The sequence below is a fragment of the Diadema antillarum genome, unplaced genomic scaffold, assembly GCF_040938485.1.
Source record: "Diadema antillarum isolate AM-2024a unplaced genomic scaffold, OU_Dant_1.0 seq00000968_RagTag, whole genome shotgun sequence".
NCBI classification, from domain to species: Eukaryota; Metazoa; Echinodermata; class Echinoidea; order Diadematoida; family Diadematidae; genus Diadema; species Diadema antillarum.
In genome coordinates this window covers 135196-196143 of record NW_027271813.1, presented here as the reverse complement: position 1 = coordinate 196143, position 60948 = coordinate 135196, and the positions used below count along the sequence as shown (strand labels likewise).

General features: G+C 39.5%; 1 protein-coding gene and 1 pseudogene across 1 annotated transcript; one reads left to right on the top strand and one right to left on the bottom strand.

The window, feature by feature from the left end:
* Positions 1 to 18879: 18879 nt before the first annotated feature.
* On the bottom strand, positions 18880 to 19641 carry LOC139741974 (uncharacterized; annotated as a pseudogene).
* Positions 19642 to 23020: 3379 nt separating this feature from the next.
* Positions 23021 to 24646, top strand: LOC139741973 (piggyBac transposable element-derived protein 3-like). Its single transcript, XM_071652538.1, has one exon. The coding sequence runs from the start codon at positions 23021 to 23023 to the stop codon at positions 24227 to 24229; it is 1209 nt and encodes a 402-aa protein (XP_071508639.1). The 3' UTR covers positions 24230 to 24646.
* Positions 24647 to 60948: the final 36302 nt, after the last annotated feature.

Here is a 60948-nt window from a genome sequence, read left to right as displayed (position 1 = left end):
TTCACATAGATTTGCATCCTGTTTCATAATTATAGGCTTTTGTGTGGTGTAACTGTGGGTGAGTATACCTCATCACATTCTGAGTTTAGACCATATATAATTTAGCAGATGCCTGAAAAAAAAAAAAAAAGTCTGAGAGCATCAACACTACGGGCTCCCAGCTCACAGGTGATAATCATACACTGTTAGTTGTAGATGCCACAAGTGTAGTCTTAACCTACTGGAGACGATATGATTAATCTTTCATTCATTACTTTTTTTTTTTAAATGTGCTGTTTCTATCTACTCTTGAATCTGGGTAATGCACATTTGTGATATATATATATATATATATATATATATGCTATATATATATATTTCACTTTACCATTCTGTTCATCATGCTTATTTTATGTTGACAAGAGTTCGAGAAAAGATCGATGTTGTTATTTCTATGTATTTGTGTTTATTTTTTTTTCAGGTTTTGAAATTGCAGTATAATAAATTATGCTCACTTTGCATCAATTGGCAGTCATGTTACTACTTTTTCTAATAAACACAATGCAACTAATTACTTTGTATGAGCTATTCTGCAGTTCGTTTTGTATTCATTCATTCATTCATTCATTCAATGGGACAAAGTACATTTCTGTGATAATTATTGGCATTTTTGCGGTTAATTTCATGTGTATCAATATCATCTTAAACGTTATCTCGCATGAACCATGGGCTAGAGTAGATTGCACTTGCCCCCCGTAGGTCGTCCGCCATATTGCACTTGCCTTCCATAATTATATTGGTCGCCCGCCATATTTTGCTCGGGGAAACATCTAAATTGCGTCGTCCGTTCGATAACTGCACTATTCAAAGACGTGACGATGCGCTGCCTCATGGTTTTTTATAGTTAAGAGCAGATCCGGGAAGAGTAGATTTTAAGCTTTAAAATGATGTATACCTAAAAAAAGAAGAAAAAAATGGACAGAGTTTTAACGAAATGAAAAGTGGACTCTATGAAGAACACCTAATGCACTATTCTTTACCAAAAATTGTTCGAGAAAACTGCTTAAAAGGTAATTTTCTGTTTGTTTTATAATCCGAAATTTTAGAATAATGTAGAAGACTTGCTCTTGTAGAAAAACTCAAGATTATGGCTGGATTGGCTCATTTTACCTCTTTTCAGTCCTAACACAAAATCAGTGCGTGCAAGTTTTTGTGGGTTTTGCGGTGCACGGTCACATGATTACCCAGACCAGTAAAATTGTTATACGGTACGTCATCTTTCATGCATGGTGTGAAACCTTGAAAAACGTTCCGGGGCCCTTGTTTTAGATTGTTCCAAAGTTACGGAGTTGAAAGGTTTACGAACGCCCGACCAAGAAATGCGTATAAATTGTTTCATATTATAATTGGTGACATGATTTAAATTCTGCCGCCAACGCTGTAAAGCACATGGTACATTGTAATGCAGCTGAGCGCAGACGAACGGTCGTTTAGTGTAATCTGAAAACCGGTCATATTATTTACATTTATACCATCGGTGAAAACAAAAGATGGATCTGTTTATAGGCAAAACGAATGACTGGTCACGTGATACAGCTCACCCAATCACTTGATTCGAATCCAAAATGTCATATTGTTATAAAGGGAGCTATGTAACAAGATTTTACGAAACTTTCGACTTTCCCATATTAGGGGGGTTCACACGCATACCAATTAACGGGATACAAATCTCGAGATTTGCATCGCCATTGGTATCTCGAGTTTTTTGCACGTGTGGACAGAACCCCCCCCCCCCCCCCCCCCCGAAAAAACCCCCGAAAATTAGCGCGATAAGCATCGCGATGCTAATCCCAAGAAATCTTGCGCAAGTTCCTCAATTAGCAGGATAATTCGCCCAGCGCTGGTACGTGTGAACGATCGGGATTATAGAATCTCGAGTTTTTATATCCCATCATGCAATGCGCACATCACAACAGCGAGGCCTCTGCGAAGGAAAAAGGGAAGGGCGCTGTGTGACCCAATTTGCAGGCTTTGCTGTTATCTCGATCGGCAATTAGCGGGATAATTCTGTACGCGTGGACGGTTTTCGAGCGCGATCGCTATCGGGCTAATTTTGAGCATGTGAACGGTGGCAAAAAAAATCTCGAGATATGACGCAATATTTGGTACCCTGGGGTACCAAATGAAAATTCGCCATTTTGTTGAATTAATTTTTTTTTTTCAGCGCTGTACCCTGGCTTACCGAAAAATGTGTCAAAATATTTTTTAGTATTATTATGCACAAAAATGATTTCTTATTTGTGATTATGCATCAATTAATGCATGCAAGTGTACTTCGAAAAACACCTATGGTGCTAGTTCATTGCGACGACTTTGCCGTATCCGAATTCAGAATCGGCGTATCTGAATTCTGATACGCATTATAAATAATGGGCATGAGATGGCGCTATACAACGCGATACCCCGGGTTACAACGGTACCCCGGTGTACGGCGTGCCGAATCATATAGAGCGCGATCGTCATCCCGCTATTTTGTACGTGTTAACCCAGCTATTGACTCATGACCCTACAAAGCCCAAGCTATTTTTGACCCATCGCAGGCCAAGGGGTGCATGGGGGCACATTGTACCCCTATGAAATTAGTCGTCATTATTTTATTATCGTCATACAATGTATTTTGCACATGAGTATATATAGAGAAACTCAAACTCTATTAGATAACCGTACACTAGTTGAATTTTCTCAAGGCGCTATTATTACACGCTGTATGTCTTATAGACCAATCATTTTCATATTTACCACAAACGATAAGCAAGTCCTACTTCATATTTTTTTTTTTTTTTGTTTAATGTTCGAAATTTCTTAAGGTCACCACATGGGGACGCTATTCATTATAATAAAGACATACTTTATGAGACCTGTGATATCTTGTGTGTGATACATTATTACAAGCATAATGACCGATCCAGGAATTCCGTGAAGAGAGGGCGCCTTTACACAATTAAAGGGGACTCACGCCCCCTTTTTTATTTTTGATTTCTTTTTTTTTAACCAAAAATAAAGGTGGGGGGGGGGGGTGCCCAGTGCGCCCCTCTGGATTCGCCACAAGGCCTATACATGTTATTATATCGTGCTAAGTGCCTGCTAAAGCTGTACAATGAATTCAGAGAGCACTTCACACTGAATGCACCCCATTCCCCCCCCCCCCCAAAAAAAAAAAGACACACACACACATACATACAAACATGTGTCATAAAAAAGAACTCAAAATTTAACTTTCCATCTGCAGAGTTGTGGAAGAGGTAGCTGCCATGTGCTTGTACTCTGATGCCAAGTGCTAAGTATAATAGGGGAAGAGAATATTGAAAACTGATTATTTCATTTTTTTTTTCTGATATGAGAGGTGTCCCATGCACTTCTCTTGTGCGCTTCCAAGTTCACTCCATCTCATTCTCCCCATAGGTACAATACAGTATGTCCCAAAATAAATTACAACGCGGCCCTCCGCAATTATATCTTTGAAAATAGAGAATCAATCTAAATACAAATTCAGGGTATGAAACTATAACTCATTGCCCACATTTTACAGAAAACCCAGTTCGATTTGCTTCAGTGGGCAAAGAGAAATACGGAATTTGTAGAGGATGTTGGGAATCTCTTCTGTCCAAATTCTGTCTATTATTCACACACAAGAGCATTGAATTGCTAAAATTGGAAGAATCAGACTCATGACATGCTTTACAACAATCCACATTTCTCTGTGACCGCTAAACCAAATTGAATGGGGTTTTCTGCAAAATAGAGCTAAGATGTTATATTTGAGACCCTGAAGTAGCACTTAGACAGGTTGATCATATCAGGTGTTATCAATTCGAAAATCTGATTGTAATTTTTGGGGCGACTTACTGCAGTATGTCCCTCAAAAAATTACAATCAGATTTTCGCATTGATAATGCCCAATATGATAAAAATTTTTAAATGCTACTTAAGGGTCTTAAAATATAACATTTTAGCTCTATTTTGCAGAAATCCCCATTCGATTTGGTTAAGCGGTCACAGAGATATGTGGATTGTTGTAAAGCATGTCATGAATTGGATTCTTCCGAGTTTAGCATTTCGATGATCTTGTGTGTGAATAATAGACAGAACTTGGACAGAAGAGATTCCCGACATCCTCTACAAAATTCCGTATTTCTCTTTGACCACTGAAGCAAATTAAGTGGGGTTTTCTGTAAGATGTGGGCAATGAGTTATAGTTTAATACCCTGAATTTGTATTTAGATTGATTCACTATTTTCAAAGATATCATTGCGGAGTGCCCCGTTGTAATTTATTTTGGGACATACTGTACACACAATGTCGGATATCTGTCTAATGATAGCACGGCCGGCGCCACGTTTTTGGAAGTAGGGACGCAGTTTTTATTTTCTAGTGCCACTCGTGCGGGTTTCACCAGCTAACAAGCCAAAAAAAAAAAAAAAACAAACAAAAAAAAAACCAAAAAAAAAAAACCAAACAAAAAGCCTTACCCGCTTCTACCACTTCCAGGTTATCATCGGCTGTTATGAAAGAAAGAAAGAAAGAAAGAAAGAAAGAAAGAAAGAAAACCTGTGATGGTACAATTTCCAATGGGCTTCAACTTCCGGGTAAAAAAAAAGATGTGTGTGTGTGTGTGTGTGTGTGTGTGTGTGTTTGAGAGGGGGGGGGGGGGGGGGGCTTGGGGCTTGGGGGCTTGTGGGCTTGCGCCGGCCCTGCATAGTCATCGCCTTCTTATAACGGTCACTCTTATCATCTCCCTTGGGTGGCTGCTACAGACAGGCTTAACTGAATACCCTACTTCAAATACATTGTATTTTTGAGTGGACAGGTGGCACTAACCATTGTCATGGGATACAAATGAGACTGATATCTGTGTCACAGGGCTTCAATATATAAGAACATCTTGAACACAGTATATAGGCCCTTGGTCTTAGGCCTACATGAATTTATAATATAGGCCTTATAGACATGACACAAGACGAATCGGCTCATTCTTGCAGACTGTGTGTGTCCACCGTTAAATGTACGTCCATTTGAGTGTTATTTACATTATGATAGGCCCTAGTATCTACATACATTTACAAGTATAGGTACCTATGGATAGCAAATACAAAGACGAGGCACTTTTATTTAGTCGCGATTTCGGAAGCCTGTCACTGATGGTGTTGCAAAATAGTTTCCTATAGGACAACTAATCACAGCTACATTCGGACGTTTTCTTAACGTTCTTGAAACGTTCCAAATTCGTTAATTGGACGTTTTGTCAAAACGTTTTTGCAAGTCTTTCGTGGAAGGTTTCGACGTATTTGAAACGTTTCAATGAAATAACGGATGTTTTAAAACTTTTTTAAACGTTAAAAAAACAATTAAAAAACCTTCCGTAATTTTTAAGGACCGGGCTGCAGAAAACCTGTTAGACGTTATAGTCGTCATTAAAACCTTTTAAGAATACTTAAAATGTTCTGTGGACGTTCTGCGGACGTCCAGAAAACCTCTGAAGACTTTCAGAACGTTCAAAAAACGTTGTAAGAACGTCTAAAAAGTCGTATGACTCGTTGCCGAACGGGAACGTCCAGAAAACCTTTTAAGAACGTCTAATGTTCATTTTTTATTTGGTTAAAAAAAAATATATACTGAATCATACTTATACGATTATGCACGCACAATCTGGGATTGATATACCCTAATCCTAATCCTAAATACATGTAACCCTATATCCTAACCTGTTCCTTATGTCCTACCACCAAGTATACCTATAATACATGTACATCCTCTGGGCCCAATAATATTGATAAATTAATCTGTATCACGTTCCTTTATATTATACCAGAAAAAATGTTGTGCGTGTAATGCATGAACTTCACAAGACATGGTTACTAAAATCAAATCAGACACACCTTAATTAGGCCTATTAACATATTGAAATACCTCTTCATAACACAATTTGAAATTGTGCATACTCTCTAAAAAAAATCGAGTGAAAATATTCACTCTTAAAGGAGTGAATACAAAAAAGAGTGAAATTAGAGTAAAATTGGAGTAAATTTTGAGAGAAAATGTTCATTTTCACTCGTTTTAGAGTGACGTTAGGGATCACTCCAAAATCTTCGAGTGATCCCTGAGGTCACTCCAAAATGAGTGAAAATGAACATTTTCACTCAAAATTCACTCCAATTTCACTCTAATTTCACTCTTTTTCGTATTCACTCCTTTAAGAGTGAATTTTTTCACTCGATTTTTTTAAGAGAGTAACTGAACAATAACGTATACGTAAGTTTATTTTCAAAACAGAAAGTTGGAACTCAGCAAAAATCTTTAGATTTCAATGTCTTTTATCTAGTTCCACTAGTTTTCAAATCTCATATTTAATCTTATTTGAATATTCATAATAGACATGAATATTCATGATAAAAAACCAATGACAAACACGTAGCGGACTAAATAAAAACGTTTTTTTTTTCTTTTTAAACGTTCATTTAAGCCGAAGTCGATGTAGCAGACCTAATAAAACGTTTGGTGGACGTTTATAAAGGACGAAGACATAGCAGACATAATAAAAAGTTTTGTAATGTCCAATGACGCTTTTAAAACGTAAAAAAAAAACTGTCCTTTGCGGTAAATGCTAAGTTATAACTTTGACGTTGCATGTTCGTTTTCATAACGTCCATCTGACACGAAAATATACGGAACCTCGAAAAACATTTCGGAAACGTTCTGAAAACGTTATGTGTTTGCTGGGATTAGAAAAGAATGAATTACGAGTATATTGTATCTGGTAGGAATGTGGTTGGGTGGCTCTCGAGTAACCTGTTGAATATCTATTGATAGTCCTGTGGCGAAAGGTGAGCAAGATCATTGTGCAGGACCCTACAGTGTAATTTGCACATATAGAATTAGTCTGCTTTATTTTTCTGCGCTGTTTTAGAGATATGAAAAATCCCCTCTCCACCAGCTTGATACTGTAATTTATAAATTCATGAGATGTACACTCACGCAATATCGCCATACGCGTGGTTTTAAAAAACAAGGCAAACGCCAAAATGTGTCTCGCCCTTGTGGTGACCATCCCCTCCCTAAGGGACATCTACCATCCAAGTTTGGTCACAAACGGACCTATGGATCAAAAGTTATGACCCATAATTGAAACGCACCATAAAAAACTTTAAGGACAGGTTCACCTCCATAGACATGTGGGTTGAGTGAATGCAGCAATATTAGTAGAACACATGATACATCAGAGAGAGTTTGAGCAAAATCGGACAATCCGTTAAAAAGTTATGAAGTGTTGAAGTTTCTGCTCAGTCACGGCTGGATGAAAAGACTACTATAGCTTGTGATGTCACATGAGTACAACGATATAAAGAAAGAATAGAGAAAATTCAACATATTGTAACATACTATAACATATTACAAACAAGTTATCTTTGAATTTCTTGAAAACCAACTATATGCTATTTAGCAATTCATTATCATCTTTACCAGGCCATATATACTCTTTAATAATGTGCAAATAGACAAAGTCACGAATACAAAATTTCTTGGCCTGCATATAGATGACAAATTGAATTGGAGAATGCATATATGCTATTTAAGTAAACTTCTTTCCAGAAATGTTGGCGTTATCAATAATATAAAATCTATATTTCCAAAGAATATATTGCGTATGCTATACTCAACCCTTGTACTACCCTATCTCAATTATGGCGTTCTTGCCTGGGGAAACTCAGCAAAACTATACCTGGATAAATTATTATTACTCCAAAAACGGGCAGTGAGAATTATTTCTGGTGCAACATCACGTTCTCACACTAATGACTTCTTCTATGAAAATAAATTACTAAAAGTACAGGATATATATTTTATGAATCTAGGATCCATTATGTACAGCTCAAAGGATTCTGAATTTCCACAAGTCATTTCGTCACTTTTTATTATGAATGAACAAGTGCACAATTACTACACTCGGCAGTCTTCTTCTTACCACCTACCATCCATTAGAACCAATTTTAAACACAATACACTTGCTTTCGCTGGACCAAAATATTGGAATTCTTTAGACTATTCTCTTCAACAAACCATAAGCCTCAAAACATTCAAATACAAATTAAAACTAAGTCTTTTGAGTAAATATGTTACGATGTAACCAGTTTTTTTATAATCCTATACCAAATATCTGGACACTTTTACCCAATAAGGTAATCTTATATCATTTTGATATGGTATATCATTCATGTGGTATTCCTATTCATTCTAATTCCATTGTATATTTTCTCTTTCTTTTTTCTTCCTCCTCTCTCCCCCTTTGGTTCTCACTTTATTTCCCCTATTTCTCTCGTTCTCTCCCTCTCTTTCTCTTTCATTTTTACTATCCTTCAGATGTATATATGTATAAGTTATGTAAATATGTTTCAGGAGTCTGTATATAATATGTTCTATTCTCAATCACTCTGCACATAATTCTGAATATTACTCGTTGAATGGTGACCTACAAATTTTACAAGCTATGCTTTTAGTTGGGTCACCTATATTTCCGTTTTGTATAGTAACTCTATATTCTGTTAATTCGTGTTGTTATATTACTGTAATATTATGTGTCAACATGTAATCATCAATGCAATGCAATGTAAATGAAAAATGCAAATGCAATGTAAATGCAATGTAAATGCAATGTAAAAATGCAATGTAAATGCAATGTAAATGCAATGTAAATGGAAATGAAATGAATAAATTCAAATTCAATTCAATATTACCATTTTTCTCGCATACCAAAAGAACACTCGACTTCTCTCTTTCAGAAGGTAGGGTTAATAATGACATACCCTTAACATACGTCAGTAGCAAGTCAAAGAAATGTGCACTTTGTTCAAAAAGTAAAGTTTTGTGAAATTCTCTTTTTATTTTCCTTTATATAATTATAGTTGTACGCACGTGACATCATACACTGTAGTCGTCTTCTCTTCCAGCAGTGACTGCGCAGATACTTAGAATATTCGTAACTTTTGAACGGATTGTCCAATTTTCCTCAAACTTTCACTGAAGATGTGTTCTATTGCTACATTCTCTCAATCCTTATGTACATGAAGGTGGACTTGGGCTCTAAAAGTTCGTTGACCCCTGCCTGTGACCATTGACCTTGTGGTGATCATCCATTCCCTAAGGGACATCTACCATCCAAGTTTAGTCACAAATGGAGTTATGGATCAAAAGTTATGACCCATAATAGAAACGCGCCATAAAAACTTAACATTGGGCTCTTAAAGTTCATTGTCCCCTGCTTGTGACCTTTAACCTTGTGGTGATCATCCACTCCCAAAGGGATATCTACCATCAAAGTTTACTAGTAGTCACAAACGGACCTATGGATCAAAAGTTATGACCCATAATAGAAACGCACTATAAAAACTTGAATTTGAAGTTTAGTCACAAATGGAGTTATGGATCAAAAGTTATGACCCATAATGGAAACGCGCCATAAAAACGTAACATTGGGCCCTAAAATTCACGAACCCCTGCCTGTAAACTTTGACCTTGAGGTGACCTTCATATTTATGGTAAAATGTGAAATTTTGTATGACCCCTCTTCCCTAGAAGTTTGATTGCAATTGAAGCCCAATGGGGTAAAGAGTTATTGAAGTTTTTTGTAGCGTTAACGGACAGACGACGGACGGACGGACGGACGATCGACGGACGGACAGACGCCCCAGGTGGCCCTAATTAGTCTCCCCTCACGTCATCCGTCCTCCGATGGGTTTATGGGCTCGACAAAAAAAAAAAAAAATGATGATGAAGAAAAAAGAAAAACAAAAAACAAAACAACAACAACAACAACAACAACAACAACATCAAAACGCGTTCGTATACACCGGGCCGGCGCACCTGGCTGTGCAGCCGCGAGACGCCGCATGAATCGCATAGTGGGGCAGATATTATGTAACAAAATGTGGTCGAGATGCTCACATCCGGCGGAAAATATGAAATTTTGTTCGTAGGGGTATCTTGGGGCGCTGATTTCAAATATTGCCGGATGCAAGAGATCTGACCACGGGGTCGGCCGCCATTTTGAATTCCAATATGGCCGCCATCACAAAACAAATTTAATGATCCCTATCTTCAGAGTTCTGAATGACCTGTGGCACCAAAATTCGGTACACATGAGCACTTTGACATATTGAATTTGATGACAGATTGATTTGAAGTGTCTGACAAACATCGAATGGCCGCCATTTTGAATTCCAATGTGGCCGCCTCGACGAAATATTCAAAATCCCTATCTCGATTTCTGAGTGATGAGTGACGCTGAAATTAAGTGTAAACAAGTATTGAACATACTGAGTTAAAATATTAACTAATGTGATGTGTCTGACAAACGCAATGCCTGCTATTTTGAATTCCAATGTGGCTACGAAGACAAACACCACGACTAACATTCACGGGCATCCTCAAGTGCAGCAAAAAGGAAGCATAATGCACCTTTCAATGACGTCACAATGTAAGTAAACAGCAGCACGCACTCAATCAGTTACAAAACCGCGCTCAATCAGGTACTGTAGCCTAATTTACAACCCCGAGATAGAGATTTTCAACACTCCAACATGGCAACTACGTATAAAAATTCAAATTGGCTGCCGTACAGCTTGTCAGACATATCAAATAATCTGTTAGGAAGTCATATCACCATGCTTTTATGTATCAAATTCCAATGGCCTATGTCATTCAGAACTGAAGATAGGGATCTTTGACGGCGGCCATATTGGAGTTCAAAATGGCGGATGATCCCTTGGCCAGATCTCTTGGATCCGGCAATTTTAGTGAAATCAGCGCCCCAAAATACCCCTGTATACGCAAAATTTCATACTTAATTCCGCCGGATGTGAGCATTTTTTTTCACATAATCTGCCCCACTAATAAAGTATCCTATTACTGCATATCACGCGCATGCATATTGGATCGCATCATAGCTCTGTAGTAAATGCATCGACTGATCACATACAGTATTCGTGCACGATGATGCGTGCGCATATGCATGCGATGCGAGTACTAGTACAGTATTTGTGTCATGTCACTGCAGCATGCTCGCAGCTACAGTAGCTAGCTCATAGAGATGTAGTATCTCTATGAGCGAGCTAGCTAGCTACACTAGCTGCCGCTCGCACTGCTGCAGCACGTGTCTCTGTCTCTACACGTCTAGGTCTAGCTGCGCTATTACACGTCTGTTCTTTTGCCACACGTGCATGCACAGGTTAGGGAGGACTGGTCGAACAGCGTTACAACAATGTCACAACCGTTTACTAAAAGAATGGACAAAACATTTTGCCTATCAAAATGCCGACAAGGCATGGAAGGCACAACGACGTCCTTTCTCTAGTACTGATCTCTCGTAATTACTGGGCCCAACGTTAGTAGTAGAAGTGTCAATAGCTAGCGGATGATCCTGCCCCTCTCACTCTCCAATCCCTTTGTTGGCCTTTGTAGGCTTTGGTATGTTCGTTCGTCCATGTGCATTCTTCGTGACCATGCGTCTAGCTAGGCGCTAGGGAGGCCTAGGGTTTAGCCTTTAGGCCTCGGGTCCATGCAAGATCAAGGGACCAACCAAAAGGCAAATCTATGTTATAAGCCAAGCATCGACGGTTGCTTCTCATCACCTTCTTATCCTCCATATGCAGCGAGTGCAGTTTGTGGTAAGTTACATCCACCCGTGGACCCCGTAAATCTTTAGATCTATCTGTATTTTAAACCGCGAAACACTCACAGAAATCTTTCAAGCAATGAATCCAGAATAGATTCTAGCCTGTGAGTACGTGACCCGAGTGTGAGTGTGAGTGTGAGAGTGTGAGTGTGAGTGTGCAGTAAGTAACGTTAGAGTCTAACGTCAGGCCTAAGATGGGCCCCACTCACAAGTTCTGCTTCTAGGGGGCTCATCATATCCATTTGTTTTATTTTCATTCATTACTGTGCCTGCTGTTAGAACTTCTCTTAAATTAGACCTAACAGTAATAGAACTAGTTCATGTCTGGTTTTCAATCAACAAATTGAATTTAACGGTTAATTGAATCCAATTAGAAACGCTACTGATTACTAGAATTCTAACGTTAGTCTAAATTGTGAATTGAAAAGATCCTAACATCGCGTTTGAAAAACTGTGTTTGATACTGTTGTGGAAATGTAGATTCTTACTAACGGCTAACGTTAATGTTTGTCCACCACTTAAAATCCATATTCTAAATCAAAAACATCGTGTTGCAAAGGGTTTTGTCAACTGTTGGTAAAATACATTTGGATTACAGTTAGGGCCTATTTGTGTTTTTATGGAGGAAAAAAGTGACTATTAGGAATGTATTTTGAGAGCGATGAAAATCCGCCGCCCCATTGCTCTCCGATCGCGGCGCGCGTTACGTGCGATGTGAGTGTGTACTCTACACCATAGTCTGGCAACTTTATAGGTAGGCCCTGGCCCAGTCGCTGTAAAATCGCATAGCGTAAACAGCGTCTGGTCGGGCTACAATAGGTAGGCCCTAGGCCTAACAATTTTAGTGGTGACTTAATGGTAATTGACGTAGACTAAGAATAGAGTTATCCACAATAGTACGATACATTAGACCCACCTCTGTACCTGCAGTCCTGCATGCACCAGACGACTGGCATACTACAGTATCAGTAAACTTACTAACAAGTAATATTGTTAGGCCTACTCAATGTTAGAATCTAGACTAGATTAGGCCTAGATAGGCTTTAGAGTGATACTGGTAGGGCCTATGTTTGTAAGTATGGAATGCATCAGTGCAAATGTGAGTAATAAGGATGCAAGTGTAATCATTATCTGTACTTCTGTTGTTTCATTATTGTCATTAAATGTCAATGATAACACTAACAGGGTATCTTGCCTCTTCAGGTACGCTGAAATACGGTGATGGCTCTGCTTTGTTTATGCCGTCAGGGCGCCGCCCCGTTAGCTTGTCATGCAAGGTGCTTTGAGGCCTGCCTTTGCGAGAGCTTCCCTATCCTGATTCTACCTGATTCTTTCTGCAGGGATTCAGCGCTGTACTTCAACATGTCTGAGAAAAGAGTACACTTTTAACCGATTCAGGTAATTTATCATATTTAAGCAATCTGTTTATAGACTACGCTTTTGTATTCCTACATCAACAAAGTATGCTGCAATTCAATTCAAATATTGTGCAAACCAGACTAAATTCTAACTGATCATACAAGAGCGTTTAGTTTCACAAAGTGAATGGCTTTCTTTTGAATAGTTAAATTTCATGATCTCTTTTCTAAAGATATTTGAATAACATGTTTTTCAATAAAATTAGATTACAGTATACCGGTACTGCGGTAGATTCATTTTAATTTTCTATAGAACATCGACCAGCTCTCATTTTTTTTTAAACTTATACACAGGTATAAACATCAAATCAAAGAGTATATTGAAATCTAAAAAAAAAACAAACAGTTTATTAATGATCAATGTAAACAGCTTTATTATTGAATGAAAGGGAGATATCATTCAGAGGAGCAAGGTTTAGAAGTCTGTTTTCTTGTTTGTCTCCCTCTTACCTCTGCAAATTAATATACAAATGATGCACAGGATAGAGTGCGTTAGTGTAGGCGTAGTGCACTCGAGGGTATTTACAATTGTGAAACATGCACGAGGCGAAGCCGAGTGCATGTTGCACTACATTGTAAATACCCGAGAGTGAGCTACGCCTACACTAACGCCACGAAATAATCCTGTGCATCATTTGTTTTATAAAATGGGTCGAAAATTCGAAAACTAACATCATTTTTCAGCGTTTTTCACGTACCTTTGTGGGTCAAGACCTCCGAAGATGTTCGTCCCAAACTTTTACGCACGTCGCACTCGCGGAAGTCCCGCACATACAGTACAGTGTGTATAAGTATAATGGGGGGTTGGGTTTCCGGACACCCGCATGAAAACTTACTTATTTTACATAGAATATGCACCCTTTACCTTAAAGACTTGATATAGACTCCTCATATAGGCCTACTAGACAACATACTCTGAAAACGGCGTGAGAATTAACCTGCTAAATCGTTGGATTTGCTCTTCAAAGTGACTCCATGTACGCGTCCGGTCCCATAACGCTTGGTCTACTGTACTGTACAAAGTGTACGTATAGTACAGTATACGTACGTACGCCACATATGTTATGCACAAGGGAAGACAGGCCGGCCGACCGGCAGCCCGAACTAGAAGTTGTTTACAGGATTGACAGCGCGTACGCGTATGCATGCAATTCATCAAAGGAGCCGCCGCGCGCACAGACGATCGGCAATCTACCATAGGATTACAGGCAGTGCAGTTTTACTGAAGTAAAGGAAGGAGGTGTGTCTCATTTCAGCGCTTCCTATTGGCTACATTCTTGAACCCATTTTATAAATTTGTTTAACATTGCAACTGCTGATCTGTTAGTCCACCTTGGACTACCTTAAAACATAACAGTGTCGGAATTTCGGAGCTTGAGTATTTGTTCCGTGTTCATCGTGTCACTGCCGGCAACCAGGGACAGACAGCCTAGTGGTAGTGTCGCTGCCCGGAAAGCAGTAGATGAGAGGTTCGATCCCACGCACTGCTTCCCCTTTTCCGACATGTTTGCTGAATAGATCAGCAGTTGCGATCTTAACAAATTTCATTTGCAGAGGGATACAAATTGAAGAAACTCACACCTAGCTATACTTAAATCTTGATCTGTTAATTTGTTTGTGCAGACGAATGCATACATGGCTGCCAATATTGGTTACGCATGTAGTCCGCGATCTTGTCTCATTTCTGTACACTATTTTCGTTATCGTTACTGAGTATACCCCCGGCCGCAAAATGGGAGCAGCGCCCTCTATCAAAGTCCGAATCAATCGCAGCCTCCCCAGCTCAAAAGCGCTCGCAAATTGTCTATCAGCCTTACGAAACAGGCGTTTTTAAGCTTCCTCTCCAATTGATATTTCAACAAGAATACGACAGTATAATTATAAGGATACAAATTTAATGGTCTTAATTGGTATCTATCTGTTAACAATTCCTTGAAATGAAGATCTGGGAGTGAGGACCTTGTTTTTGGAAGGTTCCTTGAAAGGCTTTACCTCGCACTGCTGCCAGTCCCAGTTATCTTGATATCGTATTTTAACATGTCAACGGGCTACCACCTGATTGGTCAGGTTTTATCAGTGGGAGACCTCTGGCCCTGCCGCAAACAGGCGCCTCGCCGGGAACTTCGACATTTATTCTCGCTCCTTTTTAAGTTTTATACCGACATGTTTGGGGCGCTGCGCTCCCCCCCCCCCCCCCAAAAAAAAAGGCACCGTTAGTGTTTGGGTTAAGTCTCGATTTGTAGTCGAGCATTGAACTGACAGGACACCGAGGAACTTCATACACAATGTATGCGGAATAGCCACACCTGGTGTTTGTTCATCAACAATGTCAAGATCAAGAAGATCCGTCCACTCTGGCTAGACGTGGCTGACATTGTCGTCATCACGATGGTAAGTTGTACTTTGGCTTTTCATGCGAATGTACCGACATCCGTCATTACGTAGTATCATCTAGGCCCTAGTCTAGTAAAGCACAATATCATTCGGCGTCATTTAGCGAAGGTTTTCCAGCTCCCTGTGTGAGCGAAGTATACAACTAGGAACTTTATTCTTTTTTTTTTTCAAGTCAAATCTCAATCTAACCATTTTTCTTTGTATGATTAATTTCATATCTGAATAACTAGTGGTAGTACAAGGCTGTGATGCTTCACGTTAGCTTTTCCTCTAGACTTCAGTTTTTGTAATAGCTGACTTGAAAGCCTTTTCTAATTTAACCTTTATGAATTCCTTGTCTTTTACGATGTCAATCCTGTCACACTGAAATGGAAAATGCCCATTGTCCGGAGTCCGTAACGAAGAGCTTGCAAGGACATTAATTTTTTTGCTTGAAGGATAATTGTTCATTTTTGTGCCGCGGTCCAGCCAAAAACTTTGATAGAACGCTGTCAAAATCCTTATAGCCCGATCATCCAAATGTGCCCCTGATTTTGTTTCCGTCCAAAAAAATCGGGGAAACGTTCAGGCAAATAGTTGATTTAGAACTAGACCGCTTAGTCTTTATCATAACATTATCATGATTACCTAGGGCTACTCTAGTCTGATAAGTCTCCTCATGTGTCATATACGGTTGGTAATAATGCCAAAATGGGGCTGAGCGTAGTGATCGACTGTACTGTATTAACTCCCAAACAAGAGACCACCGAACAATTTAAGAGGAAGATTTATCAGTCTGTCTAGATCTAGGTCTAGATTGTTCTATAGGGCATGAAAGGGAGGAAGAGATTTTTGTCGAATTTGGTAAATGACAAGTAGTAACCGCACCGAAGTAATAAACACTCATGTTGTGCAACATGAAAGCATTAGACCTAAGCTATACATTAAGTACGACACTGATACTGATAGTGATATACCACGGTAAGAGATGTAATACCATGACAACATGTATAGATGCAACAACCTTCCGCGGAGGGAGTTTTCGGCCTCTGTATTTAATAGTGAGTGATGAATTGCCTTATAAATGTCATGACCGCAGTATGACCGTTTTTCTCTCTCAAATTGTTATATTGTCATATTAGTAAGCAAAGTTCCTTTTTCCCCTATTCATCAAAGCAGTTCATATTTTTATTATCAAAATCTTACATTGAATGTTGTCTTTTATTGACCTTCGTGCACTTCTTTCTCTCTCTAATGATTTGTAATTGGAGTCCATTATTCTTTCTGATATTAATCATGAGGTGAAATTCATGTTCTTTCTCATGCTTAACTATGTTTTAATTGTTGAACAGTTCTAGATCTATATCAATCTATTCTTAATAACCATGATCACTGTTTGTTTTTATTAGAGTTCTTCATATACACTGTATATAGGTAAGCTATAATAAAATAATGGTAATCATTATTGAGAATGATAGAAACATTTTCCATTGATGTGGTTGACATGAAATTCTGTTCAGATTTTTCCCGTAATCATTAGTCCTATCATGCCGTGTCATATACTGGTAGTCGTTTTTTTGTGTTGTGTTTTTGTCTCTTTCATCATGTTCATGATCGTGTGAGTATGTTCCTGTGTGTGTGCATGTTTATGTGCGTATATGTGTGCGCGTGTGTGAGCTTATAAAGTTTTATTTTTGACCATACCCTATCCAATCGCGACGCTTCAATGCAGCTCAAATTCATATCAGCGAAGACATTTGTTTTGTGCACAGTCAGTCATATAAGGGTTGCAACAACAGTAAAGGATGGGCAACTGCATGGAGAAATCTGTTTCACATCTGTTATAATTCTTTCTCTCTTCCTCATCTTTTGTTTTTAATCTCTGTGAGATGATGCAGTTACCGTTGAGTATCTAGAACTACACATACGCAAATATGCGTTTACATGTAACACAATTTTATCTATACAATTGTATCTGAATAGAAATTGTATAATACCGTAAGTTTCGAAAATGTAGTGACATATTGAAAACAAACAAACAAACAAACCAAAAACCAAAAACCAAAACAAAACGAAGAAAGAAGCAAGCTGTGGATAATCCACGCCGGAATAAAAGGAATACATTGTCTATATTGTCTGTAAACAAAAAATCTGCACTCTTTGCAGCCGGGTATGCCTTAAAATACCGCAGCCTTTTGATTACAATATAATTACAATAAAATTACCCACAAAAAAATTGACTTTGAGTGCAGTGTGGAAAAGGTGGGGTTTCCTAGCATGCATACAGTAATACATAAAAACTTCCTAATCAAATGCATCATTTGTCTTCCCTACCCACCACCCTGCAAACTCCTATACATATAACTATAAAAATAAATTTACCAACACATTAGACAGTACTGAGAAAAAAAAAACTCTACTAAGAGTCACTGCAATAATAATCATTCAGTAAATCAATAAAATACGGTATTGCACTTTTCTTAAACCGATCAGTTTTACGATACAGTTGAGAATATTTTGTAACATTTCTTAAATTGATTTTAACATCTCTTTGATCCGGTAACCACAATGAATGATCGGGGTGCTTTTCTGACTGCAGAGCAAAATCTAAACACAATTTCCTTCTCCTTTCTTTTAAAGATAATAAATTGCACACTTGTAAGGCCACATCATATGAAACATAATTACAACCTAATATGATTTTCAATACACGTTTTTGAATCTTTTCTATTACCTCTATGTGGTTTTTTGTAAGACTCGAATGAAAAAGTGGGGCACAATATTCTAAAATTGGTCTGATATGTCCTGTATACACTGCAATAAGATCAACTATTGATAAATTAAAATATTTCAATTTGCGTAACATAAACAATCTCCTATTGCATCTTTTCACCATTTCAGAAACATGTGCATCCCATTTGAGATTCTGCTGAAAATACACCCCTAAAATCTTAACAGTGCTTGTTTCTTTCAAAAGAATTTCGTTGATACACAAACTTTGCTGAATTGATTGCTTCATGAAAGAAATTGTCATAAACACACATTTCTGAGGATTAAGTTTCATGTTATTCAACAATGACCAACTTGCCAGTGCATTAATTTCTCTTTGTATCTGAGCTGGCTGATTTTTATTCCCAGCCTCTACAATAGTCAAATCATCAACATATTTATAATTTATTGAAAAAGGGCAATCTTTACAAGCATCATTTATCATAATCAAAAACAAAACCGGTCCAAGTTTTGTTCCCTGCGGAACCCCTGCATTGCATTCTCTAATATCAGAGATACTGCCCTTGTATTTAACAACCTGTTGTCTGCAATATAAAAAATCCACAACTAATGAAAAAACAAATGGGCGAACATTCATAAATACCAATTTATGAATCAGAATATTGCATGGTAATCATGTGTCACATCATCAGAGAGGAACACCAGCGCTTCACGAAGGATGTAGTTATTCTGCTTGTAGTAACACACAATGGGGTGCATAGTGACTTGTTTCTGTCCAAAGTAAACTGCTTTTATCTCATCTTGGTAATAGATGCGTCTGTTGCGGGCAAAATCCATCACCATGAGCACTGTATTTTCGGGTTGTTTCTGTTTGATGTGCTGATACTGCCGCTGTTGCCACCTTGCGATGAACAAGTGTTTCACAAATGTCACTCCTTGTGTTGGATTCTGGACATCCTCCTTAGATTCCTTGAGGAATTCAGCAGCACAACCTTTCTTCACTTTAAGGATCCTCTTCCCTGTGCCGTCTTCTTGTCATGATTTGTGACTGACATCTCGCTGAAAACCTCATCCACCCTCTTTGATAGGGTCACCACATTGTTTGCAGGTCCCATGTACACAGGCTGGATCTTGAAAGCGTTGGTTCTCGCCCATAGGACACAACAAAGCATCAACAAGTTGGTATTCATCTTGGATGGCAGAGCCGCTCCATTTTTTCTGGTTATGTAGGTTCTTCAGTACGTTGATCTTGTACTTCACATTGACACATTATACACAAAGACATGTTTCGTGATACTTCTGCGACAGGATTTTTACATTCTTCGGTCGAAGTTTGGCAAAGTAGGAGAAACTCATGGCACTGTCCTGAAAGTCCTTCTGAAACATGTCATAAGCTCGGCGAATTGTGACTTGCATGACGTATCCAGGACCAAGTTTGGTTGCGTATTTCTTGTCCGGAAGAACCCTTCAAACATCGCTGATGTCACATGTGCCGATTTTTGTGTGTGGAATTACTGGAAAAAAAAAAAAAGGTAATCAGCCAAACAAAGGAGGGGTCGCGGCCGATTCGCCCCCCCCCCCAATCCACCACTGTTCTGTGATTATTTTAACTGTTCTTTTTTTATCACATTTGATCACAGTTTGCACTAGAAAATAAATTTCAAACACCAGTTGAAATATTGCATGTTCATTTGTAAAACAAACATTATCAAAAACAATTGTTTTTATTATTTGAAAATCTACCATCGGAAATGAATAGCGGAAAAAAATTAGTTCGTCCGACAGCAAAATGAAATGGTGGAACTTAGGAAATGAACACTCGGTAACTGAGTACCATTAATTGAATTTTTGTCGGTAATTGGTGGCGTATTTAACCAAAACTATTTGCAGCACTAATCTTGACTGATTTTAAAGAAGTGCATAATTCATGATTTGTCAAAAAAAAAAAGACATGTAGACTCTAGACCCTGAAAGGCTAAAATTGAAAGTTAATTTTTGAATGTATGTACCTGTAGAGCTATAGATGTAGACAGTTGATTTGTTGGCGTCCAGTATTTACACCAGAAACTTTTGATTTGTATCTACGTTTATAACTAGACTTTATGCTTGCGCGCCGTTTATTCCCCGCATGGCATCTAACCCACATTTGTCCTTTGACCTTTATAAATTATGGTCTAGTGTAGACTAGATTGCCAATCGGGTCTAGTTTGGTTTTATTTTATACTTATCCGACCCGAGCCTCAGTACCAGCGTCAGTGATTTTTTTTTCAATTTTTATATCAAACGTAAAATGGAGAGGGATCTAGATGCATGTGTGCCGTTTATTCCCCGTACGGCGCCCAGCCTACTACATAACTTAGATCTAGACTAATTCTTTATTACTGGAACATTGTTTGCTTTTTAATCTTATTCCAAAATCTAATCGGCAATATGATATGGAAACAGTCTGCAGTGCCAATGGGTTTTCACCCTGCCCTTTTCACGGAGCGTGTTAGAGTGATCTTTTACAGGCACAGGTAATACCTATTACGGTATACACGGAAATATTTGATTTCTAAACTAATTTACGTAGTCTCCGATTGTTTTAAAGAATGAAGTTCATTACAAGTGAACGACACATCACACAAATCGTCGGTCGCATTACGAACCGGCGAATGTTCGAATTTGCGCGGAAACACGATTACGAGATAATCGCGTTTAACCCATCCCCGTCACATCCCACATAATTCGTGGGTTTTATTATTTATGACCAAAAGAGGGCGTCCTATGACCTGAGACTTGGCCAGGAGCTGTAGAATGATTTTAGCCAATCACAGAGATCGTTACTGGCACTCTGAAAAATAATCTATGCATAGAAATCTATTTTAGAATGTCTCTTATTGGCCAAAACACCTACCAGGGGTTCGAGCCTGCTGAGAAACTAATCAATATTCATGTTTACAGCGCGCATGCATCTTTGTTGCTCCAGCAACGGCAGTGATTTCCTACGCGCGGTATCGTGTTATCGATAGCAGTTGAGACTTGTTGCCCGATACCTGTTTACTCACTGTGGTTACGAAGGTATTGCTGTGTCGCATTACGTCAGTGTGACATAAGTTCTGTAGGGTTTCGTCCATTTCTCTCATTTTTCTCTCTTTTGCTTTCATTTCACTCTATCCCTTTATTTTCAGAGTACAGCCGTACATCTGATCGTGTTGTGTTCCATTTTTTGTTGCGTGATTATTTCGTTTGCAGCAATTTGGAGGTGAGTTTTTGTTCGAATGTCGGTTGATTGATTGAACGTCGTTGTGTGTGTGTGACCATCGTACTTTTCATGTAGCCTACTGTACTCGTTTCTACCTACCGTAAGTGTCTCCGCAGCAGCTCCGTCCTTCGTCATCAAGCTTCGTGTTTTCATCGTAGTATTTCTCATTGTAGTTTTTCTTCTCCTTTTCAGATTTCGGTGCAAGATATTCTGTATATTTTTTTCTACGGTAATTTGCCTTCGTTGTCGATCGTATTCGTGTTTTATTATTTTTCCACCTCCATTTCATTATTGTGCTGCAATATGTCTGCGAGGTATGAATCGTATGCTGATGTGTTTGGTTTGAGTGACGAAGATGAGAGTGATTTTGAGGGTTTTGCGGTGGATGAGATCGGTGGGAATGACTCTAATGATGACAGTGATGTTGGTGAAAGTTCGAGTGATGATGGTGATGGTGTCATTGGTGATGATGATGAGAGTGACACTGACAGTGACACACAAGCTGACGCTCAGGAGTGGTCTAGAGACCTGCATTCTTTTTTATTGGCAAGGTCCTTTTCAGGACCTCCACCTGGACCGACAACAAAACTGAATGAAACGTCTACAGTGCTGGATTTTTTCTTCTTGTTGTTTCCTTTGACTTTGATCCAGCACTTGGTCCAGGAGACAAATCGGTATGCTGCACAAAAGCGGCAAGCCAACCCAAATCTCCCTAGGTGGCAGCCTGTGTCGGTGGAAGAAATGAAGTGTTACCTTGGTATTCGGCTGTACCTCAGCATATTGACCGAAAGATCGGTCTGTATCTGTCCGTCGGGGAATGTTCCGCGGAGACTGCGTCTGGCTTCACGGATCCCCTCCGTATACAGACCGAAGTCAATGATTGCGGCTCCTGTGTGGAGCAGTCGCGCACAGATCAAACGTTACGATAAACCAAATTTCAGACAGCTTTTGTACATTCAAACAAGTATGACATGACATGACACATTATGCAGCAATATTTGGGATAAATTTCTCACATTGTGCAATCGAAATACTCACATAACCTCGGTTATAATGCAGAAATTTTATCGATATCGCAACATCGCCGTTCGCGAGCAGTAAGTCGCCATTTTGAATCTGTAACAATTGCTAAGCCAATCACATGCGAGGTACGTGTTTTAGTAAAACAAACACGTAGAAACTACCTCGCATGTGATTGGCTTATAGATTCATAGTGTATGTTTCTGCAGTTTGAATGTGACGACGCGACAGGCTGTGTTTTACGTTGAAAATTCTCCTAAAATGTTGGATTATTCATTAATCTGGTGAGTGTAACGTATTCTTGAAAAAATAAATTCACCATACAAGCTTAAATTTGCCGACCTAGGGCCGTGAATTAGATGCAATCGAGAAGGGTGAGGTACCTCACCCAATTTTCCATAGAGACAGTGGTTAAGAACATCCACACAGCAATGGGTACTGCAACCTTCCGTCTGTCTACGGAGGACAGCGTTAATGGCAAAATATAAAAGAGTCCTCCGGACAGACGGATCTTTCTGTCTACTCAGCATAATGCCTCTCCCAGAAATGCGCTGGATGTGGAGCTCCGATGATGTTTTTGGCCATCTCCGTATCGCTAAGTTCATGTCTCGGAAACGTTTTGAAGGAATTAGCGTGAATTTTCATGCTAATGATCGAACTCAACACCGACCAAAAGAACATCCAAATCATGACAAGCTGCACTTGGTTAGACCGGTGTTGAATGAAGTTTTGGCAAACTGTGTGCAGCAATACAATCCTCACCAAAATTGTTCAGTTGATGAGGCCATGATTGCTTTCCGTGGCCGTCTCGGATTCCGCCAGTACATTCCAAGCAAGCCGACGAAGTATGGGATAAAGGTGTGGATGAGAGCTGACCCTGTGAATGGATACTGCAATGAGTTTCAGGTGTATGTTGGGAAAGAGAAGAGAAGAGGGCGTGAGAGAGGGTTGGCAGCACGTGTAGTGACTGAGATGACTGAACGGCTTCGGGGGAGGAGGCATGTGGTGAACATGGACAACTTTTTCACGACGGTTGACCTGTTTGAGAGCCTCCAGCAGAAGGGCACCCTTGCTCGAGGGACGGTTCGTCGCAACCGTCGAGGTTTGCCACATGCTGAACTTGCCGAGCCTAGGCTGAAAGTACAGGGTGAGTTCAATGTGCTCCAGCGTGGCCAGCTTTCAGCCTATGCTTGGCAGGACAAGCATCTTGTGAACCTGCTCTCTTCAGCCGATGATCCTACAGCACAGACAACTGTTGATCGAAAGCAGCGAGATGGGACTAAGAGGGTGGTCCCATGCCCTGTCGCTCTCCGTGAGTATAACAACTTCATGAGAGGAGTCGACCGAGCTGACCAGCTGAGGACGGAGTATCCAACCTTCCGTGCGAGTCGGCGGTGGTGGGTGTATGTCTTCTGGTTTCTCTTTGATGTGGCCGTAGCTAATGCATTCATTCTCATGAATGAATCTGAGGCCCATCAGAGGGAAACCAGAAGTGGACGCCCAAAACCGCTGACTCAGCTTGAGTTCCGGAAGCGTTTGGCAAAACTTCTCCTCGGCTGCCATGGTGATGACGGTCGTGATGACCAGAATCATGGTGGTCATGCTCTTGGGAAGGGACCATCTCGGCGAGCGTGCCAGGCGTGCAAGAGAGAGAGGCGGCGTTGTGAGACCCGAACGTTCTGTGTGAGGTGTGAAGTGGTGATGTGCAGCAAATCCTTTGCTGCATATCATGGATGGTAGATGGTGCAGGAGAGAGCATGAGGTGTAAGTGGTGATGTGTTTGCAGCATATGGGTGGTAGATAGTGTTTTAGTGTTCTGTTTTGGTTGAGAGTGGCATCTCACTGTGATCGATTTTCAGTTGTCAGTGCTGTCAGGATTCCAAATAACGCTTCATTTCTGTTTGTAAATTTTTTATGGTAATTCATTGTAAAAGCAATGTAACATTTCAAACTGGACTTCCTTGAGGAAAAATTTATCAAACTGCTAACATGAAAACAAAAACTTCACATTACTCTGTTTTGTAATGTCCTTTCTAATTCACATATGAGCAATCACTGCAGGAATTTAACTTCCTATTTTCTTTTACCTTGTTCAGTTATTCAGGTTCACTTCAAAAATTAATTCAACTAAAAGCTAGACAATAAATTTGTATTAGGTCCAGTTTGAAATGTTAGCTTGTTTACTTGTTTATTGTATTCATAATTGTACATGTATAGTTATGTTGTATGGAATGCTACAATAAAGAGAGCCTGCAGAGCAGGTGTTTTCCATGCTGTCCCTTTCATTTCCTTCTCTCTTTTTTCTTTGCCCTTGGATGAAAAAAAAAAAAAAATCCTACTTTGCCATGTAAAGACAGAACACATAGCAACATCAAATATCATGACATTTGTAAATATTAGAACCTAATAAGCAAATGATAATGATTATGATAATTATAATAATAGTAATAATACTGTAATAATAATAGGTATAATAATAATAATAGTTTTAATAATTTAGATAATAATGATTACAAAATAATTCTAATGGTATTTGGAAATAAAAGAAAAAATAAATCAACTATTGTAATTCATGTTTGGACTATAAATGATTTCTTATGATATAAGACATTTCTTGTATTATATGAAATTATTTATAGTGCAAACATGAATTCTAATAGTTGACTTATATTTGTCCATATTATTATTAGCTCATTCAAATGTACAAGTAGTACAACATAGTTTGATAATGATCAAGAGAAACCTGAAAACTATCGTGGTAAAAAGTGATATGACAGGTACTTCTGACAAAGACTGCTTCATCTGATAATGCCTGAATTTCTGTAAAAGAAAAACAGAGAAGGTAAGATTGTAAAATCAGTAATGCCACTGATAAAATCACATTGGCATACATTTACATCTCACAGGAACTGCAGTAGTTGTACGACTACATAACAGCTGATTACTTATGCATCGTTGCCATGATCGCGCGACGTAACTGCAAAAAGGAGCGTTGAATTTAGACTCGAATCAAGAACTCTTCATATTATTATTATATTTGTTATTCGAAAAGAGAGAAATTTTGGGAATGAAAACCCTCAAAAATATTTGCATTATGTTTCAAAAGTGTACAATAAATATATAACGTATTCATATTTACGATTCTATAAAAAACTGGAATTACCACCCAAATATGAAATACAGGGAGGGCTTCTATCAAGGCAAATTTCGCCCCAAGAATCTGTAGCACACCGTATCTGGTGCATTCCTTGCGTTCTTTGCCACATGACAAAAAGCACCTTCACTTCATGCAGTACGTGTTCTACAGTACAGTACACACGCTGTTGTATTGGTAGCTGTATGAAGTTCACCGATCTCATTCTTGATCTCGTCGTGCGAGGAAAACTCAGAAATACTATTCTCAAACTCAGCCAAACGTGAACTGGGAATCTACATTAGAGTGTTAAGACCGTTTGCCGATCGTTTTAGTGGATTTTGATTTCGCTATTCGTTTTAGCTTTCGAAAGTGTGGCTTTTTCACATCGGATTCCTTTGTACCATGCCACGTTTTCGTTTTTCCGAAGCAGCATAACCCACGTGTTTACAACTGCGTCATACACATGTACGGTCTTTGTTTTCCCACGCTATCGCGATCGAAGATTGAGAGAGAGCGATAACTCGTGTGGTGGGAGACATGCGGATTTCTGCACAGGGTGAATGAATAGTCAAACGTATCGTGATTGTATTACAAATCTTTTTTTGTGTGTCTCTAAAAATTTGAAATATGTTATCTAAGCATAAATATATCGTGATTCATTCATAAAATAGATTAGCAATCGCAAAAAATCTCTTTTATTAGAGTTACTTCATGATGTTGCAAAACAAAACCCCCGTGACTGAATGGAATGTCCCACAGTTGTCTCCGAGGGAGTCGAGGACATTGTGGACGCTTCGATTTACGTATGGGTAATGTGTGATAACAACGGGGTTGAAATGAAGAGGAAATACGAAAAAAATACACACAAACGTAACATTTCTTTCAGAATTCATACATTTTATTATTTTCTTTCACATAATTCAACTTGATAATTAGTCTGTAGGAAATTATAGCTTTGAAAAATATGGCGAAATAGAACACGCCCACAATTTTTAGTCAATTGAATCGCTATTTGTTAGATAAGCACTATCTGGGCACTCGTCCCGCTTCATCATGAATATTTATCATCTATACATGTATCCGTAATACCGTGGAAATACATATTTTATTTTATTTTTTTCATTTCCCGGCAGCGTTTTTACATTTCTCGACAAAACTGAACATTTTTCCATCTCCCGGCGAAACGTTTTAACATTCCCCGTTGATGCAATTTTTCGAGAATTTTACATTTCCCGGCGATATTGCACGCACTGTATCCAGCATTCTGCAATTTACTTGTACAGTATCTTACTGCCTGATTAATATTCATGATGAAGCGGGACGGGTGCCCAAATAGTGCTTACCTATTTGTTATCGCTAAACAGACTGTCCACCAATGTGTACAAACTTACGGTAGGCTCCCCATAGGTCTGTACGTATACACGATGGATGAATTAGCGATCAAAATGTGGGGCCTACTGCACGTGTTTCATGATTCATGAATTTCTGCTTGGCCCAAAGGGTCAGAAAAGCGGTTTTCTTTTTGGGGATAAAATAAAGCAACAAAATAGGGTTTTCAATGTTTTGGGGGAAAGAAGGTTCATAATGCAGAATTGCATTTGAACTTTCATGAGCTCTCGTAATCGCTATGAACTGTCCACCCCAGTGAGGTTTGTACACCGGGGTGGACAGCTTAATGATCAAAATAGGGCTTGCTTGTATTAATGGTTTTATATGATTCATGAATGGAGGATATAATAAAGCAGCAAACCGTTTGAATCGTTTATGGTAGTTACGAGGACGCAGTTTCTGGTAATATGTACATTGATTCACTGTCGCTGCCCCATTTCTAAATTAAAAAAAAAATCTAAAAGGCATGTGTCATGTTTAGAAAAAAGAAATAACGTCAATGAATGTGCACAGATTGTGTTTGGATATTTAATCAGAGCAGGCCGCATTTTGAAAGTTGAAGACAGATCAATGACGAATATAACTTATTTTCATCAGACACTAATCTTTCTTCAGTAACGATCTGATATTGAGCAAGTTTCATGACCCAGGAATAAGCAGCAATGTCAATCAGTAAAAATTATTCAATGGCATGGGGAAATAAAATCCTTCTCTCTCTCAATTCCTTAGAATGGAAATCACTACAGGGAGGCCCAGAAAGAACGGACACCTATGATCTTTCATTTCAGGAGTATTATGGCAAATATGTTATTATAATGTATATTGAGTGAAATGGCCATTCGTTTTCCAATAGAATGACTCCAAGTTCTTTAATTTTTGTTAATGCGTTATGAATATAGGACCATTTTTGTCAACCCGTGCCACTTTCAAAATGTGATTATTTTGCAGTCTCATAGATATTGAAACCAACCAGAATTTGGCTTGCCACAAAACCAGTACCGTTCAAAATGTCTGGAATATGGGGCGTACGGTGTGATACTGTACATGGTTTTCTTTGTCCATTCGTTATCATTGTGGATGAGACGACCTGTTGGGTGCGTTGAGATGCTGAATTTAGCTGAAAATGGCGAGATTTCTTCAAAGGCATGATTGGCACTGACGTGATTTCATAAGTGGGTTAGGAATATCTAAAGCTCTTACTTATAATGTACCTGAAATTAAAGATAATACATGTTGGTGTTCCCTTCTTTCTGGGCACCCTGTGTAAGATTGTGGCTAGGTATGAATAAGAAAAAAAATTAAACATTAGATTGCATTTTCAATCTACATCAGATTGCGATTTTCAATTTAATCTCGTTTAAGAGTTCCTTTTTTTTTTTCTTCGATTGCCGTGGCAATGCTGGCAAGGTGCATTGTTTCTGTTAATTTTACGCTTGTTATATACTAACTACAAGTAAAGTTTGTTTTCAGAGACTCCAACCCCAAGCACTTCAACTGTCATCTGATCTGGAGATTCTCACGCCCGAAACCCCTACCAAACGGGAGACTCCAAGTTGATGTGTGCGAAGCGCCAAGTTGCGAGGGTTCTAGATGTTCTCTGGTGCTATCTAAGGCTATTTTTTTTTTTTTCAACATACGATAGCAATAAGAAATCCGTTCCACCGGGAGACACAGAGCCAGAGCGGGAGCAATCAAATCTCCAACGGGAGAACAGGAGATTTTGCAAAAATGGGTTTTCGGCTGGAGATCTCCCGTCAAAAACTGTAGAGTTGTAGTCTCTATATTTTAGATTATTTTGTTTAATGACTTAGGCCTACTGAGTACCAGTTCATTGTCATCTGCGTGCGATGAGTATGGAGTTGGACTTTTAAGAGTCTTTATTGGACTTTGTGCTCGACAAAATCCTTTCACTTTGGCGTTCGTATTCGCACTTCTCTGGCAAGCTGCATAATTTCTGTTACTAGTTTTGAACGCTCATTTTACTAACTACGAGCTTGTTTTGTATTTATATTAGAAATAGCCAGTTCATTGTTAATTGCAGGTTCTTTACTCTTTAGTCTTATTATCATTAAGTCCTTTCGATTGGACTTCATGCTCGACGGAATCCTTTTACCATAATTGTCCTATTGAAGACGGCGTTTGAAACAATCTCATTACAGTTCACTGTTAATTTCATGCTTTCTTATAAAACTGCAACAACGGTGATGAGAGCGATATCCAGCAACCAACAATTGTATTTGTTCTAACAGCATGATCAGGGAGTTGGGCAACGGTGAGTCATAATATCTGCTGTACATGTAGAGTCGCAAATCGCGGCGTTTGGAGCTTGGCCAGGCAGGCTGGGATGATACATTTAATCGCCGTACGTCTTTGGTAAAGAAGCGTGCACTTGTGGCGGCCTTGGCCTTGCTTCGACCGAAAAGCTAGATTGCGATTTGGTGTGTAATTACACAATCACCTCCAATTTAAAGGATGTAGATTTGATTTGTGGAGAAGGAATCACTCACAAATTAAACATGTATGTTTCTGCGTGGTTAACAATGCTGAACTTATAGGTCAATTATTGCATTTGAAGAAATAAAGAGCAAAACCATCGGTTTGACATTTATAGTTTAAAGCTTTATTCCAATTCGAACACACCAAAAATATTCGGCTCATAAATTCATGTTAAAAATTTGAAACAATTGGTATCGATTTCAATTCAATCATATTAAAGTCACTTCAGTTTATTTCATATTAACTGCCAAAACAGTTAAGAAAGAGCATATGCTATGTGCATATTGAAAAACCAATGTACAATTCTGAAATTATACAATTGTGCAATTATAATATATATAATGTATTATTATAGATATGCAATCATACAATTCAAACCAATTATGCATTGCATGTACATAATATATGATTTTGATTTCCCGTATCAAATAAAATATCCATAGAAAATCTATGATACAGTGAAAGCCGGTTTGGGACCGGCGATTTTATACCTCGTTATAACGGGTGCACGTCACGAGACCGACACCCACGAGTCGTACAGCCCACGAATCATACAGCTCACAAGTCATTCAGCCCATGTGTTATACAGCCCACGAGTCATGCAGCCCATTAGTTCGACACTAAGCTAAGGCCCACGAGACTGACACATTACTAAGTAAGCCCCGTGTTGTATCTGTCGAACTCATGGACTGATTTTATACCTGGTGTCGAGCTCATGAATGGGCTTTATTTGTCTAGTGTCGAACTCACGGGCTGTATGACTCGTGAGCTGTATGACTCATGGACCTGTTTTCAACGTCGAACTCATGGGCTGTATGACTCGTGGGTGTCGGCATAGTGGGATGACCTTGTTATAACTGGTACCTCGTTATAACCGTACGCATTAACAAAGAAAAACAAAGGGAATAAGTTGTATACCAATCAATCGAACTTAAGACAAGAAGAGTAGTCTTGCGGTGTTATATACTACACGAGAATGGATTATTATCGACTTCAATGATTTTTTTCTTTGCATTGTTGTGAAGAAAAACGAAAAAAAAAACCACACACACACAAATGTATAGTTGATATGCGATCTTCACTCTTGCGAAAATCTCGCATATTATGACTTACATGTACATGCGTTCTTGAGAAGTACACTGTATTCGGCATACATGGGTGATTTGTCAGGCTTTACACACCTATTATGTCTTCCTTGTATATTGAACCGCCCTGAATGATGGGTGATACAATTATGTCATGAAGGAATGCAATGTATTGTCATATTATAGAAACAATATCATCCTACATAAAAGCTGCGGGCATTTTGTATTTGTTAATGACTTCTTTACCTCTAAATATCCGTAGAATATCCATGTTACAGTAAAACCTGGCGTGGTACCGCCGATATTATACCTCTTGATAGCTGTTACCTCGTTATAGCCGTACGCATTAATAAAACAAAGAAAAACAAAGGCAATACGTCATCCCATCTATCGAATTTGAGGGCGGTTTTTTGTGTAGTTACTACACAAAATGTGTCTACGTAACAAAGACTAAAAAGGAATCTTTCTTTTTTTTTGAATTGGTGCAAGAAAAGACGCAAACACACACACACAATATATATAGTCGTAGAAATGCGATCTTCACTCTTGCGCAAATCTGTTCGCATACACACGTACGTGTACTTTGAACCGTTCTTGAGAAGTACTCGGCATAAATGGGTGAATTGTCAGGCTTTACACATTATAGTCTTCCTTGTGTATTGAACCGCTCTGAATGATAAATGATACGATACGTCATGAAAGAATGCTATGTATTGTTATTGAAAGAGAATATCAGCCTACATAAAAATCTGCTGGCATTTTGCTATTTTCAATGTTTTTTTTTTTTACCTCTTGAATGATATTAGACATAACCCTTTATAGAACCAAACTAGATCCAATACAGTGTGAAATCAAGATAGCAGTCAATTAATTTTCTGTTTCAAAACTAAATATTGTTAGTTGAAATATACAGAATCTTTAATGATTTATGCACAATCATATTTTTATGCCTCCGCAACGAAGTGGCCGGAGGCATTATGTTTTCGGGTCGTCCGTCCGTCCGTCCGTCCGTCTGTACGTCCGTACGTCCGTCCGTCCCGTTTTGTTTTTGTCGATATCTCAAGAACCGTGTGGTGGTTTTACATCAAACTTGGTATGAGGGTATATCCTTGGGGGATGATTCTTTGTGTGGATTTTAGGGTCACAGGGTCAAAGGTCAAAGGTCACAGGTTATTTTTTGAAAAAAAAATTGAAATTTCATGTTTTTCTCCATATCTCGCAAATGGTTCAAGGTATCTTCATGGAACTTAGTATATATGCTTGTACCGATGGGCAGTGATTATCTAGGGAAGTTGGGGGTCAAAGGTCAGGGGGTCAAAGGTCAAGGTCAACTCCTCAAAATATCACTACTCTCCTTAAAATGCAATATGCCTGAAGGTTTTTTTTTTAAAACTTGATGTATGGCATGTATTACCCTATATATATTTTTGGGGAAGTTTCTTGCCAAAAGGTCAAAGGTCAAAAGGTAAAAGGTCAAGTGAAAGTGCTAAATTGCACTTTTTCCTCCATATCTCGAAAGTAACTCAAGGTATCATGAAACTTACATATTTATGCATGTTCAACCTAACAGTGATTCTCTTTGGAACTGTGAGGTCAAAGGTCAAAGGCCAGGTTTAGATAATGCTATTTTCCCATTTGATACTGAAATTATACTTTCTCTCAATACCTTGAAAATTACTCAATGCATAAACTTATAAATAATAATAATAATAATAATACAATACATTTATAAGGCGCTTAATACCGATGTTTCTAAGCGCACAGTTTACCGGAAAATTAATATCTATACCAGAATAATACAAAAATACCAAAATACAAGTACAAACATACCAAAAAGAAAAAAAATAGATACAGAGTATAATTACGATAAATAATGAAAATCAAAACCAGTGTGCACCTCCATTGACCGACCCACAACTGGACTATTCCAAAGAACTATCTACTAAAAAGATAAGTCTTAAGCAAAATCTTAAACTGATTAACGGAAGTGGCTTGATGTATATAGGCGGGTAGAGAATTCCAGAGAGAAGGGGCAATTGTAGAAAAAGCACGATCACCGTATTTTGTGGAAGTACGTGGTCCAGGAGTCAATTGCATTGTAGAGGAGGAACGGAGGGGTCTTGAGGAAGTAATGGAACGTAAAGAAACAAGATCTGTGAGATACCTGGGGGCTTGCCCATTCAGAATTTTGTACGTAAGCAAAAGAACTTTAAAAGATATGCGGTGATGTATGGGAAGCCAGTGGAGAGAACGGAGGATTGGAGTTATGGGCTCGGATTTCCTGGAGAGGGAGACAAGTCTTGCGGCAGAATTTTGTACCCGTTGAAGTGGGAATATATGTGTCTGAGGGAGGTTAGAAAATATGGAATTGCAATAATCTAGATGACAAGAAACAAATGCATGAGTTAATTAAAAGGGTCAAAAGTCAAGTAAAAATCATCAGTTCCCCAAATATCTGCACTCTGACATTTTAATCATTCATCCAATTGAACCTAGTTCTAGGAAAGTGAACATTCAGCACATTTGTGTCAAACCTGTCATTTTAATATTTTGCCAATTGTGTGAAACTGTCATCACACATTGTCAAGACATTGTACTATAGACATATTAGGAGAACCATGCATTATGGCGGAGGCATATCAGTAGCCGTAGCGATATATCTAGTTCCTTTTCCTTTTCTTAAGGAAAAAACCTCAGAAGTGAATAATGTCAATAAACTTCAAACTTCAAACCTTCACTCCAGCTAATCCAACCCAAGGGCGCAGACACATACATGCACAGGGTAACATAGTGGTCACGTGTGCCAAATTTCAAGCAAAATGCTCGAAGAATGATGGAGTAACGTGAATTCACACTATTTCTGTATGATTTTCATTCAAAATTGATGTGTTGTTATCAACGCAACACGTTTATCACAGCAATGACGAAAATGTGTGAAAATATGCAAGTATATGCAAATCTAGGTACCGTAGAGGTTACATGTGCTAAATTTCAAGCTAATTGCTAACACAAGGCAAGTGCAAAATTTTGTCTCGCCCATTTGCGTCAAAGAAAGTAATGTTATTACATTTCTCGGAAACTCATTGACCCGCCTATGACCTTTGACCTGGTGTTGACCCTCAACTCCCCAAGGGACATTTACCATCCTAGATTAGTACCAAATGGAGAAAAGGATAAAAAGTTAAGAGCCATAATCGAAATGCTCCTTAGAAACTTAACATTGGACCCTAAACGTTTTGTTTTTTTACCCCTCTCTGTGACCTTTGAACTTGTGGTTACCTTCAACTCTCCAAGGGACATCTACCATCCAAGTTTGGTCACAAATGGACCTATGGATCAAAAGTTATGACCCATAATATAAACGCGACATAAAAACTTAACATTCGGCACACAAGCACACATAAATGTACATACCGTATTACGGCATAATTATTGTTATATACAGTAGACATACCGGCGGCGCAGACACATGCGAACAACACGTACATCCAGGGGTGGTATTCTGTAATGATCCTACAGTGTACAGTCAGACCGCAACGTCCTGAAAAGCCGGGTGATTGCGTATAGACTCACGACCTACTGTTATTCATGAACAAGAAAATCAATGCAAATGTACTTGAATCGTATAACAGAGTTACCTGTTCCTTTCGCACAGAGGAATTTACAACTGCATTCTATACTATCATGTAGGTCGCGTGAATAAAGTAACACAACGATCCATACGCACACATTATTGTTTAGGCCTATGTAGTATGTGACGCAACACTGTGCATGCATTAATTTTTTTTATTTAAAATGTTGTGAACAAACGTGTTTAGGATATGATGGAGCTATCACGTTCATATTTTTGTTTAAAGCCCAAACAAAGTTCTGGTACGCCTGCAAAAGTTGTCAAATTTCGCTCCCAAATGTGAACGTATGCTTAGGAAATGTGCAGGATAACGATGTTTTTGCAAGATATTCGATGGGTAACGACGAAAATGCGAAATATTAGCCAAAAAGGTTCAGTCTCAGTACTTACCCGAACGGGGTCAGGCTAAACTCGGACTCGGGGATAACTCGGCTTCGCTTTTGACGGCGGGATGAGTTTTAATGGTTGTCCCTCTGATATTGTACAGTGTTGTCCTATGGGAGCGGCCTGTATAAACTGTGTTCTGGCTACTCACAGTAATGGTCCGAGTTGTTACAACGCGCGCATCAAAAACCTCTTTTGCGCGCATGCAAAATTAGTGTGCGCCTATCAAGCACCTCTAAAACAATCAAAGGCGCTTGATAAACAACAACAAAAACTCCAAAGACCGCGCGTCTCAGCAACTGAGGACCGCGCGCTGTCATTTTTGTTTTGTTTTGTACAGGATTACGTTAGCACCTGTGGTTAGCACGCACTTTCCTGTCCATTCAGTTAGGCCGCATTTGGTATTATGCAGTGGCCGGTAGAATGTGGCGATCACTAACTGCGTGTGAATTGTCTGAAGTAGGGTCGAATTTTTCCCGAGACCGAGTTAGTCTGGAGCCTTCTGGAATAAAAGTCGGTTTTCCTACTGTTATTATTTTTCTCAAAATACTCCAAACCGACTCATCATTCCGGCAAACCGCGTCAGCCAGGTAAGTTTCTTAGTGGACTCTTTCGATATATTGCAAGCAAAAATGAAATGGTGCTAGACGGGTTCTCAAGCACTTACCGAAACTTAGTTTTCACTTTAATATATCATTAATCTCCTTTTATGAGATTCATCATTACCTCCGCCAAGGGAGGAGGTTATGTTTTCTACCGTTGGTTTATTCGTTAGTTCGTTAGTTAGTTCGTTTGTCCGAGTGCAAAATAACTCAAAAAGTAGTTGACGGATTGGGATGAAACTTGCAGGAAAGGTTGAGAATGACACAAGTACCAAACGATTAACTTTTGGCAGTGATCCGAGAATTTTGGGGAAATTTATGAAGGATTTTTGATATTTTGGCAGGTAGGGTCAGTGAACTTGGGAGTTCAGGCTGCGCGTATTTGAGGTTTGCCTGCGCGCACTAAAGTGCGTGCTCTAGTTTCTGCGCCTGGGGTGAGGCGCGCCGTGCAGTTGAGGGTTTATGACGTAACAAAGGCTTCTATACTGAGAAATCTGGCAACTTTCAGCACACAATGCTATAAGTACATATGGGTGGAAATCACTGATATCTCTATGGAAGAACAAGATCAGTGGTGAAAATGATTTGCATGCTAGGCGAAGGTCTGCGCTCTCAGAGTGCTTCTCTAGTTCATTTTGTTATCATTGCCCTGCATGTAAGCCTATACTACCATAGCCCGACCAGACGCTGTTACTACGCTGTTTACATACAGTACCTACGTACAGCGACTGGGCTGTGTACTATAGTTAATACTACCATAAAGATTTAGGGAGAGCTACCAGGGATGCCAAGTTCAAAAACTTTTTATGAGTGAGATTTTCATGACTCGGCATCTCGGCGAGCGAGGGTGTGTGATGGGTCCCCCCCCCCCCCAGGGTAGGGTGCTTTTTCAATTTTTAGCTTTTAATGGCGCAATCAGCTGCATACTTTAATATACAAGTAAGCGTCTAGTTTTGACTTATTTTGAAAGACAAAAGGGAAATCCTTTGAGCTATGCTCATTATTATAGGCTCAAGTTGCAGACTTTGCCCGATGCGTGAGAAAAATGGGTGTCATGCGTGAGATCGTGAGACGGTCCCTAAATGCTTGAGTCTCAGGCAGAATGCGTGAGACTCGGTAGCTCTGAGCTACTGGGGTGAAGTGGGACAGAAATTGTGATTTGATGAATTTTCTCGCAATAAGTTCTGATATTTAGAAAGGGGCACACATGTCTCGGACCCAAAGACTTTTGATGCTAGCCACGTAATGGGTTGCTATGCTAAATTCCTATGATTGATCTCATATTTGTGTTATTTTTTTCTCGCCCCTGGGAGAAGTGGGACATTGATTGGGTTAAATTGGGGCAAACAGTAACTACAGGCAAGACAATATCATTACAAGCATATCGATCATCTCAGAATAATGTGAGCATGTGTGTGCGTGTGTGCGTGTGTGTGTGTGCATATATGTTCTTAAATCAAACATTTAAGAACATTTTTAATATCTTTTACCAAAACTTTGATTTGAGGGATACTAGTAAGTCTCACATTGATGATATCCCAGTTTACCCCAACATCCCCCCAAATGTCAAAATTTGAGCTAATTTTTGAAAAATCTTTAAATGCAAATTATTAGAACTCGTAAGGCCTCCATTTACTTTATTATGGTGTGCTAAGTGCCTGCTGAAGCTTTGATAATTAAAATTATATGTTAACTGTAAAATTACACTGACAAGTAATACATCTAAATGAGAACTCCTCGCACAGAAGAACTACGTACGTGAAGCGCATGTTTGAGCAATGCAGATCTTTGGCGCGCGTTGCGTAAAATTAGGCAGATGATTGCCTTATAGATACTGCGTCGGGCGTGTCCTGTCTTATCGCATTATAGTCATTATTATTCATAAATGACTGTCTGAGGATAGGCTTAGGATGTTATTCATAAATGACTGTCTTAGGATAGGCTTAGGATAGGCTTACAGAATACCGATGTCTGTCCTAAAGGGGTACTAGTGTCCTACTTGTGGGTGGGTGTGTGTGTGTGTGTGTGTGTGTGTCGTACACGCGCTCCTAGGATGGAAATACGGATCGTCATTACAGAATACCACCCAGGTTCACACACTCACTGATCATTTTCAAAGTATTTTCTATGTTGCGCCCGACAGTAAGAGTCGATGGCCACCTTCCACCGCGACCACTCCCTTCTCTCATCCTGTGGCCTGATGCCATACAGGTCGATCAGTTGCTTTTTTGCAAACTCCAAGACATTTGGATCGATGGGTGTAACATGAGGTCGAGTGCTGTCCTTGGTTATTCTTCCAGAACAGCTACTGGTCCTCATAGTTTCGTCGCCGAGGATTTTCTTCAGCAGCAGCACCGGGAAGTTAATTTGGGAACAAGCTCTACTCTTGGTGAGCATAATCTCGTTACGAGACAAGTATGCGTTGCGTTCCTCCCCCATTCCGACATGATTGCCCCCCGCACCCTCCCCTTCTCCTCCCGTTCCCTCCTCCTCTGTCTTTTCCCCTTCGTCATTCTCCCCTGATTCTTTCGCGACCCCCCGCCGGCTGATCTCCACCAGCTCTTTCAACAGACTATATATTTCTGTCGTTTTCTTCAAGAGCAGGCGAATGTTACTGTTAATTCTTCGAATGTTGTTGGTGTTTCCATCATATGCTTCGTTAACGTCATCGCTGTCAACATCAGCATCGTTGTCGTCATCATCATTCAAATCATCCTCACTGTCATCCACATCTGCATCACCCACACCATCATACATTCTCACATCCCCGACAGTTGCAGCCACATCATCGTCATCCTCACCAACATCTTCACTAGCATTCTCACTGTCACCAAATACCGCATTCTCATCCACACTTTCGTTCTCACTCACACCATCATTCATACCCACATCAGCATCCTCAAAAGTGGCAATCATACCATCATCATCACCAACATCATAGTTATCGTCATCACCATCCATGTCACCCTCATTGTCTCCCACAGCCGCATTATCACCATCATCCTCATTCACTGTCACACATGCTTTTCTGACTGGAGTGGTAAACACCTTATGTACAATGAAATCGTCACTATCATCTGAACTTAATGCCAAGTCCATGGCGACATCGACATCGATTTTTGTTGACCCAGTTGAAGTTATGTCATCTTCCTTTCTGTCATGTCTGTTGTATGTGCTTGTTCGGCTTACAACTGTGCAACGCTGTAAAATGAAAAATTGAAACCAATCCTCAGTGTGATTACATTGTATTTCACTCTCTTTTTTCACATCCACATCTTTACCGGTATTCCATACACTAGATAAGCATGCATAAGTCAGAATATAAAAGCCATTCTGATTTTCTTTTTTCCGGCTAGGACAAACTTCTCAGCCAATGGACGTCTCTTTTTTAAGAAAGACAAGGAATTTGTTTTGGCATTTGTCAAATAATTCTGACTCAGATAAGACAGATTTGCTGGCTAAGAATAGCTTCTCAAAAATGTGCCCTCAGTACTCCCTAACAACACTACTTTTGTCTGAAAGAAATTTACCTTAATTCTAAGACAGCAATGAGCTTCTCTTAAGTTTGTTCCCAGGAAGAAAAAAAAAATAATGGGTGTAACAATTACAATGTAGGAAAGATGGCAAGGTTATGATTGATTTGATTATAACCAAGTTTATCAGCAGTACATGTAGGCTTATAAGTTGAGTTTAGGTTTGACGAAGTGTCTCGTGTTCGACTAGGCGGAAATAGAGTCGCAGTAGAGCATTCCGTAGAGACCCGGTGGGGAATGGGGTTATTTGTTGGATGGTACAGTACAGTATTGGTGGAGACGAGAATTGTGTTTTGAACTTTTTTCGAGATACCCAGAAAATATGTAGGAAGAAGTACAAAGCATACCATTTTAACTCTTAATGTGCCAGGCCCAAAACCCCTAACGTGCCAGAGGTTTTTACTTAAGGCCAGAATGTATCGAAACTGGACTGACAATGTAATTTAAAACTGCCATATCTTTCAAACTATCGACTGTTTTGAATTGAGTTCTACACAACAAATATCAAGAAATGATTGTTCTTTCGTGCCATGTAGTCAGTTTTCCGTAATATCTATCTGAACTTGAAATATTGCAGAAATGAATAATATCATCAAAAAATTATTGGAATTTTTTGTGTAGTATGAAAAGAAAGAGTCAGTCGTGGTTTTTCTTCAATAGAACGCTCCCTTGACTCTGTGAGAAAGTTTTAGAGCTACATCTCCCGTTTCAAATGATAGCAAAATTGTCTTCTAGAATTGTATGATTCCAAAGATACAAGCGGTTTATTTTGTCTTAGCAATTTCTCTTTCTGCCTCAGTAATTCATTCCCAAATCGGAGTCCTTTAGTCCCAGATCCTGTATTTGAAACTAAAGTAATTGTCCCGGGCCCTGGAAAGTGTCTTTTGTCCACTTGAGAAGGGAGCACCCTCTAATCCTTCTTTTGTCTATGCGGACTACGGGCGGGCGCACTCTATTGAAATCGGCAGGCCTTTGTCAGCGAGGATTTGTGCGCGCGCAATTCCTTGGTAACGGCGGAGATCATCCGAGTACTGATTGAGTACAATACACACTAGCGGTTGCTAGGGGCAGCTTGAAGGATGAACATGACTCCTGATCGAAAGCGAAGATGCTGCCGTGATCTGACCGATAAAAGTGCACACGCCTTCCGGTTTTTATTTGTCTAACGCTGTATCAATCAAGAATGTTGATCCGATCAACCTATTGCCAGCCACTGTCCATCCGATCACAACATTACCAAAATATTATAACAAAGTTAATTCACGGTAGTATACCACTTTTGTGTTTATTGCCAATCCAGAGAAATCAAAGTAAAGTGGGTTTGGCTAGAAAACCAGTTCAATCTCAGCACCACGAGGTCAGTCGCTCGGAGCAGCACACCACGTGCTTGTAAGCCCAGCGCTGGTGTTTGAAGCCATGTGCGTGCAACTGAAAAGCTCACCATTCATTTCATGATTCGGTAAAATAGCGCTACGTTGGGAGGAGCCCTCTCATTCTCGAAACGATCATCTCACTTTGAAATAGTAAAGTTCAATAGCGCTGTACTTGTGAACTATGCGGCCAGAGTTGTGAAGTAATTGAATCTTGCAAACGAATGAATTCAGTCAGATTTGAAATTTCCAAAAGCCCGATCAGAACAGCGAAAATAACAACGAATTGAGACAAGACACTAAAACATGACACAGATAAACAGTGAAAGGAAAGGCAGCTTTGCACATATCATGATGAAGGAGCGAACAATGCAATTACATTCAACAAAATCATTACAGTACAAATAACACTTAAAAAGAATCAAAAGCCCCCTGACAGTAGGCCTGATCTGCATAGCAAAATTGGTGACAAGAAGACAAAACTGTAGGTGCCGACAAGTATAAAATCACGTTTTACATTGCCGGTATGCTTTTTCAATGTTTGCTGTCTTTGATTGTCTTCAGTCTCATTCGCCGTGAAACATTCGATTATCTGAATATGAGATTATTCAACGGCACATTCCATACTTTCACATGGCGTCAGAAATCTCTATAGCGCCTGCCAATATAGGTTTCATACCGAGCGATTTGTAACCATCAGAATTATTTTGAACGTTCATGGAAATCATAACATCGATCACTCTACTGTTGAAGTTCCTTCATTGGTTTATAATAGCCGATGGATGTTAGTTCCGTACTTGAATTCGTACCTTCATTGCGTTGTGACACAGTTTTCATGAAGCAGCATCATCCGACATTTCTTTCTTTCTTTTTTTGTGTGATCTCCAACACTGTTTTACTCCAAGGACTGAACAGCGGGATCTGGGTTTGAAGTTTTCAAAATCTGCATGCTAACAAATAGTTTGATGTTACTTTGCATCCTCTCTCTCTCTCTCTCCCTCTCTCTCTTATCTAAAGTCCTACGTAATAATAACTTTGATGGATTTGCTTGAGTTTGAACATTTTCCTCTTCACCTGCGACTCGGGGAAAATAACACGTTTCTATAAGAGGTAGGATAAACGATAAGCAAAGCTCAACAAATAACATAAATGCGTAAATATACTTTAATTCTGTGTCTCACTGAGCGATGAATGTTTGGAAACCTATCAAATTATAGGTTTCGAGCTTCCTAAACAGTTGAAATCAAAATCAAACAAGAAAACCCGTTTGCGAATTTGATATTGGCTGTCTACGAATTACTAATCGAATTCTGTTCTACTTTATCGAGACTGTGCTGTAGGGATTGTGTCTGCATCATTGCTTGGCGATAAACGATACAGCTTCGATTTTTGTTATCATGAAATGATAAATGATTATTGATCATTTTGCGTGGTTGAGTAAACAATTTCTATAATACACCAATCGACTGTCGATGGTTCTTTTTTGTTTGTTTTGATTTTGTTTTTGTTTTTGGCCAAAAGAAATAAGATAAATATTCTTGACGTTCGCAACGATTCTGGTCGCTAATTCGAGAGTACGTAGTTAGAGACATTTACTGTTCCAATAGCCAAGGTTATTTACACGCTATTTATAGCCGGAAAGCTACAAGAACCAAAACATCCTCCAAAATACGGCAGGACAATGACAAATTTTACGGATACGGAGATACGCTCAATGCGTGAAAACTAGTTTTCTTCAAAATGTATAGAGAAAAGAAGAAGCAACATAATAAGAGAGAAGGCATGCCGAAAGAGGTACAGTATGAAGACCAATTGAAGAGAAACCCTCAAAGAAAAAAAAATGCAACCGTGGACGCAAGCACAAAAACAAAAACCAGTACATGGATAACAACATAGTTTGACTGATTTTCACGTGCACATCGTCACATACATATAGAAAATCAGGCTCTATAATGTACTTTCATATCGGTGGAGTAAAACCAATACAGCCAGTTTGCGCTAAAATTACAGTTCCAGTCACTTTCGTAAGTTTGAGAAAAAAAAATCGGTTTTGGGTCAAAACCAGTGTTGATTAGTATTTGTACTATTTGCATGTCGTCGCTCAAAACAACAGCTCTATTCGCTCTTTGCGAACGCTGCCTACAATTTTTAAACTGAACTAAGCAAAATAATGTTCATCTTTTGCGATCTATATTTTGTCTGAAATTCCGAAACACTAGATTTCTACTTTGAATTTCATTTCGCTTCGAACTAGGAGAAGGTAATCACGCCAAAACAAACTACGAACTACGTGTGGTACCAAGCGGCATAGTTTACAGGTCTACTTTCCGTTCACTGCACACGTGCATAAGACAAGAACAAAAGCGTCTTCTTCTTTTGTATGCTAGCGTGGGGACGATTAGTGAAGTTCACCAAAATAAAAGGATGAAAGACTTGACCGACGAACGCAAGCTTACCGTCTTTGAGGGACAAAATCAAAGCAGCTTCCCGCCGGACAGCATCCAAGCGGAACAATACAACTGGAACCGCATAGGCAATACACGCAGATTAAATAGCATACACACGCGTGGTTTACCAATGAGACTTTTGATCTATACACATCTCGCAGAGGGTGCGCTCGCTGCGGATTTTCCCGACGCGAAAAAAATACATCTAGCCGAAAAATCACGTATTTACTCAAAATTTTCCAATGTAAGCATACTCATATTTTTGGTGAAAACGATGGCTATGCTAGTCAGCTACCAGTACATATCATTGTCAGTTTCTTGGTGTAACACATTATGGTACCATAAGAACTTAAATAATCAATGTTTTTCGCGCTCTTCTTTGTCGCCGATCGGCGACCATGGCACGTCAGCACTAAGGTCGCCGTTCGGCGACCATGGCACGTTAAGAGTTAAGAGTAATTCAAAGTTGATTTGATGAAAATCGGGCTTGGAATGACTGAAATTTAAAAAAAAAAGTAAAACAAAGCGATCGTAATAAAGTGTGGGTACAACACTTTATTAGAACTGCTCTTTTTTTGGATATCTCAGCCATTTGGAAACCAATTTTCATCTAATAAACGTTTATTTCCTCATAGAATTAGGCCCTACATGCTCTTTCATATCTTATAAGAGGTTTCTCATTATGTCACCAAAAAAAAAAAAAAAAATGTTAGAAACCTGGGTGGCATTTCATGAAGCATTTTGTCCGACAAATTTGTCGGACCAATTGCTCTCAGCCAATCAGATGCACGGATTTCAGTAGCTTGTAACAGTTTGTCAGAAAAATATCCGACCAAAACGCTTCATGAAATGCCCCCCCCCCCCCCCCCGATAGTAGTTCTCAACCAAAGCCTAAAACTGTACAAACCCTTTAAATGCATGCCCTCGACCTCGTTCTCAGCTTAGCAGTAGCGCGCAGATCGGTTATTTTTAGATGGAACAAGCAGTGCTACACGCCTATAGACCGACTCTGTGAGGCAATTTTTGTATGGGCAGCGCCATTACTGCGGTGGCCTCCCCCCCCCCCCCCTAATCCCCCACCCATCTCCCCTCCCTACATAATTTCTTCTGCACGCGCACGGAATGGGGAAAAATGGCACGTGATTGTTTCAGCCAATAGGCGTCTCGTACTGAGTGCGCGGACGCTTGCGTAGTGTATGAACCTTTGTAACAAGTGCGTGTATTCCTGCTACTAATGAATGACAGTAACAATTATCCGGGTACAAAATAGCGGGATGACGATCGCGATGCACATCACGAGTTTTTTTGCGAGCGTCCACACGTACGCAATAAACATGTTTGCGGGGTGGGGGGGGGGGGTGCAGTCAGACTGCAACGCCCTGAAAAGCCTTCGCATTTATTCAAAACCATCCTGGAAAAGAGCAGAGGAAAGTAATTGATTGTTTATCTTCTTAAACGGAAGTTTATTCAAGAATGCAGATAAATATGGCTTGAAACGTACATAGATGTGCAAACTTAATTATTCGTCAGTAATGTGTTGCCATGTTTACAACATTTTTCACGAAGTAGCATACACAAATATTGGGGATTCAGGTAACTCCCAAAGTCTTTGAGCATCTACGTCGAAATTTGGCACATGCGACCACTAGGGCCTGTAGGTCTATAGTACAGATCGACATGCACAAACTTCATATCTCATTATTGTTAAACAAGATGTGATGTTCACATGGTAAGAGTATTACCACATTAGTGTAGCCTGTATGGAAATATCCAGGATAATTTTGTAAATTCCAGGAGTTTTTAGTGTTCATTTCAGGGGGACTGACCTTGAAAAGTGGAAGCACTGATGATATGAAGCAATAAGAAAGACGCAGGATCTTGCCTGCTTTTCATGAGCAGCTCCAACTCTGGGCCTAACTTCTTTTACTGGCGAGTTTTATGCCTAAATTAAAGTGTTCAGCAATGAAGAACTTAATTTACTTACGGTGCACGTACTTTTTGATTTAATAAAGCAATCTAGAAATTCAACAGCAAGAAAAAAAAAAAACACAAACGCCGTTAAAATGTTAAACGAACTAATTTGAGTCCTCCGCATAGCCGCCACACAGCCTACACACAGCGCCTATACAAACATGACTCGTCGAGCTCTGGACCCTTTTTTTTCGACTTTGTCAGACTGGCAAAAGATTCTTTAAAGGGACAGTTATGGTCGATGTAAGGATTTTGCTTTTAACATTTTGTGAGATCTTCAGAAACCACTCTATGAGATGTCAAAGAGCATGCAATTCCATCGTGTATCAAAAGTTTATTTGATGAAAATTGGTTTTGAAATGGCTGAGATATCCAAAAAACACAGTGAAACAAAGAGATACTAATAAAGTTGTGGCATGTCGCCTTTTATCATTATCACTTTTGTGGATCTCTCAGCCATTTCAAAACCACTTTTCATGAATTAAACGTTGAATCCTACTTAAAATTACATGCTGTTTCATATTTCATAAGAGGTTTCCCATTATCTCACTTAGAAATGTTTAAAGCATGAATCCTTAACTCAACCAATACTGTACAGTCCCTTTAAGATCTCAAAGTTTTGCCAGTGTGACCGCAAACTTCCCATGAAACTTCCCGCCGAACTCGATCTGTTTGCGGGTCGTGTCTCCGAAGCGCGAGACCACTGTGCATTATGCGCGTGTACCGATGGGCAGGTCGCGAATTGAGATCGGACGTCGAACCTCGTGAGTGTAGTGGCATGTTTACGCTCGAACGTATGTACATGCACAACACACACACACACACATACACACACGTCTACACGCACACACACACACACACACACACACACAGGTACTACTACTACTACTACTACTACTAGGTAGCTCGCTGCATGTGTACCCTGTCCACAGTGAGTAGGGCTCACTAGTCGAGTCCGTTCATTGTGTACGTTGGCCAACGCCATGCGCTTGCGCAATTCAGTCTTTCAGCTCAACTTATGAATAATTCATGTCCTGTAGCGTTTCCATGTACGAAAACAATATTCGCGGCCCGCTAAGACCACGCCTCGCCTAAGCGTGCACCCTATATCAATTATAAGGGAAATTTGCCCTTGCAAGATGACGACGCAACACGGTAATTTGGCTGCATGGCTTCTTGTATGTTGGGAATAGGGACACGCATTCCACTGTGTTTTTAGTTCTTTGGGTGGGGGAAAGAGGAGGGGGGTAGGCTGGGACACCACAGTCAGAGCAAGCTATGAAATAACTGCGCCCAGTTACCACAACAAATTATCTGCTGCCCTCAACGAACCCGAATCGGTCTATATACTTTTCTCCACACACTGTCATACAGCGCCGCCGACCGGCCTGCCCATTGTAGTATACCCCATTTGTAGGTCTTTGTCTTATGGATCGAGTCAGGTGAAGTAAAGCGTCCTCTCCGCGATCCGGCCTGCCCTATCTATACCCTAGCTAGCTGAGTACATCGGATGATCGGAACGGCGAGTACTGAAATACTAATACTAAATAGACCCACTAACGTTATGGTTTAGACAAGAGCTTGCTTTCAATTTGAGCCCCGTAATTTCGTAATGTCCACTCAGTGTGTCGTGATGTGATATCGTTTTGAGTCTCACTCTCAAACTGAAATGTTTGCAATTTTGACCGAAATGATGCAAAACAATGCATTACTGCAGTTGTTAGATCTGCTACTGGCAGTAGGGCCTATGGGCCTACCTATAAGTAAGTATGCCTAAGCCTAATACAGTGTATAATCAGTCAGACCGCAACGTCAAGAAAAGCCTTCGCATTTACCATACGCGTATGCATGGACCTGGCGGACATGAATACGTAATGAGCTGGGAGACCACATTATTAGAGTGTCTGTAAATCTAAGAGACATGGGCAATATTCATGATTTATACATCGGTAAAAAGCTGAAGAGTTGTACTTTGATGAAATTTGACTATGACATATGAAATATACTGAACAAGGAAATTATAAAACATTTATAATTATTAATATATATAGTTATATATCATAAATATTTTCCTTTTTCTTAAGCCTGAAGGGGTACACTAGACCAACGAAATTAAGGTGGACCGAAATGGAAGAGGTATAAAATGATAGAGGAAATATCAGTATATGAAAACATAATAACTTTATGTGGACTGATCCTGTGAACGGGTCAGGTTGGCGAATAAATCATTGCGTTGTACAGTGTACTTAATTTTTGACGAGATTTCAGTTTGCCGCGAATACGCATTTCTGATTGGTTAATTCCCTCTGAGTGGAGAGTTGAACGAACTTCGCGGAATGGCAGTAAACGTGTACTCTACATAACAGTAATACACCGTGTGTAGATGACAGTGTACGACCCTGTGGTGTGTGTGTGTGTGTGTGTGTGCGCGCGCGCGCACAATGTATGTATACGCGCTCAGGTTCAGGCAATTGCATGAAAAACAGCATGAACAACACTCCACTCTGATCGACAGCCTTGAACTTTGTTTGCACCACAGATAGAAGAGATAAGCGTCTTTGGCTTGCACAACTAGATACCAATAGAGTAACGTGCATTAATACATAGCATACGAATCAATATTAAAAGATCTCGCATTAAAGCCCAAACAAAGTTCTGGTACGCCTGCAAAAGTTGTCAAATTTCGCTCCCAAATGTGAACGTATGCTTAGGAAATGTGCAGGATAACGATGTTATTACAAGATATTCGATGGGTAACGACGAAAATGCGAAATATTAACCAAAAACGTTCAGTCTCAGAACTTACCCGAACGGGGTCAGGCTAAACTCGGACTCGGGGATAACTCGGCTTCGCTTTGACGGCGGGATGAGTTGTAATGGTTGTCCCTCTGATTGTACAGTGTTGTCCTATGGGAGCGGCCTGTATAAACTAGCGCTTCGTGTTCTGGCTACTCGCAGTAATGGTCCGAGTTGTTACAACGCGCGCATCAAAAACCTCTTGCGCGCATGCAAAATTAGTGTGCGCCTATCAAGCACCTCTAAAACAATCAAAGGCGCTTGATAAACAACAACAAAAACTCCAAAGACCGCGCGTCTCAGCAACTGAGGACCGCGCGCTGTCATTTTTGTTTTGTTTTGTACAGGATTACGTTAGCACGCACTTTCCTGTCCATTCAGTTAGGCCTCATTTGGTATTACTAGTATGCAGTGGCCAGTAGAATGTGGCGATCACTTACTGCGTGTGAATTGTCTGAAGTAGGGTCGAATTTTTCCCGAGACCGAGTTAGTCTGGAGCCTTCTGGAATAAAAGTCGGTTTTCCTACTATTATTATTTTTCTCAAATACTCCAAACCGACTCATCATTCCGGCAAACCGCGTCAGCCAGGTAAGTTTCTTAGTGGACTTTTTCGATATATTGCAAGCAAAAATGAAATGGTGCTAGACAGGTTCTCAAGCACTTACCGAAACTTAGTTTTCACTTTAAGTTTGCGCACATGAGTTCTTTGGGGCTCTCTATTTGGTATTAGAATAAGTATTCCTTATTAATCCACTGTTATGTACAACGCTGAGTAATAACTAATGATACCCTGGCCCTGGGAGCGCATGATCATTCATGTATCTCAAATTACCAAATAATGATTTTTACTCGACGAGACTTTAAATAGAAAGCCTTCATCTAATTCATCTTTGAAAAATAGGTTGTTTTGAAAATATCGATATAATGCAGAGATAAGAATTATGATATCATAAGCTCATTTTATATAATCTAAGCATTAAAATGTCTGAATTATATAAAATATTAACAAATGTCAATTTATAGATAATCAGGGATAGTAGATCTTCATGTCGTCAATAAGTGAATATCGTACACCATGCACTTTGTCTCTAAATCATCTCGCAAAATCTCGGGTGCTGAGAAGGACATGCGCAAAAAACCTGCGCGTACGATAAATTTTTGATTTGAGCTCAGTAGTGCTGCGGTCTGACTGTAATGATACTAGTAGGGAGCTTTAGATTTTAGACGCGCTGCCACGTTCAAAGGGGGAAAAAACATGGTCTGAGCGTGCGCAGTAGCTTGACGTGCGCTACTGCGCACGCTCAGACCATGTGTTTTTTTTTTTCCCTTTGAACGTCCGCGTGTCTAAAATCTAAAGCTCCCTAATGTTGAATGGTAGGGGTACCAACACCTATCGGCATGGTACACCTTCCCATCGGCACCTTGCTTATCATGGCTGTTTGCGTATAGGACGAAAAGGTACGCGCGGGATTAAGTGTCATTAGCTATAAACGAAAATCAAACTCAAAAACAAACTAACAAACAAAGCTAAAAATTACACATCCGCTCAGTAACGACGCATGGCTGTGAAATTCACGTGTATTACCTATATGCTGTGAAATTCACGTGTATCACCTATGCTGTGAAATTCACGTGTATTACCTATGGAGGGGAGGGGGTACGGTGCCGATCGCAAGGTACCCTTTTTAGCTGCGCGAAGAAAACGGAACGCACGCACCAAAATTGCGCTATTTTAAAACGGAGATTCATAATCAACGAGGCGGTCACGAAATTCAAAACTGCAGAATTTATGGCATATTTGAGGTAAGAATTAGGCGAATTTGTGTTATACGTGTATTTCTAGAATAAACAAGCTACATATCCTCAGGGTGACGATAAGTTGTACCCCCAACCCTAAATATGCACTGAAAGTTATATCTAGACGTTGCTTTGTAAAAGCCTGTAAAAAGTGTTAATAGCTGCTTGCATCTTTTTCTATAGAGGTGAGAGGTAAAAATCGACTCAGTAAAGTTCTCTCGAATGCCTGTCATGAAAATAATAACAATAATAATGACATTTTATAGCGCATATAACAAATGAATGTTCCCTATGCCCTTTACAATCTAATCACAAAACATACTGTAATTAACAAAAGAGCCCTAAACCCCGGGGTTAAGCGATTGAATACAATGTAGAATGAATAAATGAATAGCTGCTTGAACGTGATTAATCACTCGGAGGCTCACAGAGCTTGATTTCGATAAACATGCTTTAGATATTCAATGCAACATTACTTTACGTAGCATCTAAGTTATGCTAGGCCCCACGTGTATCTTGGATAAAATATATTTCCTTCTGAACACGTTTTGGACAATTGTTAATACTTTGTACTTCTTCAGCACCAGTCTTTATTGTTTTTGTTAAAGAATCATAATCGCATTTTGATGCCATAGCACCTTCATTTCCAATACAGAGTATTGAACTTCCCATTCAAGGAGAATGAAATACTTACAGCTTTGGTGTCTTTGCCTTTCTTCTTTGCTTTCTTGTCAGGCTGTACAATGATATTTAGTTCAATAAACAAGAAAACATGCTAAAAATCAAATAATTTTTTTTTTTTTAACTTTCCAAACGTGTTGTGCTAATAGATGTCATCGATACACAAATAAATCTTCTAATCTCACCGTCATTTTTCCTGATGTTGTTAATGTCTAAGAACATCGAACAAAAACAAGTCATTGTGTTGCAAGTACTGCAGGGATGTGTTATTAAAACGGAAAGCTGTGATAACCTCAATAAATTAATTTCAGATTACATATTTGGAAGGGAACGTGTGTTTGCGTTAATTCTTACATGTATTTTGCGTATAGCACTGTCGGTAGCAACATAACTTGAAAACTATGCTGTATCGCTTGATTTTAAGCTATTGTGAAAGCTTTAATTCTCCTATTCATAATAATAACAGCTACTTGTACAGCGCTCAGGTCCACTTTTCAGTGCCCATGGCGCTTCAGAAATGAAATGTGTATATGGGTGAGAATTTTGAACGATGTACAATAGCCAATTTTCGTTCCTTATGACACTATTTCCCTTAGAACACATTAGGATGATCTAAGAAACCTTTTTTTCTTTTCATGTCATCTCAAAGCCTGGTAAATCGGATGTTCGTTGGTAGAATAAGTCCATGGATTATATAGTAGGAGATAGAGGAACAGTGTCACTTAAGTTTCAGTGACAGATGCTCCGTGTGTAAAGCTTTTGTGTAAGGTAGCTGCTATGTCAAACAGAACGCATCAGTTTTGGTTACCATCTCGGACGTTCGCTGTATGTCATATTATATTTTATGCCTTATACATTCTTACTTTTCTCTTCACGTGTATTTTTCTCTCATTCGCTAAGTAGCCTGTACCAAAAAGAAAACAAAAATCCGAAGCAAATCCAGAAAGTGCTACGCAGTTACATTTATTGAAACGAAAAGGACGAAAGGACGGAAGAAGCATGTTATGGGCAGGTGTCAAGATAAACGTGAAATTTTCAAAAGAACGTGGAAACAGTTGAATGAAAATGAGAATTAATGGAAAAGGGATCGAGCTCTAACACAGAAAATAATTACCAGTGCACTCCCTGTTACTGTAGAGGTATGGGTCGAAATCACCGATGTCTCTATGGAAGAACGTGATCAGTGGTGGAAATGAGCTGCAAGCTTGGCGGAGGTCTACTCTCTCAGAATGCTTTTCTAGTTTTCTTTCTTTTTTATTCATGGAAATGTCATAAGCGAAATAAAAAATAATACAGTATGAAATTATTGTCTGATGAAAACACACAAATCCTCTATTTGTCATGACATTCTTTTTTTTTTAGTCATTTACTTTGAAAATACATGTTTACTTTGATACACTCCCTCTTCCAAAGATCCGTTACTCCGAATGTCCGTTATTACTTGGATTCGACAAGTTTGTTACTTGAAAAACAAAAAACAAAAAACAAAAAAACTTCGTAAGTACTAATTCAGCAGGTCGAATTATTGAGTTTCTGTTAAATGCGCATAAAGTGGAGAAAGTTGTTAGCAAAAGAGTAATACGTCTGTATTTCAACAGAAATAACGGATTTGGTTAAATCATAATTTGTTTACCATTACGTACAGGTTAAGAGTACAATCTTGATATTCTGTCAACACATGCACATACCCCTTAAGATATTTCGTTATAATTTTGAACTGAATTAGATTGTTGCAAGTTATGTTACATGGTATTCAAATACGTGTGCGGTTTTATTCCTTACAGACACTCGCTGCTCTGGACATGAGTAAACGTTCGCGGTGAATAGAAACTTGTTCCTCTGGGAAAATCCTATGATAATTGGGTTCATCAAAAGCTTGAATTGTACTCTTTCAGGTAAGGTATGATTTGGAGTATTTTCTACTTTTAAAAATCGGCGTTGCTTTTGTTCAAATGTACATCGTTCAAAATTCTGATCCATACATATATTCAGGGACATATATATATATATATATATATACGCATGTGTACATGTTGAAACATGTCAACAAGGAAGAAAATGGCAAATTAAAGATAAACCAAATAAAGAATGCAACAAATACAAATTAAAAGTACAATATTCCGAATATTTTTGGCATACAGCAATTTAAGTCATCAGTGTGAGAGTAACAGACCAGTTTTAAGTTGGGATTGGACTGACTCTGTAGATGACATTTCGGTAACTATGTAACTGATTCCACAATTTTACATATATGCTTTAGACTTAACAAAAACTCATATTTATCATCATTTAGTAGAAGTAAACCAGATTTTTAGGTCTGGTAAACATGCTTCGAGTGTTACATTGGCGCTGACAATGAAGGCACGGTGGGTTTAAAAGACAAGTTAACTACGCCCACAGTACGAGTAGGTGAAAGTGTTGTTGTTGTTGTTGTTGTTTTTTTTTAGGGGGGGGGGGTAAACTTAAGAAAGGCAAAAAGGAACTGTTTCATCGAAAAGATATCTTAGCATTTGCATACCACAGAGGTTGATGAGGTACTTTCACCAGTACTACTGGCAGTAGCTGTTCCGGCACTGTTCCGTCTTATCCGTTTCCTCTGTTGATACGATATAATATATTGTATTTCAAAAGTAAAGAGATAATACGAAATGTGGAAAACAATGGAAATATATTTGCATGGAAAATGTGTTATTCTGGAAAGCATACTTCCGCCCGGGATTATTTTCTCCCAATCCCTAGGCTGATTTGATTGAGTATCTCAAATTATACCTGCTGTCTCACTCTCTCCTGAGCATATTTGGTACTACGTGGCATCAAAATGAGAAATCATAACTGGTATAAATGTGAGACAAAATTAGTCATTTTCTATCATAGTGCATTGGTCTTTCATATGATTCGTCGTTGGGGAAAATAATATGTGGGCTCATCGTGGCCAGCTTGCATCTGCCGTAGTATTTGTCAAAAAGTCTACGGCTGCCGCACCACTTTATATGACTTATAACGTGTAAGGTTGCATAAAACGAGAATACGCCGCACGGCAACTGTAACAAATATGACTGCTACATTATGTGACCGAAGAAATTCTGCCGCGACGGTAAAATTGCTAGCTGCCGTTGAAAGTTTAGAAACAACGACGACAGTGGTAAATGTGACTGAGTAATCGTTGTGTTATTCAAGTCAAAACTCTTTCTATCCAAACTTTGCTATTGTACATATATTAGTGCAGACCCTCCCACTTAATGTTGTTGTAGTTTATGAAAGCTCCGCAATACATCAGACACAACCCCTACTTGAACAAGACCAATGTTACGTGTTTCTCATTTAGGAATGTACATCAGCCATGCAAATGATAATACCGTTTTTTCTTTAAAAACAGATTCAACTAACACCCCCCCCCCCCTCCGCATCCCGACACGTGACCAAGTTTAAAGTCCTGCATCTTCACGTTCGACTAAGCAGGACATTCACTCCAGTGCCCAGGCCCAATTGTTAAATTGCAGCTAAACAAACAGTTGTGGTTGAGACACCTCCCCCAAAGCATACATAGTCGATGGGCCAAGACCCGAAAAAAAGGTTGTAAGGTACCACCTGAGGTGGCAAAACATTTTTGGTGTCATTTTGTTCGTCGGGCATAGATATGCTTATCAAGCTAGATAAAGCGTTTCCAAATGAGTAGCTTAGTCATAATAAATGAATTTCTAACCAATTTTGTCTCGTTTTTATATCCGTATACTTCTGAATCGAAACTAACCGCTATACAAAGAAGAGCACTGTCTTCTGTATACAGTGTCCACAGGTGTCCTGTTGTAAACGCGGTGCGCTTAGTCTTTATTCAAGTCAGCGAAAGGAATATCCAAAGGGTTCTGATGTCCACAGCTGCCACGCGGTGCGCTTATTCTTTATGTAGAACAATGTACCGTTATCATATCTAAAGTTCCTAATAAAAGGGATTATCTATTCTGTTTTATACTACCCTCTCAACAAATACATCAGATTTAAACGAAAATCACTCTGTTCATTTACAATATCATTTATCATAATGTATTGTAGTGTACCGGTACATTGTTTTTGCAATATCTTTCATTGTTGGATGGACATAAAGCGACATCGGCGTGGTTTTAGCGTTTTCACTGTAGCGTTTTCACTGTAGCGATTTCACTGTAGCGTTTTCACCGGAAAAAGAAGAATAATAGAAGAATACGGTAAAATTGAGGAGGAATTGCTTTGTTGTTGTTGTTGTTTTTAGATAAAGGGATATACACTGTATCGTAAGCTTTGTATATTCCCTTCGCCATCTTGTATAAAGACTAAGCGCTGTGGACCTCAAAACCTTTGGATATTCTCTTCGCTGCCTTGAATAAAGACTAAGCGCACCGCGTTTACAACAAAACACCTGTGAACATGCATACAAAAGTCAGTGTTCTTCTTTGTACAGCGGTTAGTCTCGATTCAGAAGTATAGGGATATAACAACGAGACCAAATTGGTTTAAAATTCATTTACTATGACTAAGCTACTCATTTGGAGGTGCTATCATAGCTTGATAAGCATATCTATGCCCGACAAACAAAATGACACCAAAAAGGTTTTGCCACCAAAGGTGGTACCAATATCTGGCCTGGCCCATGGACTAACACAAACATGTACGCCATATAGACCCATAGAGTCATACATGAATACGATTTAATTGTATTAACATACCACGGATGATGATTTCGTGTTGGCATCATTCAGTGGTGCTGGGGCTCCTCCGTTGTTGGCAGCCTTGTGGTGCTGCTCCGTTGTTAGCAGAGTTCCATCTTGGCGCCGTTTGTTTTGCTTCAAATTGTCCAAAAAAGGAAAATCCGAGAAAATGCTTTGAACATTTACTAGCAAAAGAAATACCAAACTTGCCAAACATAAATTGTTTAGAGACCCCCCCCCCCTCCCGAACTATAGTCTTGAGCGCACTCATTCCCCTAGAAACAAATACTTTTCGGCTTATCGCGGTGATATTCCGATGTTGAAAATATAACTGTGGGTTTTTTTTTTTTTTTTTCAAAGTGCCGGAAGAAGGGAGTGGAGTGATTGGGAGGTTTTTCCTTTTTTTTCATAGGGAGAAGGGGGGGGGGGGGTGGGGGACACAAATTACCAAATGGTAAAGTTGAGCCAGTGGGACAGTAATATCGTAACGTTACACAACTCTTAAAGGGACTGTACAGTACTAGTTGAGGTAAGGAATTCATGTTTTCAACATTCCAAAGTGAGATAATGAGAAATCTCTTGTGAGATATGAAAGTTTTTAATGCTAAGAAAGATTCAATATTTATTTGATGAAAAGTGGCTTTCAAATAGCTGAGATATCCAAAAATAAGTGGTGATAATACTAAAAGGCGACAGGCCACAACTTCATTAGGATCTCTTTGCTTCACCTTGCTTTTGATATCTCAGCCATTTCAAAATCGATTTTCATCAAATTAACATTTCATATCCCTTAGAATTGCATGCTCTTATGACAGAGTGGTTTCTGAAAATCTCGCAAAACGTCAAAAGCTAAATCCTCGCCAAGACCAGAACTGTACACATCCTTTAACATGGCAGAACTGACAAATTTCAATTCAGAAGTACGAGTATAGGGATATAGCAACGTGACCAAATTGGTTTAAAATTCAATTACTATGACTAAGCTACTCATTTGGAGGTGCTTATCATAGCTTGATAAGCATATCTATGCCCGACAAACAACATGACACCAAAAAGGTTTTGCCACCAAAGGTGGTACCAATTATCTGGCCTGGCCCATGGACTAACACAAACATGTACGCCATATAGACCCAGAGAGTCATCCATGAATATAATGTAATTGTATTAACATACCACGGATGATGATTTCGTGTTGGCATCATTCAGTGGTGCTGGTGCTGCTCCGTTGTTAGCAGCCTTGTGGTGCTGCTCCGTTGTTAGCAGAGTTCCATCTTGGCGCCGTTTGTTTTGCTTCAAATTGTCCAAAAAAGGAAAATCAGAGAAAAAGCTTTGAACATTTACTAGCAAAAGAAATACCAAACTTGCCAAACATAAATTGTTTAGAGAACCCCCCCCCCCCCCAACTATAGTCTTGAGCGCACGCATTCCCCTAGAAACAAATACTTTTCGGCTTATCGCGGTGATATTCCGATGTTGAAAATATAACTGTGGGTTTGTTTGTTGTTTTTTTTTACTTGTTCGCTAGCAGTGGCGAATCATATAAATATGTTAGCGACACCGTATTACGACCGTTTGCGAATTCTTACGAGTGTTTTGCGAATGTTTGCAACTGTTAGCGAAAATACAAATTCGCAAAGGTTCGCAAAGAAATTTTGAACATATGTTCAAAATTTCTTTGCGACAAGAAAAACTGTTTGCGACAATAAAAACCGTTTGCGAACTTTCTTGCGAATGTTAACGAACCTTTGCAACCGTTTACGAACCCTGGCGAATTCCCAAATTCGCTACGTTCGCAAACGTTCGTCGCTCAGTGAGATACCCCGTTTAGAATTGCATGTTCTTTTGACAGAATGGTTTCTGAAAATCTCGCAAAACGTTAAAGGCTAAATCCTCGCCTAGACCAGAACTGTACACACCCTTTAACATGGCAGAACTGTCAATTTTCGCTCCAGAATGTACATGCTGGCCTAAGAAATGTGTGGATAAACGCTGTTTTAAGAACGAAATATTCTGTAAGGATCCTTCGACCAGCTCCGGCTCCTATATAAGAATGATGCGCTTCGTTACTAGAACCCTTGTTTGGTCGGCAGCGACACGTTGAATTTCCTGCCTTATCGTACTTGAAGTTTAAATGTTGCGTGATGTACAATGAGTCTCATTCAAATGTCCGCAACTTTGGTCGAGAAGATTAAAAACAAAGACTCTTAGGCCTTACCATTACTCTCTATTACTATTACTATTTAAGTAGCAGGGCCGGCGGCGCAGCGTTTTCAAAAGTATGGGGGCCCACTTCCGGGTTTCCTGAGCTTACAAGCCAAAAGAAAAACAAAACAAAACAAAACAAAAAAATATGGCTCATCTCTTCTCCCCGTCCACTTCCGGGTTTTTTTTCAGGTGACAAGCAGAAAAAAAAGTCCTCAGCTCATTCTTTCCCCTTTCCGGGTGTTTTCACCTGACAACCAAAAAAAAAAAAAAAAAAAAAAGGGTCTTCCAAGAAAAAGAAAAGAAACATAACCTTACCGCCGCCATACTTCAAGATCTCTATCTATTTCTATTTTAGTGCCAAAGTGTAGGGGCCCAAAGTGATGACACCTTATGTATTCCTTTGTATGGTGCAAAAGAAGTATGGGGGCCTGAGCCCCCACGGCCCCCACGGCTTCGCCGGCCATGAGTAGGATTTATAAGGTACCGACAAATGCACTACAGGGCAACGTTTCAAGAAAGTTGCCATCCCTGACAAGTCATCAGTCACTGACAATCACCAATGTAAGGGTTAGACACCAGAGCCAATCAAAACCAAGGATTTACTGAAGTTAACAGAGGCTGTCAACTGTCATGAAAGGTGCCCTGGGGTAATAGTTGATATATTGTATATCAAGACGTCGCTTCTTAAGCTTATACAATTTTTAATTAGAAAGTGTACCGCTTAGGTCTACATCTTTTTTTTTTTTTTTTTTTTGAGGGCGGCATTAAGTTTATGGAATACCATTAACGTTAAAGGAGATTTTTAGCAAAGCAATAATCACAGATGAGATTCTAGATGTTCTAGGACAAATTGCTTAAACTACAGGGTCTATTGTAATTTGTCTGAAAATTGGAAGTTTATGTACGGGATACTAACCAATGGCATCAGCCAGATATGTTTCTTGGTAAAACCTTACAATCATTATTTAACAAAAAAACTTAAATGTTGCACGACGGATACTTAAACCCTCAGAATCCTAGACAGTCATTTCATAAATTTATTACCTCCTTCTTAGCACGCACATCCCGTGTCTCCCGGATGTGCTCGTACATGAAAAAGCGTTCAGCCTGAAGAGTGTCGTCATAACCCTGGAAAAAGAAAGATAACATGATTGCAAATTACATACGACACATCAATAACAAATTAAACCGGATGGCATAATTGTGGTTATTTCCCACAGGAGCTTAGAAATTTTCGTGACGGTGTCTGTGCTTCATTAACTCATTTTGCCGAGTTGTGGCGAACTCGCTTGAAAATGATTGGTGTTATGACCGATCTGCTACTAGAATGTCTCTACTCCAGTGCCCCATTTCATAAAAGTTGTTGGGATGACAACTCTTGCTGGAATGACAACTTCCCACAACAAACCGTCAATCATGAAGCTGTATTCTTGTTGTTACCGTAACAATTGTCATTCCAGCAAAGAGTTGTGATCAAATCAACTATTTATGAAATGGGGCACAGAGGTAAGCCCTCTGCAGTATCGAGTTTAAAACGATAGCTGTACGATAAAAAACGAGCACGATAAGAGTTTTAGGTTGTAGGGCCTAGAGCTTGCAGTGAAGATCATGCTATGGCTAGCAACTAGTAGAACTACTAGTATCTTTTTATGAAATCTCTTAATTACCTACGCCAAGGTTATGTTTCCGTTACCGTTTGTTTGTGTGTTCGTACGTTCGTTTGTTTGTTTGTGTGTTTGTTTGTTCGTGTGCAAAATAACTGGAAAAGTTGTTCACGGATTTAGATAAAACTTGCAGGAAAGGTTGAGAATGACACAAGTAACAGATGATTAAATTTTTGTAGTGATCCGAGAAGTTTGGGGGAATTTATGAAGGATTTTCCATCCCTCTCCTTTTCCTTCTCTTTTCTTCCCTGCTCCTTTTTCCTCGTTCTTCGTTGTCCAGTATCTGTCTGAGTGCATTTCCTCAAACTCTGTTATTTCTGTGTATTGTGTTATTGTTGTTGTTGTTGTCGTCGTTCTGTTTTTTTGTGGCCGATTGCATATCTTCCTTTCCGTTCAATTTTCCTGGCACACCTGGCCCCATAGTGTCTGTGCCACAAATGTGATATGTTATATAGTTTATATGTTTGCATCCTAAAATCCTAGTAAGTATTGTTCATAGTATCAACATCATTATATCAATGAGTAAAATGTACAATAGTATATAGAAGAATTTTAAATGCATATGTCTTATTGGTATAACAAATTGGTGCTGTTGTTGTTTTGTTCCAGTGTTCCACGTTCTACAAGCGTGGCTTTTTTAGTGGAACACTGTTTTCCATCATTGTGATTATTTACTATTTTTGTTGCCATGACAAAGTGCATTGTTTTTTTTTTACGACATCATTCGTGAATAATATACTTTATATTGTATTGAAAAAATCCTTTATCGGACGAGTGTAAGAGAAATGAAAAAAAAAATGTATCACTTTGGATTATGTCAACTTTTTCTTTTCTTTTCTTTGTGATGATGGAAATAAATAAACTATTGAATTGAATTGAATTGATATTTTGGCAGGTAGGGTCACTGAACTTTGTAGTTCAGGCTGCGCGTATTTGAGATGTGCATGCATGCCATAGAGATTATACCTATTGACCGATTCTGTGACGCGCTATGTGTATTTTTGGCATGGGCAGCGCCATACTGGGTGTATCATCCGACCCCCCCCCCCCCCCCCTCCGCACTCCCCCACCCCTCTCCCTACATTAGCACGCGCGCAGAATGAAAAACTGCGTTAGCCAATGGGCGTCTCGTACTGAGTGCGCGAATGCTTGCTAGTGCGCGAACCTTTGTTACAAGTGCGTGATAAACATGTTGCCCGGGGGTGGGGGAGAGCAGGGGGGGGGGGGGGGGTCGGCTGATACACACCGATACACCCACTATGGCTGCGCCCTGTGCCGTAAAATGTCTGCTGCCCTCAACGAACCCGAATCGGTCAATAGAGTAAGTAGACGCAAACAATGCATTTGTTATTTTTCTCCGTGGCTCGCGCAAAGTACACTTTACGCGCTACGCGCATGGGTTTTGCGCGAGAGTGCAAAATAGCTTCCCCTCGTCGTCATAACAACAATAAAGACCCACAACCCGGGATTTTGAATTACAACAATTGTAAAGGAGTGGGACTACTTGATATTTCCGTCCTTGCATTTTGACGTTCGCCCATCAACATCATCCAGGAGCGTTAAAACAATTCTGAAAATATTTTCCGGTTGTTTGCATCCGTTTCCTTGAAACGAGGTGAAACGAGGCCACGCAAGTTCGTCGGCGATATTTTTGCACTGAAACTTCGAATCGAAAAGGGAACAACGGCATTTGATAGAGCTGGATTTTCTCAATCACGTAGGTCAAGTTTTTGACGTGCATTTCAGTGTTAAATATTCTTATCAAGCAAATAAACAGGCCGTCGATGAGTAGTAGGTCCAACCCTACTCCTTTCTCTACTTCATTAAGTTTACATGATTGCCGTAAAAACAGGACATTTTTCTCAACAAGTGACACTCCCTTCGCAAGCAACGATGGTATCTCACACTGCCGCTGGGTCCGGGTACTGCGCGTGTATATGAAAACCCTGTAGAAATAATTCGTCGACATCGACGACCAGGGGGAACTATTTGACATGACCTTTGTACCCCAGTTTCGCAACTCTATGCTATCAACCCGCTCGCGATTGGGGACCCTAACCCTAGCCCTTACCCTAACCACCAAACCATAAATATAAATCTAACCCTAACCCTAACCCTACACCCTAGCCGTAACCCAACATGTTTTCCATGGTTAACACGTGAAATGCCCCAATCTGTGCAGTCTATATTAAAAAAAAAAAAAAAAAAAAAAAAAAAAAAAAAAAAAAAAAAAAAAAAAAAAAAAAAAAAAAAAAAAAAAACGCAACTCGCTCTGCTCCCCACCAGAGCTTGTTGATAGATAGAGTTGCGACACTGGGGTACAAAGGTCACGTCAAATAGTTCCCCCTGGTCGTCGATGTCGACGAATTATTTCTACAGGGTTTTCACATAGGCGCGCAGTACCCGGCCCCAGCGGCAGTGTGAGATACCATTGTTGCTTGCGACGGGAGTGTGACTTGTTGAGAAAAATGTCCTGTTTTTACGGCAATCATGTAAACTTAATGAAGTAGAGAAAGGAGTACTTACTGTCGAAGTCAAGGAAACGGATGCAAACAACCGGAAAGGATGAAATATTTTCAGAGTTGTTTT

What these genes read in the sequence shown, in the direction of transcription:
- LOC139741973 (XM_071652538.1), top strand. Translation starts at nt 23,021, where the DNA reads ATGCCTCTCCCAGAAATGCGCTGGATGTGGAGCTCCGATGATGTTTTT.